Source organism: Rattus rattus, chromosome 3 (genome assembly GCF_011064425.1).
Source record: "Rattus rattus isolate New Zealand chromosome 3, Rrattus_CSIRO_v1, whole genome shotgun sequence".
Classification (NCBI taxonomy): domain Eukaryota; kingdom Metazoa; phylum Chordata; class Mammalia; order Rodentia; family Muridae; genus Rattus; species Rattus rattus.
The window spans coordinates 194,615,058-194,687,146 of NC_046156.1; positions in this window are offsets into that span (position 1 = coordinate 194,615,058).

Consider the following 72,089-nt stretch of genomic DNA (forward strand, 5'->3'; position numbering starts at 1 on the left):
TTTTCAATTTTTTGTTTACTATCTGATCTTTCTAGATTAGATTTAGGCTACTTTCGTTTTGTTTGTGCTAAGATGCTCAATTCCGTGGTGTGCTGAGATTACAAAAGCTGGTAATGACAAGAGTTAATCATAACCAAGTTTTAAAACTCTCCAGTGGCAGGATGCTGCATCATCCCTCGAACAGGCCACTAATCTCCCAAGTAACACTGCTACTGGAGATTTCAAAAGGTCAGTACCTTGCCTAGTGTTGCATCAAGAACTGGCTTTACAGTCAGGAACTGGATTTATAGCTACAGATCGCTTCTGAATCCAGTGATGATGGCCATGTCACCCACAGGCAGCAGAGACCTGCACATCTGTTGCCATGGCAATGGCCATAGATTCCTGGTGTCTATTTGGTCTACTTTACCTCCCACCTCTACCTGCGAGCGGTTACATCACAGCCTAAATAAAAGGCAGACGCTTCCTCACCTTCACCCCTTCTCTCTCTTTTCCCCCTTTGCCCCTTTCTCCCACAATAAACTTCTCTCACATGGAACTGCGTTGGCCTGGTGTGGTCTGTCAGGATTCGAGCCGCAATCGTATCACAGGGTCACACGACTGCCAGTGGCTTAGTGAGAATTTGGAGCCATAGCTTCCCAGGACATCATGTTACCTCTCCACAGGGGTTAGAAGTTACCCAGCTCAGGTGAAAGACTTGAATTTTGTTGTCTTCAGGCTGTGACTCCTAGAGTCATTCACTAAGGAGCTCATCAGAGAGAATGTGCCCCTGTCTCTGGCAGGACCCATCCCTTCTAATTTAAACCTCTGCTCAACACTAAGCCTTTCTCAAAAAGTGATTGCTTACAGAGCTTACATGGTGCCAATAAGATGTCGTACACAGGGCGCGTCTTCAGATAAGACCCAAGAGCATATTTCTCTTCTTAAAGACAAGCAGCTGGTTTACAAGTACTTATTCACTATGTAAAAAACATGTTTTACTGATTTATACTTGTCTAGTTCCCAAAGCACACCAGGCAAGCACAAAAGAGCATACACAATACTGTGCTTCATATATCATACATGCTAACCTTTATAAAAACAACAAGAAACAGAACCACAAGCTAAAAGGTATTATTCTTTTCCAAATTCACAAGATGAGGAAAGAGTAGGTTCAAATTCATGACCTCTTTCTCCAACTCCACTGGCCTATGTTGTTATTTATACCACAGATGAAAGAAAAGACTCCATAGGCCAGGGGATTATCTCTGTGGGTGAAGGTGTTCCTGTGCAAGCCTGGGGACTTGAGCTCTGTCCCTGGAACTCACACCAAGGAGGAGGGAGAGAACTGACTCTAAAAAGCTGTCCTCTAGTGTTCACATGCATTTTGTGGTATGTGTGCCCACACATACACATACATACACACATATACATATATACACACACACACACATATACACATACACATACTCATACACACTCACACACATACATACACACATACACACATACATACAACATACACATACTCATACACACATACACATATATGCACATGTACATATACATATATAAATGCACACACATAATATACACACACATATATACACACATACACACATATACACATATACACATATATACAAACATACTCCACATACTCTACACACACATATACACACATATGCATACACACATATACACACACTCATATACACACACTCATATACACAATATACATACACACATATACATATAAATGCACACATATATACACACATACACATACACTCATACACACATGTACACATACATACACACATACACACATACACACATATACAATATACACATACACACATACACATATATGCACATGTACATATACACATATACACATATATACACACATACACATACACATTTACACATATATACAAACATACTCCACATACTCTACACACACATATACACACATATGCATACACACATATACACATGCTCATATACACATACACACATATACATATACACACATATACACATTACACGTATACACATATATACAAACATACTCCACATACTCTACACACACATATACACACATATGCATACACACATATACACATGCTCATATACACATACACACATATACATATACACACATATACACATTACACGTATACACATACACACATAAACAAAAAGCACACACATATACATACATACACACATATACATATACACATACATACACACAGACATATACAGAAATGCACACATACATATACACATACACACACATATATATACACATATATATATACACACACACATATACGTACATATACATATATATACACACACACATATACGTACATATACATATATATACACACACACATATACGTACATATACATACACATACTGCTTTTAAAGAATGGAAAAGAATTCAAATAATAAATCATGCAAAGTTGTTTATAATATCAATGTGTCAGTTACCAAATTCCTCTGTTGTAGTCATTTCTTTTGAAATAAGTATTGAAATTTGCCCCGAGCTTTCTGGTACAAAAGTCAAACTTAGAGTGGCAAACTTGATGAGTAATTTTTCACCAAGTAACATTCATATTGTAAATCAATGAGTACTTAATTCTATTTCAAAATGTTTTTAAAGTGGGTTGTGTAAAGTACTAAGAAGGGCTGACATGGCTACAAGGGAACCGGATCCCATGTAGCCTTGCTGCCTTGCCGGACAGGCCATACTTGACACTCTGAAGATAATCTCAGCAGCTCACAGAGAAATCTGTCAGTCAAAAGGACCATGTAACATGTACGCAATACAACGACCACATACCGACCCTGATTTTGTGGTTGTGGCTTTTCGTCTCCATTTCAGGATTTTAAGGTCTTTGCAAGTGGAAACCCCTCTTCTAGATCTTGTGATCTTTGCAGGGAACTCAGTGGGATCAAGTCCATTGACTACTACTAAACAGTGGTAGACAGCTAAAAGTGCTTTGAGGCCACAAGAGGAGACGCCCACGAGTAAACATAGGAGAGAATGAAGATGACATAAGGCGCCTGGCAGGAGACACTGGTTGTGTAAGAGGGAAGGACGCTGGGCAGTCTGGCTGCCTGCACAGGACTTCCCACTTCTGGAGAAATTACAGCACTCTCCACCTTTCAGCCTGGCCCTCCACCACGCTCAGGGCAGCAGGGGTATGAAGGAGGTCCTAAAGCAGTGGTGATCCACCCTGATTCCAGTTTGGGTGGATATTCTGCCAGAGACTTGTTTTTTGAGCCACCAGACAGGCTGTCTCCTGAGATCTGACCCAAAATGGAACTTGGAGGAGAATCAGCTGGCCTCTATTCAAACCAGACAAACTCAAACAATGCTAGGAGCTGGGGAGGGACCTCAAGACCCACAAGAAATGCTTACTTCCCTTCAGCCTGTGGTACAGAAGCGTTTAGTTGAATCAGCAAATGTGAGAGGCTGTATGGACCCTTCGCTACTTAGAATGTGAATATAATGTCTGGTGGGCATGGAGAATAGGTAAAACATTTAAAAAGAGTGAAATTAAATGTTATTACAAGCCATGTGGACGTGTCATAGACCATGAGGGAACATGGCAGAAGTCTATTCACCATCTAAAACGGCTTAGCACATTATCCAGATCTCTCTGAAAAGTCCTAAGCACGACCTTTGCTATGATCAGCACTCTTGGTAGGATGGCGTTTTCAAAGGTGGAAATACTGGACAGGAAGGTTGACAAGGGTGAAGTAAACACTGGCAAGTTTATTTTGGACACAGGAGTGCTAATGTTGATGGCCATCACGGTGGCCCCTTGGACATGGTCTCCAGTCCTATGCTATTGTTCAGCCTCCTGTCTGCATGTGGGCAGGAAGTGTTTGACTAATGCCCAGTGGCCGGGTCTATAGCCTCTTCATCTCTCTGCCTCTGTTTCTATCTCTCTCTCTCTCTAATTCCATCTGTTCTTCTCTATGCAGTATTCTCTCATACATGCTTCTATAAGAGAGGTGGGGCGGGGGAGGGAAAGAGAGGGAAAGAACGAGCACAAGAAGGAAGAGAGAATGGGTTTAACTTCCAGACCTTGAAGGGAAAGCTGCTCCCTTAATGAAAGGCAAACAACACGAGGTCAACACGCTCTGGAATGCAGGATTGTTTGTCACCGGTCAGCTGCAGGTCGCCGTGTTTACAGGGTATTTTACCAAACCAAACCAACAAGGATGTTTGCTATTAACTCTAGGCTCTAGGCATAAAACCAGAAGGTGAAAGATCAGGCTCATCTGTCTGAGCCTCAGCACCCAGCTCTGCCTTGGGAACAATGGTTCCTCAGATCAAGACACTTAAGTTCACTCAACACATGGTAATTAGCCACATTGGGAATGCAAAAAGCGAAAGATTCAAGCCCCTTAACTCTTGCAAGAATCATGTCGGGGATTAGCTAAATAATGTTGATGCCTTTTGTTTGTTTGTTTGTTGTTAAACTGATTTCCCTCTTAAATCAAATCTCTCTTCGTGAGTAGAAGCTAGTTAAAGATTTTCCCAAGAAAAGGTTGAAGATACTGGTTTCAATCTTGAAGGAGGCATAGAAGTTTTGCCAGGGCTGCAAGCAGTCTGTGAGAGACAGGAGTAAGGGAGAGGCGTGAGGAACAGGGCACTCAGAGAACATGGTTAAGTATGGGCATATGGGCGAGCAGGGTGGGGACCAGGACCGTAGGGCTGAGCTCAGGGAGACTCACACATGCCTCAGTAGAGGAAGGGAAGCCAGGGAAGAGTGCTGGGCAGGCGGCGGTTAGGGCCATGTTTGCTTACCCAGGTATCAGGGTTGCCACCGCATGCTTCAAATGGTTCTGTGTGAGGAGAGAGGGCTAGTTTACAGTAGATGCTGATGGGGTGACCCTGAGGAGTTGGTAGGCCCAGAGATCCTCAAAGCAGCTGTGGGTATGGTAAGGGGACAGCAAGAAGCAAGAGTAAGATGGTGGTCAGTCGGTTCTGAGCGAATCCCCGGGCAACAGGGCCACCGTCTCGTTAGAGGACCAGTCCTCCAACAAGAGTCTCCAGTGACTTAGTTTGCAAAGAACGCATGGAGTAGGTGTTGCGCTGGTTACTTTTGGAGACACTGGCAAGAGGGAACCACAATTAAAGGATTGCTTTCGTTAGATTGACCTTTAGGCATCTCAGTGTTGGATTTTCCTGATTAACGATTCAGGAGGGAAGGTCCAGCCCACTGTGGGCGGGGCCAGCTCTTAGGAGGTGGTCCTGGGGGTCTATAAAAAAGCAAATGGAGCAAGCCCGACACAAAGTCAGGAAGCAGTGTTCCTGCATGGTCTCTGCTTTAGTTCCGGCCTCAAGTTCCTGCTCTAACTTCCCTCCATATTAGACTGTAAACTGTATATCAAATAAACCCGTTCCCTCCCCAGGTTTGCTTTAGTGAGTGTTTTCTCACGGCAACAAAAAGCAAAACGATTCCCAAGTGTGCTCAACACACTCAATCCCGAGGAAGGACCAAGCCAACTTTTACCGTGGATCGAGAAGAGAATAAACAGGAACGCATTTGAAGCGACTGAGCGAGAGACATCTTGAAGATTTTGTTCATTCCTGCTCATCGCACTGTGTTACCTAATTTCTTTGATCCCCAGATCGCTAGAAGCAAGATAGTAACAGCAGCTTCTTTATAGCGTCTACAGAAGGATTTGATTAAAGATGCAGAATGATTACTAAGTCTGCCCAGGTATACGTCCAGTGTCTGCTGGTGTTGTTGAAATGTCCCCTGCAGGCTTAGGTATTGCAGCCCTAGTCCACAGGTTGACCGGTGTTTGAATACGAGTCCCTAACCTCAGCCTTGGTTGTGCATTCATCTCTGATGACGTCATGTTTAAACGGGCTGTTAAGAAGCCTGTCTTTGAGGACCTATCTTGACCCCCAAACCCTTCCTCTGTTTTATCTGTGGCTTTTGTGCTTTGGCTTTGCGGCTGCTGTGAAGTGAGCCGCCCCTACCACATGCTTCAGCTATCAGGCCCCCCAAAGCTGACTGCAAACTAAATCTACTGCAGAGAGGTAGGAGGCAAAGGACCCTCTCCTCCTTTAGCTGGCCTTCGCCAGTATTTTGTCTCAGTGCTGACAGCTATACAATTCAATTGCTCTTGTCCCTGTACCCCAAGGAGACAAACCTCTAGAGAGACTCTTTCTCCTTCCTGCCTTAGTTACTAATGAGTTTTATCATTCATTGGCAGTCCTGCTGCAAAGCAAAAGGCCCCCCTCCCATTTACAAGATAAAAACTCGCAAAGATCATACCTTTAGAGAATTCTTCATCAAAGGCAATTTTGCATGGTTATTGTCTTAGTGAGGGTTTCTATTCCTGCATATAACATCATGACCAAGAAGCAAGTTGGGGAGGAAAGGGTTTATTCAGCTTACACTTCCACATTGCTGTTCATCACCAAAGGAAGTCAGGGCTGGAACTCACACAGGGCGGGAACCTGGAGTCAGGAGCTGTTGCAGAGGCCATGGAGGGATGCTGCTTACTGGCTTGCTTCCCCTGGCTTGCTCAGCTTGCTTTCTTATAGAACCCAGGAGCGCCAGCCCAGGGATGGCACCACCCACAATGGGCCCTCCCACCCTTGATCACTAATTGAGAAAATGCCTTACGGCTGGATCTCATGAAGACATTTCCTCAAGGGAGGCCCCTTTTTCTATGTGATAAGTCCAGCAGTTATTTTGTTATTGTTGTTGTTGGTTGGGAGAGAGGTATGTCTATAAATGCACACATCCCATTCAGAAGTTAAATTTGACCCAAAGGTTCCAAGTCCTTTTTTTTCCCCCTTGCCTCCACTGGGGAAACTTGGTGTGGAATTGATGTGACCCAGGCACAGGGCACTGAGTCTTTCTCCTATTCACAGGCACATCTGATCCTGGATTAAATCTGGGACTTGATACTCCACAGCCAGATCCCCTGTCATTGCCTGGTAACCAGCTGGCTGAAAGCAGGCTTTCTGTGAACACTGAGTTTCTAAATCATGCTACCCTTTCTTCAAGTCACGAGGCAGGGAGACCGTGGATTAATTTAGACCCTCCACACCAAGGAAAAGCACACGTTCGGGGAGGAGTTAATTTCTCCAAGGCTACGGGAGTTTTCTTTGCCTTTCACTTGACCTGGAAATGCCTTTTATACATTTGAGGTGCGCCTGGCATCCTTTGGTTTACTGCCTCGTCCTTTAAAGGGCCCACTGCCCAAGAATATGCCACCTAGCTGGCGCCCCGCCCGAGTCCCTGCACTCAGAGACGTCTCTGAGTTTTCCAAGACAAGCATTTCTGATTGGGAATAAATCAGTGGCCTAGCCTGTGTCCCAGTATATTATCTGCAGAGAAATAAATTTCTGCAACTAAAAACCGAACATAAAAATGAACCAACCAACTAACCAACCAAACAAACAAACAAAAAAACCAGATAATAGCCCAAATGGAGTTTCCCAACTTTTTAATAACAAATTGTTCTAAAACTAGAGATAGTGGAGACGACTCAGCTAGTAAAGGTGCTTGCTGACAAATCTAAAAACCTGCCTTTGAGCCTGTGTGGTAGAAGGGCTGACTGCCACCAATTCACCAATTGTCCTGGGTCCTCCACATGTATCTCATAGCATGAGCATGATCTCTCTCTCTCTCTCTCTCTCTCTCTCTCTCTCTCTCTCTCTCTCACACACACACACCCACACACACACACACACACACTCTCTCTCTCTCTCTCACACACACACACACATAGTCACATACATCCTCATTCACACACATGAACTCTCTCTCTCTCTCTCTATCTATCTCTCTCTCACACACACACAGAGGGGAGAGAGAGAGAGAGAGAGAGAGAGAGAGAGAGAGAGAGACAGAGACAGAGACAGAGACAGAGACAGAGAGACAGACAGAGAGAGGGGGGAAGTTGATAGACTAGTATAATAAATTTATGACCAACCACCTACACTCAATACTTATTCATATTTTGACATTTTTTTGCTGTTTCTATTTATGTGCCCATTTGAGTGTGTGCACAACCTCGTAACAATTCATCCTAAACCTATTTCAGCACCTGTCTTTACAAAATAAAAACGCTCTCCCACATAGCTCCAGTACTGTTACCATTCCCAAGCAAATTCAGAATAATTACCCGATAGCATCCAACATTAATCTGCACTTTAATCCCTCTGCGTGGCCTTAGAAGTTGGGTAATATGTTTGACTACCATCAGTTTTATGCCTTTTAGGAAAGATGGGTCCTCCTGTCCTCAGTTTCAATGGCACTGCCTCCTTCGTTCATTTACGCCAGCTGTCCTATAGACATAGCTGTCATGTGGCCTTCAATGAGCAGTGTCTGGAAGGGGCAGGGAAGGAGGGTGCTGCATAACGCAGTGTAACAGAGAGAATAAAGGTCTGCATCTCACTCAGAATGGAGGGTCATGTCTCCCTGAGGTCATACTATGTCTCCGACCCCCTCTCAGCCCCTAGGAATGTCCTTACCACCGTCCCAGCATTCTTGCTTCTCTGCAAACGCTGAGTGCCTGCCCAGCCTGAGTCTCTGCCCCTCTTTCTGTGTAGGACAGTTGGTCCTTCCCTTCCAGCAGGAGGGTCTCACTGGCACCTATCCTTCCTTGAACCCCGTGTGGGGAGTCAGTTGCAAACTACCTTCCAGTGTGCATTTCATCCCAACTTCCGTCTTTTTCCAAAGATTTATTTATTTTTTGCATTTATGTACATATGTGTGTGTGTATATATATATATATATATATTTGTGTGTGTGTGTATGTGTGTGCACGCACCTGCATGAGTTTGCGTACCACATGCATGTAGGAGCCTCCAGAGACCAGAAGAGGTCACCGAATCCCTTTGAACTCCGGCTACAGGCAGTTATGTCCCACCATGTGGGTATCGAGGACCAAGCACTGTTAACCACTGAGCCATTTCTAGAGTCCCTAAGCCCTGCCTTTCTATACATTTCTTTTCTCCGACTGATGACTTGTCTCATTCCTTAGGAGTTATGCGTTCCAAAGACAGGGCTTTCATGTGACTTGTTCTGTTACACCTTCAGCTGCAAAACCAGCGTCTGGCTCCATCCAAGTAATGACTATTTATTAAAAGGCACAACTGAACTCCAAACACTGCAGAGAACCGGTGTGTTAGATAGACCTCTGATGCTCCTGTGACCCAGACATCCATTCCCTGCTGCCCTGGCCTGTGGTAAGGCCTAAAGCCAAGGCCAGCTGCAATTCTCAGCCCGCTAGACCCTCTGTAAAACAATTTTGTCTCTGGGTTGAAAACAATCCCTCAGTGACTCCCAGTAAAAAAGTATTCTGTAAAAGAGAACTAAGTTGCACATATGTATTTGAAATGCGAGCTTCACTAAGTCGCATTTCCTTGCACCATGTATCTAACTTCTACTTTGTTCTCTTTCAGCTTTTAAAAGGATGCTTCTGAGATGCTAGGGTGATTTTAAACTGCTAAGTGGTCGTGGTCTGCAGCCCGGAAAAGAAAAGAAAAACAAAACAAAACAAAACAAAACAATAACAACAACAACAAACCTTGTGTGCTCATTTCAGTTCTCACAGTAATCCAATGCAGTGATACTATTTTAATACTCATCTTGCAAATGAGGAAATTGAGTTTATTCAGGGTCACCCAGAGGAATTGCAGTTCGCCCTTAAATGCTACGTCTCTTTCAAGAGAGGGTTCAGTTACTTAAAAAGTAAAACAGCTTTCTAAATTCCTTTGCGCTTAGTAGGATGTCTGTGGGTAGGGAAAAAAAAAAAGATCTTACACATATATATGTATATGGACACTGTTTTAGGCCAAAATAGGTGAAGACGTGTTTATGAAAATGAAGTATTTCTAAGTAACTTTATGGTCATTGCAGCATTTAGCTACACAATGCTCTCAATACCGTAATGGATAAAAGAGCCTCCTGGCTAATGGAGATCCAAGGAATTCTGTGTGATTGGCACTCCTCACCGTCTGCCAGTAAATGGATCACACCTTTGGAGGCATGGCTAGCGGGCTTATCTGGGAATCCATAAATTATGTCTTCATTTTTATATGAATCAATTATTTAAGTTATCTTTTTGTGGTGGTCTATCTTGAACTCAAGACCTCATACAAACCGGGTTTGAATCCCTGGACTCTACCCGCATAGATTATTAGTTAATTACAGACTATGGGAGTATCATCAGCATGCGGAGTTTGTCGCCAGTATAACGTTAATATTTTTGCGACACTTAACGATGCCGCAGATATTTCAATATATTACTCGTGTTCAAGTTACTATATGAGACCGATGCCAGTTATCATCTCCACAATCGGATCTTGCTGTTTAACATGTTGAGAAAGAAAGAGGTCCATTAGTCGAGCGCACAATTTTACTCTAGAATATCTTGACTGATAGTCGTAGTTCCATATGGGTTTCATGCATCCAAATGCATACTTTAAAAAAATACTGGGAAGAAATTCCCACAGATGATCTGAACAAGCGTTTCTTAAGAGATAATGCCTAACATGCCAACAACCATACGAAAAACGATCATCAAAGGAAGCAGATAAAAAACCACGGTGAGATATCCTCTAGTGCCCATTACAACGGCTTTTACCCAGAACCAGTGTTGGTCAGGATGTGGAGATTGGGGACTTTTAAATACTGCTGGTGGCAATGCAAACCAGGCAGCCATTATGAAGAACAATGTAGACATCCCTGAAAAAAAACCAGAGCTAGCTATCCAGCTGTTCGTGCTGTTAAAGAACTATTCAGTATGTTTTAGTATGCGTGTTTGTGAGTGTATAAATACGCCATGTACATGCCTGGTGACCTCAAAGGCTGAAAGAGGGTTTCAGATCCCGGTGGAATTGGAATTGCAGACAGTTGTGAGGTGCTGTGTGGGTGATAGGAAGCAGAGCAGTAAGTGGGTCTATCTCTACAGTCCCATGATCCCGCTACCTTCCTCCCGGGTACAAATCTAATGACACTGAAATCAGGATGCCGAGGACACATCTGCCCTTGGATGCTTACTGAGGCACTGTTTAGAAGTGTGGGTCACTGTCCTGGCTGTTCACCACCATCAGCTACCTTGAGGCTATCAGTGGGAGTGGGGTGGGACTCAGCACATTTTCTAAGAAACATGGAAGTAGAGGTGCAGAGAGTTCATTGGTACCTTAATCTCTCCCTTGTCCCTGTGTCTGCTGTCAGTCTCTGTAGTTGGTGGTTGTCACAGACTTATCCTCCATTGGCCCATCTGTGTCTCTCGTTTTTTTCGGCATACATGTACATTGAAGGGAGCGTTGAATTACTTTGTTTTGCCAGTGTAAGTTGAGAAAGTCAGCTTTGCTTGTTGTATGCCCATCATTCATGTTCTGCAGATACTGAAGTGATTGATTTTCTTCTGTACCGAGTGGGGAACGTCTAAATTTCTGGGTTGAGTTCTGGTGTTAGTCTCCTTGAATTATCATTCTGCCTCCCAGAACAAAAGGGCCGTGGAGGTCGCCTATGGTTTAAATTATTTCTAGCTGGCATTGTAATGCATGGTGGACACAAAATAATAAATAACAGACCTATGCTTGCACAAATGTCTCTGATGGATGAAGCCTGGCTGTGGTTCTTATTTAGCCCTGTGTTAAATTTAGCCACATTTCTCTACATGTTTACAGAAAATCAGGTTGTATGTTTTGTGAATTGAAATGTTTGACAGGATTGACTTACTTTCATCTTGGGATCACCAAAACACACAAACGTGTGAGCTCGGGAAATGGCTCAGCTGGTAAGGGGCTTGCTATGCAAGCGTTAGGACCTGAGTTCTGATCCCTAGCTCCCGCATAAAAGCCAGGTTTGTCCACAGACACCTGCAATCCGAGAACTCAGGGAAGGGGCAGACAGAAAAAGGCACATTGTAGGGGTTCGTTGACTAGACTAATTTACCTGGAGCAGAGAGCTCCAAGTTCAATGAGAGACCTGTATAAAAAAAATTATGGTGGAGTGGAATAGAAGGAAATACTTAAAGCCAGTTTGCACACACATATGCATTGCATGTCTATACTATACTGTCTATACTATACACACATGCACATGCACATGCATGCGCGAGTGCACACACACACACACACACACACACACACACACACACACCACAACCAAACAAGAAACAAATAACAAAAAAAAGATGAATAAACTTGGATTTGCTTCTAAAATTCCCGAGATGATCTAAACTCCATGGTGTCCGCTTTCTTAAAAGCAAAACAATAACTCGTATTCCTTTTCAGCTCTTCCTGGAGCTCTGATGCCAGTGGATGGAACACAGTGTGCTTGGGATGGGGTCCAGGGTGCCATGACCGAGGACGACCTGCCCTGCTCCTCAACCTCATGGCTGCTCATTTCCCCACACGTCTATATAAACCTTTCTAGAATGTTTTCAGTGTATTTTTACATGCGCTCCAATCTTTGTGCAAAGGTGACTTTCCCTTCTTGGTACTTCCTTGAGTTAGGAGCCCATTGGTTTATGGAAACCCCTCTATGGCACCGCTCAAGTTTTGAAGACAGGTCTTTCGCTAGCCTCCGTTCATTGCTGTCTATGCAATGGAAGAGAATTCATGTTCTCCTTGCCATCAACGTCGTTAATCTGAATGCATTGAAGTCTTCTGCATAAGCCGGTTAACAAAGGGACTCCATCAGTATTGTCAGAAGCATCTCTGGTAGTAAAGGAGTTCTGCAGCCATACTATGCTCAGTGCTGGTGTTTGGGGATGATGGCACAGTAGGGATTAAACTTTCCCTGCTGGGTGGGCTATGTTTGTGTCCTTCTCTATGTTCTCCCAGCCTGCCGCTTGACTGCGGTCTTCGCTCTGAATGGTCTATGCAGGTGTGACTCATGGGATCCCTCTTGAATTTTTGGGTACCGATGTGGAGTTTCAGGCTGTGGCTGACCTGGCTTCTGCCTCGTGTTCAAACTGGACACGTGAGCAGATTAGATCCACATAAGGCAATAAGGAGAGGAAGTGTACCAACATGTCTGTCCTACACTCTTCAGGAAGCTATACCAAGAACCATTCCTCAAAGAAGCTCACAGTAGCCCAGGAGGAAGGATCCTTGGTTGTCCATAGCCAGTAACCAACTCAGCTGAAGACCCTGTGATTGGCTCTTCCCGGTTCGCTATTTTAATTTGCCTTGTCCTCTACTTGTTTCTTCAAATCAGTTCCAAAAATAAAGCATCTCCTTTCGAGCTCTGCTTCTGGGAAGAGCCCAGACTAAGCTAATTTAAATCAGCTTCACTCCATTGCATTTTTCCTCTTAAATTTGGAGATGTTTGGAAACTATTTGCAAGTCTTATAAAGTACACACTAAATAAAGGTGGCACGAGAAACAAGTAAATAGGATAGTGCCCCGCATGTTGTACATAAATGCTCTATAAAGTAGGAATTGTTCTGTGAATTAGACTCTCCCCCGTGCTTCGGTTGGGAGACAGACTCAGACAATTGCTTGGTTTTGTAAAAACACGTCTCCGTAATTCTACAGCTGTGCTTAGACGGTAACTGAATAGTAATGTTTTGATCACAGCTCCACAGATGGTCAGGCTCCAGAAGACACAGGTCTCTTCAGTAGAGGGGCTGTGCATGAAGCTGGGCTTATCAGTGGGCTCTGAGTACTTTGGGGTGCGTGTCTAGACCTGTGTGTGTATATCTTTCTTTAAAATGGTCTCTCTGTCTCTGTCTCTGTCTGTCTCTCTCTCTCTCTCTCTCTCTCTCTCTCTCTCTCTCTCTCTCTCTCTCTCTCTCTCTGTGTGTGTGTAAGTGTATATGTGGAGGCCAGAGAGAGAGGGTTTCAGATGCCCTGAGGCTGGTTATAGATGGTTGTAAGCTACCCTACTTAGATGGATGCTAGAAACCAAACTTGTGTTTTCTGAAAGAGTAGATAGTGCTCTTCTTGAACTATCTCTTCCTCCCCATATCTATTTTTCTGCAAGTACACAGTTTCGATTCCAATGGAATTACTTAAATATCACAGTCCTTGGGTCACAAATAGGAAACGAAGATTTCGGAAATGAAAAGTATGGCGGGCAACCGGTTTGGCACTGGAGACAGAAATCACATAAATTTTGCACCCTGTGCCCCTGGAAAAGGCATACGGTCATTCACCAGCTGGTTTACAGTAGAGGCAAAGCCAGAGTTCAGGCTTTTGAGTTCCTTCTCAGGGTCTTTCCAGATACTACACTGCCCTTCCTGAGTGGCCTTTCTGCTGAACTGGAGGTCAGTGAGCTTTCCTCATGTGACGCCCAGGCACTAAACAATCAGGGCTTTGCAGGCAGCGCCGCTCTGGGGCAGCTACTCACCTCTGCCGTGGAGTGAAGTCGGGGTGTGGGAGACTAATGTGAACGATCAGGAACACGCTCTGAAAAGACGCAGTCCTAAACACAGGAGAGGCCCTGACTTTGGCCAGTGGGTCACCCTTTGTCGGTCCAAGTTTCATAGCAACATACGGCAAATTCCGCTTGGTGATCACCCAGGGGCCATTGGATCTTAGAGAATTAAAGTCTCCAGCCTGATGCTGAGAGTTGCTATGACATGGTGGTCCCCGCAGGACCGGGCTTCCTTCCAGGTTTGCATATGCACAGACTCTGAGCCAGCATCCAGGAGAATGGGCCTGGCCCACTCTAGTTTCCAGAAGGAATCGAATTCTCTTCCTGTGCAGATAAAGGAACAATTATACCACAGGGGACTTACTGGAAAGTAAAGCAGGCTCACCAGGAAGCAGCAGGAATCTGCTTCTCAGTCATATTCTCCGCAGTCTGGCCCAGAGTCTGCCAGACCCGGAAAGGTCAGCTGGGATCACTGGCAGACTTGGCAAACTTCCAGAACCTTCACTCGTGGGATGACGCACGGGGGTTTGTCAATTTCCGTGGCCCACTCAGGACTTCCCGTGGCTCATCCAGCTATCTTATCCTCTTCAGGTTCAAGCACACGAGTCTCCATATAGTTTTACCCTCTGCTGTTCTGTCAAAGCTACGCCATTTACTGTGTACAAATGTGACTTTTGAGTCCTTGAACCCATGCTTTCTTTGCGGATTTCTTGTCGACGTTTGAGAAAGTAAAAAGCAATTGTCTTTTACAGAGAAGGTCAAAGCTAGGAGTTTGGGCGAAACCCAATGTCTATTGCAATGGGGCTGGATGTTTATCTGGGTGCTTATGCGTACGCATGCGTGCACAAAGTTATGCATGAACCTCAGCTTGCCTGTTAAATTAGGTCACCTTTTCCAAAGCCTCCACTCAGGGAGGGCCCTTTCAGCAGCTTGGGGGCTCTTAAATAGACGAGTGACTGCATCCTCTCTTGTTAATGTCGTTCCCAGGCATCTTTCCCTATCCTTCGCTTTCATTTCTACCACGTAAAATTATTGCGTGGCCTGTTTCAAATTTCTAAGGGACAAGGGCTTACAGAAGCCGGATGGCACTTTCAATGGGTTTAGTTATCTAAATCTTAAAACCTATATTCCATGCTCACCTGCCTCAGTTCTGGAGTGTCCACACCTGTCGTTGCACACGAGTTTCTAGTGTAACCAAGCCTTTGGAGTGGAAGCGGTTTTGGGAGAGAGAGGGGAAGAGTTGAAGTTATTGTTTTTCCCACGTAGCATTTTTTCCCCTGGGGATAGGAAGGCTGGGACTCGTGCGAGGCTGCAGAACCCAGAAGGGAAGAAGAAAAGAATATTTGATTATTTCTTCATAAACAACCAATTCCTTTAGCACCTGGCTGTGGTGCCTGCTGCTGTGAGGGGAATATCAATGGCTTTAATATTCCCTTCATGGTGTCTTGGAATCAGTTTGTCTGCCATACTGAGCTCTGTGGCTTTCAGACCAGAGCCGGCCCTGAAAAAACCACGGCAGATGTAAAAGGAAAGTTTAGCCAGAATGCTTTCAGTTAAAGCCTGCTTCAGCAATTCTCCTGTCCCCATGGGGTTTCTGCACACAACTCTAGCCAGTCCCTTTCCCCAAGTCCCAGGATGAGGGACATAGCCCTAAGTGTGCATGTAGGTGCTACTGTTCTTACAAGAAGACATTTTGTAAAAAAGTTTTTCATGGTCTAATTTTGCTTGAATTGTCATTATTCTCAGTAGCATCATTGGCAAAGAACAACTCTTGAATATTAAGTAGAAGAAAAGAGAAAAAATAACAAAGGAGAAACAAAAATCTCAAGCAGAATCTGGAAAAGGAAGCTGAAGTTGGGCTGGGTGTAGGAATTCGATGCGGCTCATTACCACAAGGTGGCGCTATGAAAACACCGCATTTTCAAATCCCGAAAAAAAAAAAAAAAAAAAAAAAAAAAAGGAAAACAAAATGAAAGAGCCTTTCATGCAGAAAATAGTCTGTGTCAAGAGCAGAACAAGCAAAGCCATGCTCCAGCAATGCCTGTGTAGTGTGCCGTATGCATGTGGGTCCCGGCTGGAACCATTTTAAGGGGTAATGTTATAGGGAGAGGAAATTGGTATTTTGGGGTGGGGGGAGAGGGCAGTCGTTTTATAATTGATACTTTTGTAATTCAAACGAGCTTTAACACTTGTTAAATTTTTACATTGACTATTAAGTGCATTTCATCTCCCTGGCATCTTTGAAAGTGTGACATTTTAGACATCAGAATGATAGGCTAGGCTTACTACTCCTCAACCCACTTCTATTCTACATTGAGAGCTCACACACTGGGGACATTTATTTAAAAACAATTAGTGCCCCATTAAAGGGAACATGAAGCCTGGGGGTCACAGATGTTCTCGGCTGCTTTGGGAAATCGTCGTGTAGGAAGTTGGTAAATTAATACTCTGTGGAAAAATAGTTCTGTCCTTTAGACACGTTGTCTATTATGTGACTCCCTGATGTCAGTGCCACCGTTATTACCAGTTGACCACAGTCATGGTTGAGTGTTCTGTACGTGCATAAGGTATCCATTTACTGACAGCAAGATGAAAAGCTGGTATTTCACAAGTTTGTACACACAAGATTGGGGTGTTGCTATAATGGCTCAGATAATCTCGCTCCTGAAGGCAGGAGTGGAAAGTTGTCAAGTGGAACAAGCAGAGAAGCCCAGGGATTTGCATTGCTGACCTCACCCCCAGAGCAGCTCTCTAGATCAGGAGGTGTGAGAGCATCTCCATTCCTACCATGAGATCCCAAGAACTAACTCACTCACCAGTGCTTTGGATGCTACTAAAGGCCTACACATTGCACTTTGAATTTAGATAAAGATCTAATAAAATATTGTGAATTACTTTAAAGAAGAAAAGGAAAGAGACTGGGGCCATATAGAGAGCTGTGTGTGTGTGTGTGTGTGTGTGTGTGTGTGTGTGTGTGTGTGCATGTGTATATGTAGTTATGTGTGTGTAAGTGTATGTGAATGTGTGTATATATGTGGGTATGTGTGTGTGTAAGTTTGTGTGTGTGTATGTGTGTGTATATGTGGGCATGTGTGTGTGTAAGTTTGTGTGTGTATGTGTGTGTATATGTGGGTATGTGTGTCTAAGTGTGTGTTTAAGCTGGAAGTATTTTGTTGTTGTTGTTGTTGTTGTTGTTGTTGTTGTTGTTGTTATGTGATGGAGCCTCACTCTGTTGCCTGGGCTTGTCTTGAGTTCATGGGTCCTAATGGTCCTCAGGATTCAACATGCCACGTATTTGGGACTGCAGCCCAGCACCACTGCATCTGACTTTGAGCCAGGTTTGAACCCAGGGACTCCAGCACACACTCTACCATCGAGTTATACCCGGAGGGTGTGTGTAGTTCTTTTTTCCTTCTTTTATATCATTCTCATCACTTTGTAAGTCAAGCTGTCATATTTTCCCATCATCCACACAGCAGGAGACCAGGGGAAGGTCCCTGATTTTCCCCAGTTAGAAGGAAAACCATACAGGTTGCTGATAAAAATTGTGGCTGGGCTGACTCCTGGCTGACTCAATTACAGAGGCATTGCTCCAGATGTAAATACAACTCATGATATAAAAATGAACCAGTCCCTACTTGGGAAAAAGATGCTAATTAAAATATGAACCTCTGAGCAATGCCTTATTTAGATACCTGATGTGTTAGCTAAATCTGAGCCTGAAGCAGTATAAACAGCCATTACTACGATACTACTATGAATTGTTTTGAAGTAGTTAACAGAAATAGTTATTATTAGACTTTTTAGCTGAATCAGATGTCTATTAACTTGTAGAAAAGGTATGTAGAAGGAAAGGTGTGTGTGTGTGTGTGTGTGTATGTGTGTGTGTCAGAGAGAGAGAGAGAGAGAGAGAGAGAGAGAGAGAGATAGAGAGAGAGAGAGAGAGAGAGAGAGAGAGAGAGAGAGAGAGAGAGAGAGAGAGGGTGTGTGAAGGAAGTAAGGTTTGCAATCTACCCCTCTTACATTAGACCAAGACCATAGTTATCTCTGTTCCACACACACATTTTTTCTTGTTTGGACAATTCATCACATTATACTTAAAATGTCCAGATAATTTGATGATGTTTTAAAAAATTAAGATTCCATGTATCCTATGGCGATTAGAATTAAAACTTAGAGGGCAGTTGAGAAGATGAGGTATTCTGGAGCAAACCATCACAAAAGAACCCAATTCCTAACTTGATTTAAAAAAAAAAAAGCAAATGATCTGATTCTCTTATGAGGAATCTTGAATTACTCGGAGGCTGATTCATATTGAAGTCAGCCATAATCCCAGCACTCATGAGGCTGAAGCAGGAAGATTGCTGCGAGTTTAGGACCAGCCTGGCCTACAGAGGAGGGCCTGGTCTCAAAGACAAACAGCAAAATTCTAAAGATCCAAACCCAAAATGCCCCTCGAAAAACCCAAAAAGTAGGGAAGTAACCAGGAACATTTAAAGAATTAATTATGCCTATGCTTCTAGGTAGCCCAGGTTGGCCCCAAACTCCCCATCCTCCTGCCTCAGTCTCTTTGGTGCTACTATTACAGGTATACATGTTCAACTTTGACACAAGCAGGAGACCTGGGGTTTATGTTGAAGTTTCCAGCTATGTCCTATCCATGGTCATTAACCGTTGATAGAGGGGCCAGTTGCTTTCTTTGTCCTGATGCTTATCTTCGAATCCTGCCTTGGAAAGGGGCCATGGGTTCTGACAAGGGAGAACTCACTTGGAGGACTTGGATCTACCGTGCGCCTCAAGGCTGCTCCTCTGCTTTAGTAACACAAGGTGTTCTTACAGCCTCTCCTCTTTGTCGTGTTTGCATTATCTTTGGTGTGCTACCTGCTTGTCCCAGAGATGCCATCGCTTTTGATTATCTGGCTAACGATTTGGTGCAGTCGAGACTTGAGGTGGCTTGCATGAGTGCTCAGCTCCAGGAGATCATGGGAGGCACAGATAGGTACCTGCTTGATTCTCTGAAGCCACAGACGTTCCTCAGTGGCATGGTGTGCCACACAGGACGTATTGTCCATGTCAGGCCCACATCTGGCTGTCAGAACTTGAACCCCACAGGCTTGCCTTGGGAGGTGGGGGCTAAGAGAGCACTTTGTTGATTTGGGCTTAGGCTCAAACAATCTATTTTAGAGCCCTTAGAAGTTTCCCTTTAAGGAACATTAAAGACCTGTAAAAGAGCAGTCTAGAGGTGGCTAGCCATTGGTTTACTCATGATATTGAAGAGTCACGTACCTTATCTTGGTGTTTAATCAGTTGATAAGTTATTTCTGTATGTATATAATTTTCTTTTTTTAAAAAGAATATCCTCCTGTCAATGAAGGGTTGTATCCCTTGTGGGGACTATTTCTCCCATTTTCTTTTGTGAGAGTCAATCCCTCTCCAGTATTGACAAGGCAGAATCCAGAAACAAACAAAGAATTTTGGATCTCGGGTGCTAGCATACATTTTCAGCATCATAACTAATCATGTAGGTGCTTACTAGCTGATCAGCACAGACTTAAGGTGAGAGTTCCAGGCCACCCTCAACATACAGATGCAACACAGACTTCTTTCTCTGCAAGTTTATTCCATAAAGAAAAATGAATCTGTCTGCTCCAATAGCACAAGCATCAGAGTGAAGGTAAAATATACGATGGGAGATCTAGGAGGCACAGGTCAGGACAGAAGCCTGGTGGGAGCTTATCCTATGGGTCATATGGGCTCACAGCTGCCACCAATTTGACTGCATTAACTTGGGCTCAGGAGCAAACTAAACTAATTCCAAGTGTAAAACTGACCTCAAAAAACAAGGGATATGTATATTTTCTCAGCAACAACAACAACAACAACAACAACAACAACAACAAAACCACCGTCTCTGATTGCTTAGAATCAGTACTAGTCCTTAATTTTGCTTTATACAAGATATTAGAAATGTTTAATAAGGTCAGTTTGCCTGTATGCTAAATCACAATTTCTTACTAGAGAACAGGGCCAGAAGCAAGCACGTTTTGCTGGTAAAGTCAAGTCAGGAACTATGGAACCCGAGTAGAGAGGCAGCAAGGTAGAGCTGGGTTCTCTGGTGACCAAAGTGATGACTATTGCTTTTATCCAGGTGTATGGCACCATCATAACAGTAGAAAGTCACAGAAAGGAAGGGACTTACAATTGCTAGGTAGAGGAATACACAAGTTTCTTTCTAAGAAAGGAGAGAATGTCACTGAGAGAGGAAGCATCTTACTTGGAAGTTAGCTATCTCTTGGTCCTTCTGATAAGGCCGTGTGGTGTTAAGACCAAGGGAGGCAGAGACTCCATGTTAGCATGCCTTTCTTTCCAGTCTTTCATGTGTTCTCATGCCATGTTGAAATGCAGGGAGACAGGAATGTGCCAATGACCTTGGGTTCCTACTCTGAGTTGCTTTGACAATGTGACACCAAGTTCTGGTGGTCTTCCAAGCTCAACCTCTCTCACCTGATGTGTATGCTAGTGATTCCTAGCATACAGGCATTTATATTGCCAGTTCCGTGGTCATTACCTCACATGTGCCTTCAAGAGGTAGGTAGTAGGGCTAGGGGGAATGTTTGTCCAGCAAAAGTGCCTTGGTTCACCTCTCTGTGGAGACAAGGACTTGGCCTTGCTGTGCAATGCTGAGTCCTTTCGTAGTTCCAGGGCCTTGGACTTGACTGGTACATTGAAGGAATGAAGAAAACACCTACACCTACACGTACACCTACATGTACACCTACACGTACACCTACACTAACTCACACACACCACAGAAACCTGGGGAGATTTGGACCAGGCTTTGTTATGGAGAAATAGCTCAATGTATTTATTCTATACAGTTGAACAGAGAAGCAGGGGTCACTGCATACAGTTGAACAAGGAGGTGGGGCTATTACATACAGATGAACAAGGAGGTGGGGTTTATGGTATACAGCTGGATCAAGGAGATGGGTTTAACTAATTTCAGCATGAGCAGTCTAAGTAGGGGAGGGGTCTTCAGACTCAACTGTCCCTGGGAGACTAAGCTATGGTGGACATCTTCTGTCATCATTTGTAATTGGGTCACGAGGGAAGGCTTTGCCATTTTCCCATGGATCTGAGGCTGCGGTCCCTGACACGACTGTTCAATAGCACACATTCACTTAGGGCTTCACATACCCAGGATTCCTCCCTTCTCGCCAGTTTAACTCTCCATTTTCCCTTAGAAACCCTCCTCCTTAATCTATCTTCCAAGGGGTCAGGGAGCTTCCTCTAAGCTCCTTGACTGTTAGGAAAACCCATGAGAGACTCACTTTTGAAAATTATTCAGGTGACGATCAGGTTTTAATTGTGACCCAGAGGTCCCAGGCATAACATACAGTTAAGTAGCACTGGATGCCTTATGAGAAATTCTTCTGTATGCTGAATCAACTCACATCCTGGAACAGACAGACTCTTCTTTTGCTCCATTAGAGCCTCACATGTCCAGAGGCTGCCTTCTTACAAGCCCATCTCATCACTGATAATGTGTTGTTCTGAATAGATAGGCCCCACGTAGTCTACAAGAAGATATAATCGTGGTGAAATTTCATAGGGGACTCAAGTGGACAACACAGGCACAGTGGACAGCCTTGTCAACCCAATTGCTTTCACCAATCATTTACCCAGCTTGGATCAGATGCCCTGCTCTGCTGCCTGCATGCTGAGTGAGTCTTAGCAATGGTAATAATCATGAGCTCTTATGTTATGAAAACATCTCGGCCTTATGCTAGCATAAGTCACTGCTTGGTTATTATCCTTCTTATTGTTGCTGGAACACGGGTTAATTCAATTCTGCCCTCTGAACTGAACTTTACCCAGGATTAGTTTTTTGTGCCAACTAAGGACATTGCTCATAAATGAGGGAAAATAAGACTTGAATTGATTTTCTGAATCTTGTTAGCTTTGTGCCTGCATATGTATGTATGTGTATATATACATGTGTGTGTGTGTGTGTGTGTGTTTGTGTGTGTGTGTACACCCTGTAGTATATTATGTTGTTTTTTAAAAACATAATTTCCTATGTCAATTTCACAGAGTAAGTCTACAATGTCCCTTAAGGCAGAATATGCTGATAGGCCAAAGCTTACATTGAATATTGATTCCCTCCTATGCTATGGAGATTTCTATCACCTTAAATATTTACAAAGATTTCAATAAATTTTAGACCAAAAAATTCATGCAAGTCTGAAATGGTACAATTTAAGTTGAGGTGCTCTATAAATATAGATATTATGATAGATAAGGAATTATTTATATTTGGTCTGGACACTCTTAGTTAGGGTTGTACTGCTGTGAACAGACACCATGACCAATGTAAGTTTTATAAAAGACAACATTTAACTGGGACTGACTTACAGGTTCAGAAGTCCAGCCCATTACCATCAAGGTGGGAGCATAGCAGCGTCCAGGCAGGCATAGTGCAGGAGAAGCTGAGAGTTCTACATCTTCATCCAAAGGCAGACAGGAGAAGATTGGCTCCCATGTGGTTAGGAGGAGGGTCTCATCACCCACCCTCACAGTGACGCACTTCCTCCAACAAGCCCACACCTATTCCAACAAGGCCTCACATCCTAATAGTGCCACTCCCTGGGCTAAGTATATTCAGACCACCACGGTGAGAAGGTCTTCCATCCCCAGAGGAGATGAGGAGTAACAGGCAGGGGCCTCAAGGCCACGTCAACTCCCTTTCCCTCCTTAAAGAGCCTGCATATTGAACACGCTTCCTTATACTGAAGTCTGTATTTATTCAGGATGCTTCTACCTGCCACTAGTGAGAGAACAAAAGGGCAAATTTAAGACTCTTGACTGAAGAGTAATCTGGACAGATGAACTGGAGTTGAGTTGCCCAAAACAAATCTCGGGATGTACAGTATGCAGATAAAATAAGCGATGGAATTGAGTAAATTACAGTTCCAACATCTTCATAAACCCTAAAGGTTAAAAAAAAAGCACACGGAGGTCTGTGCTCTTAGATTATTGCAGAAGAAGTAGCCATCTTTTGCTGTATGGGCTGCAGTTTTGCCTTCTGTCCAGAGGAAAGGCAAACACACTAGGGCGTGTCCTCTGCCCAGCGGCTGCGATCATGGAAGCCAGTGGAACACCATGGCCAGATTTCTCTCTCTAGTGCTTGCTGGAGATAATGGGGCAGGGAGGGGGTCAGGCCCGAGGAAAGCTTCTAGATGTGCTGTCGTCTACATAAAGAGGGTCGCAATGATCATTTCTTGTGGGAATGGAATCAAAGGTGTTTGATGATCCGATGTCGGAGTCAGAGCAGACAGTGGGTTTTTGTGTGCTTTATTCTCTCAATTAGATTTCTGTGGCTGAGCTACAGGGAGCCATCAGGAATTAAAGACAATTTTTCTCAACAGTGTATCCTGAAAAAAGAAAGATCAGGATGCATTTCTCCCTCTTTGACGTGTAAGGCTTGATTTTCTGTGGCTTTTTGGTATTATGGTTGTGATGAATGGGCTGGAAATGCCTTTGTTCTCATTTTTTGGAATTAACCTCCGGGAGGAGGAGACTTCATCTGGGTGCTGGGACAGCCATGTTCACTGAGATTTCCTTGAAGGGCTCTTCAGTGCACCCCTTGGGATTAGGTTCACAAACCACAATTTCTCCTCCTCTTATGATCCTCAGTCCTATTTACTAAACAAAACTACCACCACTGAAACCATAGTTTTAAAATCCTAAGTCACCATAAGAGACAGTCAACAGGTGCTTTCATTTTCCTCTCTGCTGAGTACCTGTTCTCATTGGGTACAACAAAACGTATTTTCAAAACGGGCCCCTGCCTCAAGACTTGGTGGTAACACTGCAGGGCTGCCTTATTTAAGGGATGGTAATGGTATTACATTAAAGGTAACTGTGGTTCTGGACTGCTGATGAGGTGATGGCAAACGGGAAAATGCTTGAATATGTTAAGTGCAGCAAAATTTATTTTCTTGCTATTTTTCGGCCAGAGTTTGGTCTAATCTACAGATCCAGAGCCTGATGTCTGCCTGTCTGTCTCCAGTTCTACCAGCTCTGTTTCTGTGGAGGACCCTGATAAATACACTCAATGCTTACATTCTTATTGAGAAATGTGAGTGGATGACTGGACTCTCTTACTTCAGGAGATAAGATGAATCCATCCCTACCCCTCACTCCCTACTGATAAGGGAAGGAGATGTTAATCTCATCCCTTTAAATTTAGGACAGAATTTCATGAAGCAAAACAATGGCTGTCTTCCTTGAATTGTGGCTGGAGTATATAAAGGCTTTATTAAGCCTTTTTGAATCCCTTGCAAATCTTACCACACCGATCCTCATGACAAGCCTATGGTGCAGGAGCTGTTATTTGTTGAGCTCTGTGTGTCTCAAGGTATTGACCTAGCAGAAAAATCTGTCATTGCATCGCATAGGTTCTTGACTGGAAAAGCTGTAGCATCCCAGAAAAGCTCAGTGTGTTTATTCTGTACAGTGGAACAAGGAGGTGGAGTGATCGCACACATCTGGACAAGAAGGAAGGTTTAGCTTATCTCTGTAGGAGCCATCTCTGCAGGCACAACAGTCTTCAGGCTGGAAACTTCTGGAGGGCGAGAGCTACGGTGGAAATTCTCTGCACACGCTATCCACATGTGCAGTTGGACGTATGGAAGGCTTCGCCATCCTCTGAGTCCTGCTGGGGGCTGGGTCTTGGGGTGTTAACATGGCTGTGTTCATATCGACAGCACACAATCGGTCAGCACTTCACTCACTCCCTACAGCCGTTCTATTCTCAATTTCTAGACAGGAAGACCGGGGAACAGAGGAGTAAAGTCACCTCCAAGATCACACTTGGTAAAGCGGGGAAGAGAGATTCAAACTACGCAGTCTATTCCTAATATCTGACTCACAATTGTCCTTGCTTGGTGTTAGTTCCGCCTGGGGCAGGATGGTTCTACTCTGACACTTTTTGGATAATGTGTGCTGCCTCTCTGTGCTTTATCTGTTTGGAGGAACAAAGCCAACAGCTGTGTGCACGCATGTGCATCTTTGTCATGGCAGAGGTGACTTCTTTGCTGCCCACTATTTTCCAGGTAGCACTGCAAGCATAGCAGATGCTACTCCTAACCTGAACCACTTACGGGTCTGAGAGTTGAACAACAAGATTGCCAGTGCTTTAGTGACCACCTCTATCCCTCTTAAAATTTAGAAAAAAGCTATGTCAATGAACTTAAACTTTTTTATTGGATTTTTTAAATTTACATTTCAAATGTTATTCCCTTTCCCAGTTTCCCATCCATAAACCCCCATCCCATCCCTTCTCCCCCTTCTTCTATGAGGGTGTGCCTCCACCCAACCACCCATCCCTCCCAGCCTTCCCACCCTAACATTCCCCTACAGTAGGGGGGTCCAGCCTCAGCAGGACCAAGGGCTTCTCTTCTCAGTGGTGCCCAACAAGGCCATCTCTGCTACATATGCAGCTGGAGCCATGGGTCTGTCCATGTGTAATCTTTGGTTGATGGTTTAGTCCCTTGGCAGCCTCTAGTTGGTTGGCATTGTTCTCGTGGGGTTGCAAACCCCTTCAGCTCCTTCAATCCTTTCTCTAACTCCTCCAATGGGGACCCCATTCTCAGTTCAATGCTTGACTTCTAGCATTTGCTTTGTCATGCTCTGGTAGAGCCTCTCAGGAGACAGCTATATCAGGTTTCATCTTGGCATCAACAATATTGTCTGAGTTTGGTGGCTGTATCTATATCTATATCTATATCTATATCTATATCTATATCTATCTATCTATCTATCTATCTATCTATCTATCTATCTATCTATCTATCTATCTATCTATCTATCTATATATATGGGTTGTATACCCATGTGGGGCAGGCTCTGAATGTCCATTCCTTCAGTCTCTGCTCCAAACTTTGTCTCCATATCTCCTCCTATGAATATTTCTGTTCCCCCTTTTAAGAAGGACTGAGGCATCTGCACTTTGGTCACCCTTCTTCTTGAGCTTCATGTGGTCTGTGGATTTTATCTTGGGTTTTCCGAGCCTTTGGGCTAATGTCCACTTATCAGTGAGTGCACACCATGTGAACTTAAACTTTACATGCGTTGCTAATAGATTTAAGATGAGATGGCTTCTCAATTGTATACTTCAAAGGAAAACGTAGAATTATCCATAGCAGTGTTTTGACAGTCAAGGTCAAAATAGTCACTCATTTTTTTTTTCTCTTAAGAACAAACCACTTTACTGTGTCAGGCTTTGAAGACTTGCATATAATTCAGGCCTTGTATAATTCCCCTGATGTAGGAGTGCTCATGGAAATCAGATAAGATTGCTCTAGGATACCACAACCATTGATTTATTTGAATTTCGCATCTTCCTCTAGGGAAGCTCTGTTATAATTTCAGTGAGTCATATGACAGTGAGCGTTCCCCCAGAGCAATGTTAAGATCACAGAGCAGCACTGGGTTGATTGGTGGCCTTAGGCGGTGATTTGTTGACTCATTCGACTGTCCTTGTCCTGGACTTTGTGTTTTAACTTAAGATGGGGAATAACTTGGTTGAAATGTTTATTCTGTCCATTGGGGTCACTTCCAGATTTGCACCCAATTTTGACCTTTTTAAAAAATGTGTATTTGTGAATGCTGTGCATATGCGCATGCGTGCTCACTCGTATTTTATTTTGCTTTGCTGTTGCTGTGATGAAACACTGACTTGGGGAGGAAAGGGTTTGCTCGGAAGCAAAGGCAGGAATCCTGAGGATGGAGCTGAGGCAGAGACCAGGGAGGAAGCTGGCTTGCTCCTAGGTGCATACTCAGTCACCATCTTTTATAGAGCCCGGGCCCACCTGATTACAGATCGTACCATCTATAATGGTCTAGGCCTATTTAATTAGTAATCATGAAAGTGCCTCACAGATAGGCCCACAGCCAGGCCGACTGAGGTAAATCCTTAACTGAGGGTTCTTCTTCCCTGGGTGTGTCAAGCTGACATTCAAGATTAGCAGTTACATACAACAGTGGTTCTCAACCCTGCGCATCTTGACCCTGAAACCCCTTCATGGGAGTCACCTATCAGATACTCTGCATATCAGATATTTACATCATGATTCATAACAGTAGCGATTACAGTTATGAAGTAGCAATAAAAATAATTTTATGGTCGGGGGTCATACAGCATGAACTGTATTAAGGGTTGCAGCATAGGAAGGCTGAGAACCACTGTGTTACATGTATGAGAATACACTCTGTGTGTGTGTGTGTGTGTGTGTGTGTGTGTGTGTGTGTGTGTGTTCACGTGCCAGAAGCTGATATTAGGTGTCTGTCTTGATTCTTTCCCACATTAAGTATTGAGGAACTATCTTGAACCCAGAGCTCCCCAATTCCATTAATCTAGCTAGCTACCCACTTTGCTCTGGGTGTCTTTGTCTCTCTCCCCAGAGCTGGGATTAGAGGTGGCCATTATGCCTGTTTGGGATTTAGGTGGGTGCTGGGAATCCGAACTTTGGTCCACACACTTGTTTAGTGAGTCCTTTACCCACTGAGCCACTTCCCCAGGTCCCTGATTTGGATTTTGAACTTAATCTCATAAGGTTTTCTGGGCACCAAATTCCAAGCTCTCCAGTTGCAAAGGGCAACACAAGTAAAGATGCTGGTTAGTGAGCAAAAGTAGCTCAGAGACAGGAGAAGAACTAATGTGCCTTGAGTACCTACTATGTGTGTGTAGGATTATGCTATTGCTTTTTATTTCATTCAGTCCCCAAGCCGGTCCTACGGAGCAGTCACCAATCACTTTGTGGTTAGAGAAAGCCATATTGCAGGACGTTGTTTTTCTCCAGGACTCTAATAATAACCAGGGCTGAGATGAAAGCGTGGTTCTGCCTAACTGTGGTGTGGCTGTTCCCACCAAACCACGCACGTGGTGAGTCAGAAGATGGGCGTTTGTTTGCTGTTTGTTTGTTTGTGTTTTTCCTCTGCAGCTTTTAATGTCTTCTAGAGCCAGTTACTCTGATAGTCCCTGGAGGTTCAATCTTGTTCAAGGTAGAAATTATTCTGTTTTAAAATTTTGCCTTTAAGGTAAGGACGGGAGGAGAGAGGTTTAGGGGAGAGGCTATACAAATCAGCATAGGGATAAATAAATACATTTTATGATGGATATTTTAATAAAATATGGAGGTCAGAGATGACCTTGATGAACAGACAACCTTGGTGGTGACCTTGGAGAAGTGACCTGGAAGTAGAATCTGGAGGGTGTGGCTTATGCAAAACTATAAGGAGAAAGTGATTATGTGGAAAATGAAAAGGGCAGGGTGGGAGAGCCTATGTGGCGGCGTGAGGGAGACAGGAAGGAGGTGCTTGGGAAGACACGGTGAGCTGCATCTTGTAGTGCCATGTTAGCCAGGGACTCATAGGACATCCCTGGAGGGTTTTAGGCAGGGGATCAATTTGATTTGATCATTTGTGCAACTCACATAATGGACTGAAAGGGTGAATGTGGAATTGGGAGGCTCCACCAAGAAGCTACAAGAATAGCAGCAGTCATGGGGGAGGTGCCTGCAGCAAGGTACCATTGGAGATGCTAATCAAGAAGGATGGGTGCGAACATCAGCAGGACCACTCTGCTACAGAGTGCTTCCCAATGCTCTGGAAAGCAAGATGCTATCCTCTATAAATCTGAGTTTCAGGTCAACAGAGTAAGAAGTTCCCACTCGTCTGTAGCAGACATTATAACACACACAAGGAGAGAGAAATCAGAGAAAACCAGTTACTTCTGGAAGGAAGAAGTTACTCAAACCATAAAACTGTCAGTTCTAAATATAATTCCATTTGGAGCGTATGGGTGTGTGTGTGTGTGTGTGTGTGTGTGTATCTGCCAGAATAGTTTGTAGATGCATACCTTTATAGCTGATGTTTTCCCTCTGAGATAGTAATATGGCATATAAAATTATAGAGATTGAAACTGATCATAGTCATGATGAACTCAGAAGAAAAGCCTATGGACTAGAACAGCAACAAGTCCAGGAGCAAATTCAAGCACACACACAGCTTTCACATAGGACGGAAGTGGTTTTTAATGAGCTATGAATGGATAGAATGTTTCGCAAATACAACATTTAGTAGTTGTGACACGTGGCTTAATAAACTGTAAGAAATAAAGAATACCTTATGCTAGAGAAAGACACAAAGCAAAGAGAACTTGCTCTTTAAATAGGATGTCAGTCCCAAGAATCAAAAGGAAAAGAAAAGTTCACACCATTGGCAACTAAAGAGTTAAAAAGCAAGCAAGGGGGGGGGGGAAATAATGGGAGAAATAAATGACACCTTATTCTGGAAAACACTCATCATATAATAAGCCCTGAAAGGAACATAGAGTGTGTTGCGGGTGAGGCGGCACATGCCTGTCGTCACTTGCTCTTGCAAGGCTAAGGGATGACGCTTTTGAGTTTGAGGCCATCCTGGGCTACATAGGTTCATTGGTAGAGATTTATTGTAAGTATTCTGCCTGCATAATAAAGAAAGAAGAGCAAATAAAACACCAGTGGGAACATCGTGTCTTCACGTATGTGTGTTCACATGTGTGCACATGCACATGTATGTCAGAAAATAACCTTGAGTGTCATGCTTGATGATTTTAGAACAGGGACTTTGATTGGTTCATGGCTTGCCAGTTCCGTTATGCTGGCCAATGAGCCTACAGGGCTCTGCCTCTTTAGCACTGGGATTGCAAGTGCATCCTGCTACACTCAGGTTTTTCCTTTTTTCTCTTCTCTTTCCTTCCTTCCTTCCTTCCTTCCTTCCTTCCTTCCTTCCTTCCTTCTTTCCTTCCTTCCTTCCTTCTCTCTCTCTCTTTCTCTCCTTCTCTCCCTCTCCCCTCTTTTCTTACCTCCCTCCCCCTCTCTCTTTCTCTCTTTCTTTCTTTTCTGTGAAATTTGGAGACCTCAAGGCCACAAGGCAAGCCCTTTGGGGACTGAGTCATCTGCGAAGCCCACATCAGTGGAATCTTGTCATTTTCTCTCTTTTCAGTGGACCAAGATGAGAAAATGCTAATGTCAAGTGGGGTGACAAAAAGGACATTTTAATACAATGACAATTCATCTTTCTGTCTTAGTGGTAATGTGATGAATGTATACTTTTTTTTCCAGGAATTTATCTGAGAGAGATTAAAATGTGTTTATGAACTCAGCCTTTAGAGTGCATATTGTCTCAGCACTCTGTTTAAGACCCATGACCTTTAAGGATGGCTTCCATATAGTCTGGTGTAGGAATCACCACAAATATCAGATATGACATAGGAAAATGTTAATTGTTGTAAAGAGATTGATAAAGCACACTTCACAGGGACATGCAAAGTTTACACAGCAGGGCATTGGACACATTCTCCACATCCTTCTTGTTGTTGGTTGTGGCTGTCATGTGGAGCAGATACTTGGAGAAGTTCTGTTGTTTTCTCTGACTCTATGGGTATAGGTGTTTGATTTCACCTATAAATGTATGCAGTAATGATAGCCATTTGCTAGATGGCTATGTCGATATAATACATAAAAGTGCACACCGTGTTTTTGCTGTCTCTATTATAGCTGTCTATATTTTGTTAAAAGCATACTGTTGGTATTTTATTGATAATGAAAATTCCCTTTCAATGGATCGAGTGGAAAAAAAAATTCAGTGAGGACTGGAAGAATCTTTAGCATTTCTTCTTTGTCAGGGGGCAAAACTGGTAGCCACTTTTGTGTTTCTCACCTGCATCAGATGGCGTCTCTAGATTGTAGCTGTCAGCACTTTGGTGGAATTATACAGTGACCCTAACATCAGGACTTTTGGGGGTGATCCTGGAGAGCCTCATGTGCTGCCTAGCTTCATCTAGGCAGCAATGCAATGGCATGATTTTGAGGGGGACAGGGACTAGGATTAACATCTAAAGACGTGTCTCAGTAGTCCAAATGTTTCCCTATGGGACAGAGCAACAAACTCCAGCAAACCAAAGCAACTCTGAGAGCCTTTGAAAGCTTAGCTTTCTTAAGCCATTTGTGAAACAACTACATTCCAGCACATGCTCTTCTTCCTCAAACAGGCAGGCTCTGGAAGGGGTGGAGGACACATCTGCAGGTCATTTACCCCTAAAAGTACCTTTATTTAGACTCCTGGTCATGCCAGTCATGTTTCAAGAAATGATATTTTCCAAAATGGTGCCTCCTAATGTTTTCAGTCACACAGATAGCTGGTTCTCTGGGGCCAAAGTCAAGAAGGGAGGAAGAACCGTGGTATGGACGAATGGGTGATTATGGCTTTTGGGCTCTTGGTGGTTTGTTATTCCTTCTCTTGCTCAGTTTCTTCTCCTTTGTCTTTCCTGTACCTATTCATCCATTGTTATCAGAGTTGCACCAAGGCATAGTGTACATCAGTCACAGAGGAAGGGGCTTAGTTGTTCGAGTTCCATATTTGAGGTATTTAAAAGCGCCCTTCCACTTGAAGGTTGCTGAAGCAGAGGAGCAGTGAGTTATAGTGTCCCTTTGTCTAGCTAAAGAACACAAGTGATTTTTTTTTCAAAGAGGTTTTTCCATTTAGCCCACAAGCTAAGAAAGTGGATGAGTCCTTGGGATTGGCTTGGGGAACTTTTTACCCCCCCCCCCCATCAGACATTCATTTGAATCACAATAGAAAACCTGGAGCCAATTGGATAAATGTGGACTGACAAGAGGCTTATTTGACTTAATGTGGAAAAATACAAAATAATGGGAACTAGGTCAAAGATGGCGAAAAGGATTAGTGCTTAAGTAGAGACAGGCTGCGAGACAATGAAGGACGAGACTCTGGCAATAATAGCGTCTATAAGCTCAACCCATCTGCTCCACGTGTGGCAGGCGTTAGGAGGCCAAAGGAATATAGGATGAGTTAACAGTACAAAAGTGGAAAGGAGAAAGGGTCTGAGGCCCCGTGGAACTGATGGCCTTGTAGGACAGAGAGGTGAGCAGGAGACAAGGCCGCAAGATGAGGGGGTGAAAGTAGAGGGGTCTCCTCCCGCTCTGTGATCGCAGGAGGTTGGCCTGGACACAGAGTAGCAAATAGAAACACGGGGGAGGGTGGGCTTGAGCTGTCCTGAGGGTCCACTGGAGGATTAGCTACCATCACCCATGAATTCTTTGGGTACCCCGATTTGACCCCTGGGAGCCTTGTGGCCTGCCTGTCATTGCTAATTTTTTATTGATCACATTGAAACCAGAGTCCAGGAAGGGGTCATCTATTGAGTACTGGAACCCCCTTTCCTCCTTAATGTCCTCCTAAGTCCCAGAGAACCTAGAAATGCTCAGATGTGACAGTCTATCGGATTGCACTGGTTCTCCAGCATTTGTGGGGCTTTTTATTATTTAATTGGGACACACACCACCTGGGTTTCAGAGTGCAGCTGGATGCCTTTCAAGGTTCTCTAAACATCAATGGTAGTGTTCTCTCTCTCTCTCTCTCTCTCTCTCTCTCTCTCTCTCTCTCTCTCTGGATTGTGTATGTGTGTGCTTACATGTATGCTTGTCTACATTATGGATGCATATCTACACTGGAAACCTGAAACCTGGGTGGACTCTTTTCGTCTACTTAGCACAACACTACGTGCATGGAGGTATCGGAGTTAAGGCCCTGTGCTGTCTTTAGGATCGCTGCAGGAACAGGGCACGGGACAGCACCAAGACAACCATGGCTTACATAGACATGCTGAGCTCTGGCATCTGAGTTTAAATGCAGCTCTTCCAAAGCATTAGAAGCCAGCATGCTATCACACAGGGAACAGAAAAGCAGAGTCCAGAGGGGGCCTTTGTCCAGTCCTTATCAGTAGGGTTGAGTAAAAGCTCTGTGATCTCTCGAATACAACATCACTCAGATACATTTAGGTCTACACTAATGGTGGGAAACTAACTCTCATAGACCACAAAACATGCCCAGACTGTCCTCTGCCATTGTCTTAGTGTGGGGACTCTCAGGTTCACCTGAACAAATACATCTCCATTGGAGCATGGTGCTAGGTTACAAGACATTGTACGATTTCTTTCATATTTAGTATTTCTTACACTTGCATATCATGTGGTACACTTCAAGGCATCTTCATACATATTTTGTCTGTAGATTGCTCCCACCAGCTTCATGCAGAGAAGCAGTTTGCTTCAAACAGGAATGCCTTCAAATTGCATCAGATTCAAACTTTACGATGCGTTGAGGCAATTTACTGAGAAGCAGAGGGTGTCACGTTAGTGATGTTTTATTGTGAACTACATCAAGCATTCCTTTAGAAAGAGTAAGGTATGTCCACAGTGCATGATGGATTTCAGAAATGAGGAAGCTCTTGGTGATTGTATCAGTGCACGCTCACCTTACACCCTGCGGGGTTATTGGGAAGAACAGTCCCTCTCTTCCTTTGGGTATGTAGAACATGTGATTGACAGAGAACCCTGCAGGTCATGGCATCATATACATGGGTGAATTCAGCCAGAGCCAGGCTTTGGCACTCCCATCTCCTGCTTAGATATATCTCTCTCCTTGGTGACCGCACATTCATATCGAATTCAGCCTAGGTAAGACACAGCTTCTTCTTTTTTGATTACTTCTTCCCTTAACTTGCTGAGAAGTCTTTGACCTTAATCCCCTTTAAAAGCCTGGCATTTCTCCCAGTTGCCTCTGGACCAGCTTGGGCTTGAAGGATGTCTAGGTTTGGATTAAATAGGAACAGGATCGTTTATGCCAGAGAGAGAAAGATGTGCAAAAGATGTGCAACAGGGATGTGGAATAATCAGGAAATGTAAAGTTAACTCTTGCTGGGAGGTGGGAGGCTGTGTACAAGTTTTACAGGACACAGGAGTGGTCTGTCTGGATATCTTGATTTTGAACATTTACCAGAACAGCCTTGAGTCAAAGTTAGGAAAGTGCACAAAATCCAGATCATGAGGACTTTTGTCTGCCATACCAAGGGGCTGATGTTTGTCCTCGAAGCAGAGGGGACCGTGTGCCCCTTTAGAATAGTGTGACACGTTCATGTTTAAATTTAGAAATACACACCAGAAAACCAATTTAGTGGGAAAAGATTGGCAGCGGAAGTGAGTTTCCAGGTGCGCTGATTCTGGCTTGGCGCACTGAGGATGGCGGGTTGAAGTGAGGACTGCTCCACAAAGAGATGCTAAGGGACAATGGTATCCAACGGCCACAGTGGATGAGCTGGCGGTGGAGCAGGAGATGCACAGGTTTCTGGTTTGGGCAACTATGGGGGTGTGAGACACTCCTCAAGACAGGAAGGTCAGCAGGCTTGAGGGGAAGGAGTCAGGACATTTGTCTAGACTTGTTTTATTTCCTGACTGGTGTTTGGTGCTGCGCTTTATAACTCGTTTTCTTTTTATTTGCGATGCTCTCCCTCCAGATGGACTCTGATTCTTCTGAGGACCTGGACCACAGTAACCAACGCGCTTAAGCCCCAGCATCTTTAAGTCATTATCACACCTTGAGAGGTCACGCGGGGACAGGAGGCCCCCAGCTAAGCACCACGAACAGCTGTGCGCCTTGTCGTTTGTACTGATGGGTATGGCAGGACCTTTGAACTGGGACATGACTTCACCCTGAAACTTTTCCCCTGAGGGGAGCTGAGCCCCCAGGGTGTCCTGGCCCTTCTGGGAGGCAGGCCCACATCTCATGTTGGACAGCAAGAGGCTGAAGGGCAGTGCAGTAATAATCCAGGCTTTGGCGCCTCTCTCTCTCTCTCTCTCTCTCTCTCTCTCTCTCTCTCTCTCTCTCTCTCTCTCTCTCTCTCTGCCCTGCAGAACCCCATAATTTTTTTTTAAAGAGAGTAAGTAATTCCCTCCAGATAAAGAGTGTCTTTTGCATTCTTGAAACAAATGAAGGCAAAATGTACAGAGACTTCTGGGAAAAGCCAGTGTGGTGTGAGCGTGATCCCTGGGTGTTCCTATGCAGCAGAGTGGCCTTTCTTCCCCTCCTCTGAATGGTGTTCTTTGCTCTCAAGTTAACTCATGCACTGGATTCAGTCCAAGTACATTTTGTTTCTTGACTGGAAGCCAGACTTCTCACAGTTAGGGAGCTTTCTCTTCTCTACTCCAGTCTTTCCCCAGACCTGCTCTCATCTTATGATCGTTTTGATTTTTCTGTGGGGTTGATCTAATAGTGAGGAGAACCCACTGGCTTAGGTAGATCTTGCACTTAGACTGAGACCCCAGTGACTCCTCCGGGACCAGCCAGCCCTCTCCTCTGCATCAGTCTGCTTCGACAGGCTGCTCTGCAGGCAGCAGAGGGAGAGCACTTCTGAACTCTGCCCTCTGCAAATGCTTTCCAGATGTGTGAACCCCTGCCTCCCGATTCACTCTGACTGTAGCCTTGCCAACATACATCTGCAGATTCCGAGTGCCCAGGAACTTGAAAGAGTAGCTTCAACAACATCTGCCGCTTTCCCCTAGCTCTGCCTCTTGGCCTTCTGAGACATTGTCCCATATTTCATCTCCTCCCTTACAGAAACCCATTAAACGACTGTCCGTCTCTTCTTTGTTCACCAAGGCCGCTGTGTCTGTCTCACCTCACAGCCAGTCCTTGGTTGACTCTTGGGACAATTGACTGAAACAGCACCAGAAACATTAAGGAAAAGTTTGAACTCCCCAGAGGAGGAAGAGCTGATCTTCCTCTGCTGGGTTGGTGACAGTCCTCAAACTGTGAAGGGAAGCTTGGCCGTGAGGAGGCCAGCATAGAGCCCTAAAAAAAAAATCCCTGAAACTTCATGAAGAGTTGGCCTGTCGTGCCCCCTTGAGAGAAGGTAAGGCCGCTGGTAGAAAGACGGGAGAGACGTCCCTTCTCCACAGACAAGCAAGTTTGGCTTCTAGAAAACCGAAAGCACTTAAGAGGAGTGAGAAAAGAGCCAGGGACCCTTTCTGTGAGACGGCTGATGTTTCCTGATGCCTTTACTCTCCTTAGGGAGTCATTTGATGGCAAAAAAAAAAAAAAAAAAAAAAAAGATGCTTAACCTTAATTTTGCCTTTGATCTTTACGGAACCTAAACTGTCCTGCTCCTTTGGGGGCAGGGTATAAACTCTAGGAGAGGAAATGTTGATAAAATGTGAAAAGGGACAGAGAGAAGATGGGCATTTAAGCTTAGGGTTTGAGAGGGAAATAGTTCTAAGGGAGGAAGTTTCCACCTATGTAGGACCTAGATATCCCTCCCGCCCCCTAGAGGCCTTTCTGAGTTTATAAAGCCAGCTGCCTTAAGAGTGGCTTTAGCACAATGTCAGGGACAATGAGGACTGACAGATGTAGTTTTGTTTTGCCCTCTCACGTGAGGGGCACTTTAAATGGGTATCGGTTATGTTCTGCCTAAGTAGTCTGGGCACTTTGTTCCCCAGAGTATTATTCATAAACCTATTGTTTAAAACAAACAAACAAACAAACAAACAAGCTGCAAACAAAGCCAAAAAAGCAAAAACAACATCAGCTTTATCTTTAAAGCTTTGGAATAACAAGGGGATGGGTTGAAGCTAGGTTTGGAGTTTCCTCTTCCCCAACTTCTTCCCCGAGAGCTAACTTGAGGCTCTAGGGCAATCCTACCACTATGAGGGCAATTTTATGGCTAATAAAAGAGTCTGTTCCTCGTAGAAGGAAGGATGGGTAGGGGGTGAGGCAATCTTTCCTTCTGCAGGTTAACCTCTGGTTGCCCGGCGAGCTCAGTTCTCCTCACAATCTCTTAGAGTAGAAGCCAAATTGCATGGGCGATGACTAAAAATCCTGGGCTGGCGAGTTGGATCTGAACTGTGAGGAGATACAAATGAACCACGAGGGCCTGGAGACAGAAATGTAGTGAGCTACTTACATGGAGGAAAATACCTCCATGCAAGATAATAACAATGAAAACACTGGAAACGTGTGTTCTTCCGTGAAGTTGTCATGCTTTGAGAGTCTCTGAATGTGGTCATTTTATGAGGGTGCCTCTGGCTGACTTAATCAAGTAGGGTTTAACTGCCGTGAAGACACCATGACCAACTCTTAGAAGAACAACATTTAATTGGGGCTGGCTTAGAAGTTCAGAGGTTCAGTCCATTATCATCAAGGTAGGAGCATGGCAGCATCCGGGCAGGTATTTGTGTCTGGTGTCCAGGGAGGCCAGAAAAGAGTATAAAATCACCTAAAACTATAGTTGAAGACGTTACTGGCCCACCATGCAGCTGCTGTGAATCAAACCCAAATCCTCAGTGAGAGTAGCAAGTGGTCTTAACCACTGAGCCATCTCTCCAGGCCCTCGTGGTTTATTTGTATCTCCTCACAGTTCAGAGGTGAGGGTTATACATCTACATCTGAAGCCTGCTGAAGCATACTGGCTTCTAGACAGCTAGAACTGGAGTAATAAAGCCCACATCTGCAGTGACACACCTACTTCAACAAGGCCACACCTCCAAAGAGTGCCACTCCCTGGGCTAAGCATACCCAAACCATCACATTGTCTGTGGAAGCTATGGATAGAGAGTTGAACCAAGAAGTATTGTCTCCATTGAAGAAGGAGCGCTTTAGGCAGGTTAACCTTTATTTGGAGAAGGAGAAAAGATAGTGGTGGAAGGCAGTGAGTTTGAGAGAATGTGGATTGCCAAGACAAGGATGTCTTAGAGTCTTAGCTTGGTCCAGATGTTCCAGATGCTGACCTCTAGGCCCCGCACTGTATGTTACCAGTATTCTAACTCCTGTCTTGCAGTCAGTCTTCTTGCAGTTAAAGCACGTTCTTTCTTTCACTACAGCCTTCTCAATCAAGGTAAATGGAGGTGTTGAAGGGGTGCTACCTCTCTGGTCAAGTTACCAAACCTGTGACTCCTGACTTTTACAAAATGATATTGTGGCTTGATGGGCAAGTTGCTGTGGCAAGGACAGAGGGCAGCTTTGGACAGCAAGTAACTGAAGCCTCTGTTCAAAAGTTTCAAAAGCCTTTGGGAACGGAGTCTTGTGAGCAAGCTCACGGGTGAACTGGGAAACCAACTATCTTTATTCACTTGTTGAGACTTCAGCCTTCTCTGAAATCTTAACTGCAGCTTTGGGGGTGGTGGCAATGTAGAACAGAGGTCTGGCTAAGCTACATCCAGATTCCTGGCTTGGAGACACCTAGATAGCCATCATATGTGTCAAGGTGATGGAATTTAGGAGTGTTATTGCCACTATTATAAGCAAAAGACCTAATTTGCTAGGTATTGTTCATCTGTGTGTGTGTATGTATATATGTATATATGTGTATGTATAAATGTATATATATATGTACATATGTATATATACAGTATATATAGAAATATAGGGTATATTCATGTACCATTTCTCCTTTAAAATTGTTTGTTGGTGTGTGTGTGTGTGTGTGTATGTGTGAATGTGCACATGAGGTATCCAGAGTCCAGGACAGGGTGTTGTATCCCCTGGTGCTGGAGTTGCAGATAGTTGTGAGGTCCTGATATGGTTACTGGGACTCAAAGTGTTTCTTTGTAAGAGCAGGCAACACTTTTAAATGCTGAGCCATCTCTCTAGTCCTTCAAATGTCTGTTACACACACACACACACACACACACACACACACTCACACACATTTCTAGCAGGTATTTCGAGTGTAAGTAAAAAAGCTTTCTAGAATTTTTCTAATTTTTTCTAAATCCTCCTCCAGAGATTGCTGTGTCCTTGCACCATTTCCAGAAGTGGACCTGGGTGGGGAGCAAGGGAATGAAGAAATGTTAAACGCATTGACACACAGAAAGGGTAGGATCAGATGGGCAGGGCTTTCTGATGGAGACACCACAGAACCCAAGGGCCTCAGTATTTATGATATACAGTTGAGCATAGAGGCAGGGTTCTTGCATACGTTTGAATCAAGTCAGAGTTTATGGTATATAGGTGAATAAGGGGTCAGGCTTCTCTATTGGAGCAGTCTCTGTAGGTGAACAATCGTCAGGCTGTAAATATAAGGTTGCTAGGGTTGGCTTTGATGGACATTTTCTGCATATAATGTCTACATCTGCATGTGGACCAGAGGAAGGCTTTACCATTTTCAACACAGGTCAGAGGCCAGAGTCATCTGCACGGCTGTGGCTACATCAACAACACACATTCACTCAGGCTTCACATACCCAGGGTTTCCCTCTGCTCCTCATAATAGATGTTGAGGCCTTTTGTTCTCCCATCTGCACTATGAACATGCCTCTTTCTTGGTTGTTTTAATGTTTGTTTTCGCTTTCTATTTATTTGATAAGTAAAGCAATTACATCTTTTATCATACGTGTGCATGAAAGCCAACTCAAATTCTCATAGTATTTGAGAGTGACGCTTAATTACTAACATGCTTTACACTTGTAGAATCAAGTGGCACTATTTACGTTTTTCTTGTTATTATTCTGCTGGCTATAATTAGAGAGAGAATGGACCCTAAGTGTAATGGACTCTCACAGCGGAAGCAGGTGTGCGTATGTGCTACTTCTGACTTTCTACCCCACGTATTGGTTCATATAAATCAGGCAACCATTGTTTTCTTGTGAGTGGAACCAGCCCCCAGGGACCTGGGACTGGCGGAGAGCACGGAAGATACAAGTGAAGAAGTAGAGGGAAGAGGAGCTGTTGGCTTGGATCCCTGACTGCTGTTCAATCCAAGAATCCAGACGTCTGCACTGTCCAGCAGGTAACTGAAAGACAGATGCACGTGCAGGTTGGGGATCTGTTGTAGACTGCATGGGAACCATCCCCCATAGGTTCATATGTGGGAACGCTGGGTTGCCAGGTGGTTTGGAAGACGGCAGAACCATTGTGAGGTTGAGGTTTAGGTCAGTGCCAGGGTCTTCCTCTATCCCTCTTCTTATTTTCTTTTAGGATTTATTTATTTTATGTTATGTGTATGAGTGTTTTGTCGGCATGTATTATGAAGTGCGCCATGTATGTGACTGGTACCCACAGAGGCCAGAAGGAGCCATCGGATCTCTTAGAGAAGCAGAACTGGAGTTACAGACCGTTGGGAGTTACTATGTAGGCTCTGGGGACCCAATCTGGGCTTTCTTCAAGGGCAGCAAGTGCTCTTAAACGTGGAGCCATCTCTCTAGCCCCCTTGAGCCTTCCTTTAAGAAGCATTTTGGGAAAGAAACTCAAAGAAGAATCAAACTGGGCTTCAAATCCACATCTGTGAGCTATTCGAATTCAGTTCTGTACCTAGAAGGGCCATGGTCTTAGTTGTAGTTTAGAGACCCCCAGATGGCTCCCTCGGGACAGGCTGTGAAGTGGTGTGAACAGAGCCTTGTGAGCAGGCATGAGTCAGCAGTTCCGGGTGCACAGTCACTGTTCGCAGTGCTTGTTCAGTCTCTGTCCATCTTATAGCCTGAGGTTCTTTGTGGATTGTCTTCATTTCTTCTAGTTATCTTTCACATACTCTGATCCCTTCTGTCCAGCGAATCTTTCTATCTTCCTATTCTGTCCCCTCATCTGGACTTTTTTTTTTAACATTTAAGAACTTGTACCTCTCCTGTTTTACAGATTTAGTTACATCTTTAACAGTGATCAAGGGAAATCTGTCCATATTCTTTGGCTCCTCTTTAAGTCAATCACTACAAAATGGAAAATTGCGTGGCTGAGTGACTCAGTGCTCTTGATGGTCTTCGAGCCTGTAAAGGGGTTTATGCAGGAGTCTGGGGACACGGCAATTTGACCGTTAAGGGAACCCTCCCCTGATTTGGAGAAAGTAACAAAGGCAGGTATTCTCTTCACGTGACTCTGGGGTTGTAGAAAGATGCAACTTATGAATTATCTGACTGCCTGCTTTCAGTTTAACTGAAAAAGAAAACAGAGATTAGTGAATTAAAAGGAGCGACGTCTCCTGTGAGATCAGCAAATTTCTTCTTTGGAAAGCTGACCCTGAGGAAAACTGACGTTATCGGCAACTTCTCATTCTTAACTTTCTCTAGTTTCAGCATCATTTTTTATAAAGCTAATTAGATCTTGGAGTAAGCTTGGAATTGCTTTTGGTTATGGGCCTATGGAAATGCAATATAAGTGACATTGACAAAACAAGGCCTTTTTTAATGTATGTAAAACAGGCAAGGAGGGAAGGACTATTAAAGAAACTCCATGTTGCTTCTATCCCTTCTGTTCCTCCATCCTTAATGCCCTTGGGGTCCAAAGCTACCTCTTTGCAGAGGGGTGGCAGTGGGAATAGTGGCCCTTCCTCTGTCTTGATGTCTGAATGACAGATGGGAGATGGCCACAGACATCTTCATACCGTTAAAGCAAGTTGTCAGGAGAACCTGGGACTGAAACGTCTGCGGACAACTTTGCCTTTGATCTCAGTCACTGCCTCAAGAGTGAGTTAAGTTATGGCTCTGGAGCTCAGTGGGATGCAGGGTCTTTTATTTCAGACAGGCTGGCTCTTGGGTGGGTAGATAGTGTCTTCTGCTGCCGTCCCCGTGTCTTTCAGCAGTCGTCGGCTCATGGCTGGAGCATTTCCAATGACCATCCTTCTCTGTGTTCCCAAACTACCTCTCCTACAGCAAGGATGTGTGTGGCTACTATCTCAAGCCCCTTCTTTCCAGATCCTAAGTCCGTTCCCATTCTTTGCTGTCTGAAGCACACTTACCACACTTCCGCTGTATAGCCTAGAACTCATAGCCTCCAAATGTGAGGAGGACACAAGCGCGTCTTCATGGAGTCACTGTTGAGCCCACTCACTACCTGTGTGGAATAATTTGTCCCTCAAATTTCCTTGACTGGCATCTATAGTACATCCTTTTATTGTTAACAATCCTCAGACTAATTGATTTTCCTTCAAAACATGTAAAATAGTTATATATATATTATTGCTGTCAAACAAATCCTAAATTATATATGACAGAGATCAGTGAGCCAAACTCCTTTTTTTTTAAATCTTATTTTCTTTTTTTCCTCCATCTTTATTAACTTGGGTATTTCTTATTTACATTTCAATTGTTATTCCCTTTCCCCGTTTCCAGGCCAACATCCCCGTAACTCCTCCCCCCTTCTCTATGGGTGTTCCCCTCCCCATCCTCCCCCCATTACTGCCCTCCCCCCAACAATCACGTTCACTGGGTGTTCAGTCTTGGCAGGACCAAAGGCTTCCTCTTCCACTGGTGCTCTTACTAGGATATTCATTGCTACCTATGAGGTTGGAGCCCAGGGTCAGTTCATGTATAGTCTTTAGGTAGTGGCTTAGTCCCTGGTTTATCCTATTTTCATAGTCACTTCCCATGTAATTTATTTTCTCTTTTTCTCTCTAATATATATGTGTGTATATGCATGTATATGTATACAAACACATATACATATATAAAATATATGTATGTATACTATACATATATAAAAATTATATACATTATACCTATTCATATATATAATATATTTAAAGTAAGGCTTTTGCAGGTCATTAGCCACATGTAGCAAAATTCTCTCATTTTTGGCATATGTTTCTCTGAACATATGAGAAGCATTTATAGTTATGCAATCCCAGCACTTTTCTGTCACCTTAAATGTTCCCGTGTGCCCTTTCTAATTAATCTTTTTCCTCCAAGTGTCCAGAACCCACTGACCTGATTCTCCTTTGTAGAGAGGAAAACACTTAGGCCTCTTGAGTAACATCATAAGATGGGGTCACACCCAGAGAGGGCTTGCTTGTTTCTTTCCCTGAAATTTTTTGGGATTCGTCTGCGTGCTGTCTGTTTGTTCCTTCCTTCTGCTGAGCTGGATTTCTCAGTGTGTGTGGACGACAGTTTGTTTCTCAGCTTGTGTATCCACACGGGCCATTTCTAACTGACCATGCTACACAAATTCACATCTCCTTTACTTCATGACTTTCTAGAAATTCCTGATTCTAGACTGTCTCCAGCTAGAAGACACATAACGTCTTGTATACATGCATGTGTTTGCCAGAAGCACAATGTTTTGATTGTAATTACTTTTTAGAAAGTCTTGATGTTTGGGGTGGTCATGATCCTCCACCTTTAAAATCTTTCTCTTTCTAATTGACTACTTCAGGCCTTTTCTCTCTTTCCTTCTTTGTTTTTTCTTTATTCCATCCTTCCTTTCTTCTACCTCCTCTTTCTTCTTTCTTCTTTTTTGAAAAGTCACGTTTTCTTGGAACATCTTAAACACATGGAGGCCAACTTTTAGGAATCAGCGGGAGATGTATGTGAAGGAGACATCATCCCAGGTTACCTCATTCATGCAGGGAGATGCATATGGGACAAGGCTGTTGAAACATGGAGGAGGCCAGTTCAATATTTCCTAGGCATGGATCTTCGGGTGGCACCGCAGAAGCGAAGGCAGCTGAAGCACACAGGAGTAAGGCCTACCTGTGTACACTAGTAGATGGCACAGCAGGGTACAATTGTTACTGAAGGTCTTGCCACATTCCGGACACTTCTCAGGGGCTTCCATCTCTTGCCATGTCCCACTGTGTGACCAGATAGTGATGCAGGGTGCTTGTCAATGCAGCCGCAATGATGGTGGTCCAAGTTGGAGTTGGCTGTTAAGGAAGCAGTGACCACATGTGTCCTAGGCACGTGGATGTGTTGGTGGACTGCTGGGTAGGCACTCTGACTGAAGCCCTCACTTCCCATACTGCATCTGCATGGTTCTCCACCTCCACCCTATGACTGCACAGGTAGAGGACCAAGTCTTAGAGTTGACAGAAGCCTTTGCTACACTGGGCAGAGTGGTAAGTTTGCAGGCCATCATGGTCAACAGACGGTAAATGAGGCCCAGGCTTCTCAAGCACTTTGCTATACTGAGAACAGGCATGGGCTTCTCACCTCTGGGCACCTGCTGGTGCTGACCAGTTGGGAACTTTAGATTAAGCAACCTCCAGAGGCTTGACAGGAATGGGGTCATTCACCAGTGCAGATTCAGCTATAGGTCACCAGGTGTTTACTGCATCGGGAGGTCTAGCCAGAGTCACCATCACACAAGGCTTGCTTTCCTGGAGAGAACTGAGGCTGCAGGGTCTTCCTAGGACTGACGGTCCTTGTCCTTGGCATGGATGCACAAGTGATGGTTTAAAGCTGGAACACTGTTGGAAAGTTTGCCCACAGTGGGAGCAGAGGACGACTGCCATCTTCAACACTTTTGCCTTGTCATCTGAGTCCGGCATTGGATCTTGTTCCTGGGTGTATGTCAGCAGGTGTTGTAAGAGGCTGGAACGATGCTGGAAGCCCAGGTCACACTCAGTGCATTGGAAGGTGGGTTCAGGGGACAGCATTAGCATTAGCTTTGCCAGGTGTGAGCTTTTGTGGAAGTGGAGGCTACAGAGATGACACATGTGTGTGTGTGTGTGTGTGTGTGTATGTGTGTGTGAGTGTGTGTTTGTGTGTGTATGTGTGTGTGTGTGTGTGTTGTGTGTGTGTGTGTGTGTGTGTGTGTGTGTGTGTGTGTGTGAATGTGTGTGGAGTGTGTGTGTGGTGTGTCCACACTACAGGTCCAAGTTGAAGATGGATCTGGGTAAGATGGTCTCCTTGTAGCACAGACACCATCAAGAGAGCCTGAGATCATGGCATGTGGCCTTGTAGGCAGGTGACCTGAGGGAAGTTTACTCCACGCTGAACATATGAACTGTACTCCTGCCTTGGATGCTGGGGCTATGCTGATATCGGCAACTTTACTGCCTTACTGTCTGGGTAAGAAAAGGCTCCCTGGAAACTTCTGGACTCTCTGTCTGGCACTCTGCTGAGATGATGAATAGTCTCTTTAGGCTCTTCAACTTTAAGTTCCTCTTTGTCTGGCATTCTACTCCCAAATCCAAGAGGGTTTGCAAACCGGGTTTCTGGAATTCTCCTTCAGCCATAAGGGGTCCTGGAGGAATGGCTTTCTTGTAGGAACTGGAGTATCGTATGGGGCTCTGTGAGGCCACTTTAGGCAAGTCTCTACTTCTTGGGTTCAGCAGGTCTGGTGGGCACTGGCTGAGATGGGAATAATTCAATCAATGGTAAAGATTACTCTGTTCCTTTGAGATGATGTCTACAGGAGGACAATTCTTGCTAGCACTGAAGCTAAATTCCAGTAGTCCAGTTTAGTGTCTGTGGACACACCCTCCAGCAGTCTGCCACCTCCTCCCCATCCCTGAGCTGCTGGCCCTGCAGGCGGCTCAGCATGTCTCAGGGTAGGCCAACAGGAACTGTTCCAGCACCAGCAGCTTCAGACTCTGCCAAGGCCAATGATAGCAAAGTTCCTGAAGCCAGTCCAAGATGCCCACACCTATGACCCCCCCAATACTGGAAGCATCTGAAGAGTTGGTGGGCCACCTCAGGCAGAATCTGGGTCTAACAACCTGTTCTTCCTCTCATCTTACTGCTCTCAACTGCTCTTGTTCCAGACTATCTAGGGATGGGTACTGCCAGCATTTTTTATACCTGCTATAACTATACTGGACTCTTAGATTCCTCTCCTCAGCTCTTTACACACCTGTGGAGTCAAGAGGCTAAGATGTTTGGGGGTCCTTGGAGGGATCCCGAACAGGAATCAGCATAAGCCAGCCAAAGGAAGGACTCCAAGAAACTGAAGCAGAAGGGATTCTTCGCTTTTTCATGTAACTTTCAAAATTAGTTTGTCACTGTCTTCCCCAAAGCATTAGAATTAGTTTTGGGTTTGAGATAAAACTATAGGCAAAGAAATCAACATCTTGCTGAGTCTTCTAATTTCCGAACATGCTACCGAGTGCCGTTTATTTAGGGATTTCTCTAGGTCTTCTTAAAAAAAAAATTGTAATCATTTTCATTGTTTGTGCACGGAGACTACAATAAAATACTAATCCTGTAAGAACTTTCCAAATTTACTTGTAAGTTGCAGGCTATAGTAGGGTGTTTCGTTACTACCCTGGCCGGATCATCCAGTAATGTGTGGAATGCAGGGGGTGACAGGGACCCTTTTCCTGTGCTCAGTTCTGGGAAGAAAGTTTTATTCTTTCAATATTGAGCGTGCTCTCCGTGGTAGGTTTCTGCAGATAGCTGCCACTATAAGGTTCAATTTACTGAGATACACAGAGATAGATACTCTATCTGTTCTATCTCTACAGCTGCTGAGATGACGGAGTTCTTCTGCGTTTGCCTGTTGATGTGGGGATTATTACCTTGATTGGCTTTTGCAGGACTCTGTGTGATTCTGGGGTAGGACTCACAGGGGGAAACACACAGTATTCCTATCATGCTAATTGAGCTCATTAAGGATTTTTGCATCATCGCGACAGTATTAGGGTGGCATTGCTCTGCGTTTTCTTACAAATACCTGATGATGTGGTAATAATAATGACGAGTTTCTCACAATGTGGGGTTTTCTTCTTTATTTTATTGATTCTGCTTATTTCTGAAGTTTGTATGTAGTTATATAAAATGTTGCTTGCTAAAAATCCTCTTTTTTCCTATTTGTATTTACATGATCAGTTTTCTCTTATTTTCTTATTTAAGGGATGATTTTGAATTAGCTAAACATAAAGGATGCCTTTGTTTCAAATGTTTCTTCTCTTCCCCTCTTTCTTCAGCTTTCCTCACCTTCTCCCCCAACTCCACCCTGTCAGTTTGTCTGTCTTCCACCGTTCTGAGACACATGATTTAGCCCAGTGATCTTTCATCTTAGCAAACAGTTGGCTTTCAAACTTAGATTATCTTTCAGACTTGTGGTGGCTTGAATAGGGATGGCCCCCCAGAGACTCATGTGCTTGGCCATAAAAAGTGGCATTATTAGGAGGTGTGGCCTTATTGGAGGAAGTGTGTCACTGCGGAGGCGGGCTTTGAGGTCATATATGCTCAAGCTATGCACACTGGGGTACACGGTCTCCTTCTGCTGCCTAGAGATCAAGATGTAGAACTCTCAGCTCTGTCTCCCGCATCATGTCTGCCCAGATACTGCCACATGTCCCACAGTGATCATAATGGACTAAACCTCTGAAACTGTAAGCCAATCACAGTTAAATGCTTTCCTTTATAAAAGTTCCCTCAGTCATGGTGTCTCTTCACAGCAATAACACCCAAACCAAGACTTATTTAGAAAGGAGCTTCCCACCCACTCCCGCTTGACAATACAGGTTCTACAGGTAAAGGTATTTGCATAAAAGAAATAGATCCCATTTTAAGTTATTTGTTTATTTTTTAAATTTTTATTAGATATATTTCTTTACTTACATTTCAAATATTATTCCCTTTCCTGTCCATAAGCCCCCATCCCTTTCCCCTCCCCCATACGGGTATTCCTCCTATAAATCCCCTCTATTCCCCCCCCTAGTATTCCACTGCACTGGAGGTCCAACCTTGGCAGGATCAAGTACTTCCCCTTCCACTGGTGCCCCAACGAGGCTATTCTGTGGTACATATGCAGTTGGAGCCCTGGGTCAGTCCATGTATAGTCTTTCAGTAGTGGTTTAGTCCCTGGAAGCTCTGGTTGGTTGACATTGTTGTTTTTATGGGGTTGCAAGCTCCTTCAACTCTGTCAATACTTCTTCCAATTCCCCTCAAGGGCGTCCTGTTCTTAGTTCAGTGATTTGCTGCTAGCATTGACCTCTGTATTGGACAAGCTCTGAATGTGTCTCTCAGGAGAGATCTATATCTGGTCCCTTCCAGCATGCATTTTCTCTTTTTTTTTTTTTTCGGGGCTGGGGACCGAACTCAGGACCTTGTGCCTCCTAGGCAAGCGCTCTACCACTGAGCCAAATCCCCAACCCCCAGCATGCATTTTCTAGCTTCATCCATCTTATCTAGTTTTGGTGGCTGTATATATATATATATATATATATATATATATATATATATATATATATATATATATATGGGCTACATGTGGGGCAGGCTCTGAATGGCTGTTCCTTGAATTGCTGCTCTAAACTTTGCTTCCATATCCCCTCCTAGATAGCAAAGTCACCTCACTGATGTTCATTTCAGTGGGCTCTGATGTTCAATAGGAAGGTTTGCTGAATGGGATGGATGCTACTATCTTCTCCTATGTAAAGTTGTAAATAAGCTCATGTTTAAAAAGTCTACTTCTGTCTGAACTTCTCTTTTCTCTTTCCTGACATTAAAAGCAAGACCCTCCTAAGTTACAGTTTGAAGTTTTTAATGTCGGCTTCATTGTCTGTAACACAAGCTTATGCCAACTCAAGTGCAGATGGCTTCCTCAGATATCACAACATGGATGGATCCTGGTCTTTCCTGTAAGGATCCTGGAAACCAGTGAGGAGGCAGAAATGAACTGGGTTTCTCCTCCTCCCTGTCTGCCTTTCTTCCTTGGGGTCTATTCTTACCATGAGTGGCCCTTGCTTTTTCTTTAGGGTCCTGAACAATTAAGGGTGGGCTGGCTTTGAAGGCCAGATGACTCCAAGATCTACCCTACCATGCACAGCTATACCTCCCCCAACTTTGCTCTAAAGCTGGGTGAGAGTGATGGGATCCAGTTAATTTTCAACATAGAAAATACCTCACTCGACGATTTTCTGAATAGGTAACACAAGGAGTGTGCTTGCTAGACAATGCTTTAACTATCTCTTCCCTGGGTGTCAGTAAAGAAGCAAAGAGTTTGTGTTGAAACAAGGTGTGGTGGCATCCACTGCTCTTTGCTTCTGTCATTCTGAAATCATCATCATCTGGCCTAACAAGTCTAGGAGTGTGTAGATCCAAAGCTAGAGATCCAACCACAGGCACTGCAAAGAATGACTTTAATATGGAACCTCCCCAACCCATGCACATGGGGCAGCCACAACAAAGGGGCCGTGAACAATGCCAATTGTACTGACTGCCTAGCCCACAGATATGTGGTCCTTCAGATGCATGTCAACAAAGGGATGAATCGAACTCGGTGTTGGCGAACAAGCCCGCATTGTCTTCCCTGTTCCAAAAATATTCTCTAAACTTCTCAAAGCCCTGAGCACTAGGGGATAAACCCCACAGGGCCTGCCAGTAGAAAAATACCAATCCCCTCAACATCTAGATTTGCCTGGCACTTGATCTGAGCATTACCCAAACAGGCAGCCTTTAAACCTTTAATACAGATAATTTTTATCTAGCAAAGATCTTGCCAACAAGGCGAGTTTAGAGGTCTGCTCTGGGAGGCGTGGAGAATGTCTGACAGATTACTAAGCCCAGTGCCACAGGAGCAGCCCAGTTCCCCCCTCCCCCCACCCCTTACCATGTAGCTGATGTAATTACACATTTCTATGATGACAGTCTGTTATTTACCAGGAGATAATAGGGTGGCCCAAGCAACGGGAGTGCAGTGACTGCAAGTGCACTGAGTTAATGGCTGTGTGACCTTGGAAATTATAAAGGTCAGAATTGCATGACAACACTACTACTTATCTGAGGTCTGGGTATCCAAGGGTCACATGACTACAGGATGCTTTGCCTTCCCAACAGAATCTCTTCTGGAGAAAAATGTTGTGGTCCTGGGAAAAGGCATTGAGAACATTCTTCGTACTTTTATTTTTCCTTTATGCTGTACAGGGGCTCCAACTCTGGGCCTGCTCATACTGGGAAGCACTGGATTCCCAAGCACTATTCCTGGGCCCCTTTATTTTATTTTACTTTTTAATTTTGAGACAGAACCTCAGTTAATGAATCAAGCTGGCTTTGAACTTGGGATCTTCCTACCCTGTCTGCCAAATATACCCAACACATGGGATGACAGGGCTGTGCCTCCAGGCCTGGAACTCCCTGTTCTTAACTCTTTTGCTCCTGGAACAATTTTTCTCTCAAATAGTCACTTCGTCCAATGTAGCACACAGCCAACCACAGACGTGTTCTTGGGACTACGCCCCAATCTAATTTTATTCATGGATACAGAACTATCTGAATTTCATGTAATTTCTGTGGTAAAATATTCTTATTTCACTATTCCTGTCACTTGAAAAGATTATAAAAACTTTTCTTAGCTTATAGGCCGGACTAAAATAAGATGCTAAAACCATTTACCTATATGATTTGTTGGTCCTAGCTGCAGGTACCTGAGTATGCCATGCAGAATTTGAAAGAAAAATGACTTCAGACTTCCTTGCAGCCATGGGGGTCAGACTTTGGAAGGCAGCCATGCTTTTGCAGAGAGCAGGGTTGTACCAGCAGTCAGAGCCCATCTCTGGTTTTCCTTGGTCAAAGAACAGAAAGGATAACAGTGTTGTCCCTTTGATGCACTGAGCTTTTCCCCTCCATCTTGGATTTCTTGTTCTTGTTTCCCTGTAGTCCAGGACTATAACATAGCAAGGACAATCACCTCCTGGAAGAAACAATCTCACTTCCTTTCTCTTCTGGATTCTGGTTTGGGGACATCTGGTCCCCATGAGCCTCCTGTTCTGGGAGTCTCATTAGTTTTGAGGTTTGTAGTAGTGTCATTGAGGGAGAAACCTGAGGATGTGACAAGTCACTGAATGTCAACGTGCCAAAGGACATTGTGCATTGGGCTGAGCAGTCAGATAAAAGCTTTATCTCGCCTGTTTCCCTGCCCTGTGTCTGCTTTGACCACACTCCTTCCCCTGCTGTCTTTTGGTGTCATCAGTGACATTATGCTTCTGTGAACCTTTCAAGGAAAGAAATCCTTTGGAACATCTGTGTGTCAGGCATGGCTCTACAGTTGAAAATATAATAAGCACTTTGAATTAGATTCTTCTACGACTTTTAACTACAATTTTTGATCTACCTGTCTGTCTGTCTATCTATCTATCTATCTATCTATCTATCTATCTATCTATCTATCTATCTATCTATCTATCTTTGGCTAGGGCTGAACAACTTTAATTTTGTTCCTTCCACTCTGAGATTTCCAGGCCCCATGACCTCAAATAGAAGATTAGGCAGGAATAAGAAAATGTGAGGTCCTAAGTGATCCTGCCTTGTCTCTGCCTGCACCAAGCCGGTCCTTGCTAAGGTTGTAGAACATGTTGTCAGCCTTCGGCAGGGACCATGGCTGTGCCAGCATCCAAGCTGCATGTGATTTTTGGTGAGGGAAGTCAAAGAGCAACAGTTCTGCTTCTGTGTGTGTGCCTAGGCCCTTCTGGGCATCTGTGCTGTACAGGTTGAAGATAAAGCCCACGGTTCCAAAGACAGGCTAGCCTGCATTGCGTCCTCTCTCATTGGCTGCCACTTGTTTCTGCTTCATCCAATGGTAAGCTGATTTTCTATGCCCCACCCACTCACAGTGGGTGGAGACGGTACAGTGTGGTGCAGGTGTTTACAGCCTAGAGGGAGGGAGGAAGGGACGGAGTTCGGGTAAGACTTTTGGAGTTGCCAATAGTGACTGAGAACACAACGCTCCCCATCACAGCGTGACTTGGAAACATAGGCACCTCAAAGGCAACTGCATTTGGTCTTTGTGACGTCTTGTCTCTATATTTATGTTTTTGCCTCTGCCACCATTTCTCCTTCCTCAATCCTCATGTGCAAACACACAAGCGTGTGCATAAACACAGGCACATATTTCCCTTGTAAGATCAAGAACTAGTCAGTCAGGACTGTCATATCAAGTGTGACTGTATAAGACACACAGGCGATTAGACGGATGGCATTAACAAGAGAAGTATGCCTTCAGAGTCCTGGGCCCTGTTGCTATTCTTTGCTGACCTCATCAGCCCCAGTAATGGTTTGTATTTATATACCCTGGACCACTTTTTTTAAACCAAACCCACAGTGGTTGGTTCCATGTAAGATAACAACCATTTATTTATTAATATCAAATGCTGTCTGATTCCTACACACCACTCATACCACTGAGCTAAAGAGTGGCGGAATTCCTTCCTAATTGATTAAATAATAAAGACGACAAGAAGCCAATCATTGGGTGAGAAGGAGGCGGGCCTTCTGCGTCTGAGAGAGGAAGAGGGAAGTCAGGAGGAGGGGCTTCCTTTTGGATGGTGGGATCAAGGCAGACAAGATGTAGGTTGGGGGCTGGTAGTCCGGATGGCAGAATCTACCAGGATCCTCCACTGGAAGATTTCTAACATAGAATAGTTGGCATATTTAGGATGCTAGATTTTGCACCCAGTTATATCTGTTGATTCTAAACGAAGATTGTCTGGCGTTTTGCATTTTGCTGTGACTCAACTGAGCTCCAGGGAAAGGTAACTGCAGTGGAGCGTTGGGTTGGCGAGAGTGCACCCCCAACTAGCTGCACCCCCAACTAGCTGCAGACATTTGTGAATGGTGAGCTGTTTTGGCAGCAGCCAGCCGCAGGGAGGAGAGGGAGATTTCGGAGCTCTGGAGAGGCAGAGCCAGCGTTGGTAGGAGAGGACTAGAGGAAGCATGCGGTCTCAGTACCGAGCTGGGAACAGACTGAGACCACCGGCCAGTGCCTAGCCAGCGATAGCGTGGCAAGCATGGATTATTACAAGCAACTCTGAAGGTAATGGGTTGGATGATGAGAGAGAAAAAGATTTACCACCTGCTGTGTCACTAATTAGGCGTGTGGTCTTGGACACATTCAGTGACCTGACTGAATGTCTCCTGTTGCCTCCTGTTCTGAGAATCGAGGAAGTGCATGTAAAGACAATGTGTGAGGGATAGATAGCTTACATGAGTGGCAGACATGATTTCCGGAGGGATGCTCTCTCCGTGACAATGATCTGAATGAAGAGTGAGAAAGGAGTAGGTGAGACGACACCCACAGGACATGAGCAGAAAGCAGCTACTCTGGGCTACCCTGGGCCACAGTGGGCTACCCTGGGCAAATGGTTGAATCTCTGAGCATTTCAGTTTCTTCATTCCTTTTTAAACAGGAGGCTATTTGGAATAGTTACTGTTTGGCTAATAATTTATCCTTTTTTCAGTCATATCTTTCGCATGCTTATTTAGCTCGATGTGGGAGGCCTGTAGAAAGGTCAGCATATGCTAATTTTCATAAGTCCTTAGGTAGCTGGCTGTCCTGTGAACTACCATCAGTGAGGAGACTTGGTCTAGGGCCCAAATGACATTTTGGAATCTTTTCAACACTAGGACAGTGCACTTATAGGTACCGTAAAGATGGCCTTTTCTAAATGTCTTTGTTCTCACACAAGAATCACATTATAAACAACATGTGAGCTGGAATTACCTTAATAAATAACGTCACTGAAAAAGAGAAAAATAAAGAAATATATCACTGTATTTCTTATAGCTGGCACAGTAAAGCCTTAGAAGCATTGTGCACGACAGGGAGACAGAGGGTGTTCTTGACACACTGAGGTAGGTTGCCCGTGACATAAGTGGCCTGTTCTTTCATTTAATTTTATCTCTAGGCTTCTGGATGAAGAATCCAGAATGAAACACCCATTTCTTCCCCATGCCTGTAGGATTTTGCAGGGTTCTTGCTGTATTGTGCATTGAGAGCCTTCATTAGCAATGCAAGCACTTCAGAAGGTGACGCATGACTCATGCAATGTCTAGAAATAGCACCGTGGAAAATTGCTTTTATGTAATCTTTCTCGGAGGGCCATTCTGTGAATGCTTATCATCCCAGCAGAAACAAGTGGGAAAGATCACATCTTGTGGGGCCTCTGGGGACGTGCTGGGTCTCAGAGACACGCCACTGCCTCACAGGCTTCTGGAAGCTACTAGGTATTTGGGAGCATTTTAGGTACAATGGCGGAGGGAGGGAGGGTGGGGCCAATCCTCGAGGTCAGAATCACACTTGGGTTTCAGTTCTATTACATTTAGCACATGGGCTTCAATCAGGGGCTGCTGCTGCTGCTTCTCTTTCCTCTTCCTCTTCCTCTTCTTCTTCTGGTCCAAAATGAAATCTTAAGTGTTTTTAAGTTGTTGTAAACTGTACTTAACATAAAATTAGTTGGTTCAGTTAGGTGAAGTACATAGACATTATTATGTGATCATGGCTTCCGTCCAACCATCTGTCTCTGCGTATTTCCGTCTTCCTAACTCAGACTCCGGACTTCCCAACCCGTAACTCCCCTCTCACTTCCTCTTTCCAGGAAACCAGCCTTCTACTTTGTCCGTTGGAGTTTGACTCTTCCGGGCATCTCAGACACTGAAGTCATCTAATATTTGTCCTTTTGTGACCGGCTTACTTAATTTTGGGTCCAGCGTCCACCTTACGGTTTCAAACGTCTTGCAGCATGTGTCAGACCTGAACACTGGGGCGCAGGACCCCATTGTATTACGCGCCACATAGCGTTAATTCGCTCATTCATTTCGTGGACACCGAGTTGCCCCCGCTCTTCAGGGATGACTAATGCTTCTGGGAATATGAGTGTAAAAGTTTTAATTCTCTCCCATTCCCACTTTGAACAAAAACCTCTTCAAATTAAAAGGGAAGGTCCCCGGCTAAGTATACAAACTATCTAGAAGGAGAAAGGACAGAGGCAGGTGATCACCCCCATCCTAGGGTAGTCACCAGGCCAGGTGGGGGAGGAGGAAGGGGTGGGCCTGGTTGTAAGCAAGGGCAAAGAACTGATGAGCGAAAGTAGGGTTTTAACACTGGAGGCTCAGCCAGGAGCCTATAGATAGATGGCTTGTAGGGAAGAGGGCTTTCCACGAACATATGAGGGCCTGAGTGTGAATCTCCAGTAAGCACACAAAAAGCTGGGCAGGACTTCACATGCCTGTCTCTCTAGCACTGGGGTGGAGACAGACAGATCCCGAGTTCTCTGACCAGCCAGCCAGCTTGGCCTACACTGGCGAGCGTCTTATTCACAGAGAGGTCCTGTTTCAGGAAGTAAGGTGGGTAAAAGTAGAGGACGACTTCTGATTGGCTTTGGCCAATGCACTCGATGGGCGTGTGCACATCAGTGCACTGTGTGCTGATCCCACGTGCTCGCACACCTGGGCCAGGGTAAATGCTTCTGGGAAACAAAAAGCTTGCAAAGGGAGCGCACAGGCTGTTCCCTTCATTTCTGGATGAGTTCCTACCATACCAGTTCTGCTCCTTGTCTGGCTATGGTCCTGTTACAACATTAATGTGAGTGCAACAACATTTGTATGACATCAGAGAATTCCTCGTAGGGAGGTATTCTGACGTGGCGAGGAAGAATAATTTTCTTTTAGCTTCCTAGATTCAGTTGGGACTTGGGAGCCAAATCCGACTCTGGAACTTAACACGTGCTTCCTCTAGGGTCCCCAGATGGGATCCCCAGAAGACGTTGTGTACAACCCTTCTGGTTCTGAGGAACCATGCGTGAGAGTATTCAGTGGGAAAGGGCCTGGAAGTCATGGTCGTAGCTTAGGATGGTTACTGTATGTGCTCCAACTTGTCTGACATGGCCTTCCCTTGTTGGCACACAGCCAGCTAGCACTCCAACGATCCGCCTCCTGTTCTGTGTTGCCATTGGCCCTGAGCAATGACCAAAGCATGCTAGATAATGATTAGTCTTGGAATGATTAGCATCCTATGTACTAGGGTTGTTTTTTTTTTTTTTTTTAAAGACTTATGTAACGGGTGTTCTACTTTTTCCTAGAATCTTTGCCTCTCTAAGGACTCGCTATTGCATGTGAAAAAAGAGAAGGGATCCAAAAATTTAAAAGCACATTGCAATATTCGATTAACACCCCTAGCCAACTGATAAACACATGGTCCGTGCTCTGAAATCTGCAGGAGCACACACAAATGCTTCTAGGGGCCTTTTGCAACATAACTGCTGACCCTTTGGGCCTGGATTTCAAGAGGACACATTAGTTAGTGGCAGGGTGGTGTGTGACCAGTGATGGGTCTTGGCCCCAGGACAACTTGGAAGGTTTGCCACTGATTTGGAAAGAACAGCAAATCTGTGTTCTGAACAGAGAGGGGGAAAGAGGACAGAGTTCTCGGCCGAACACTAATGAGAATAAGATGAGACCACTTCAAAAAGAAACCCAGTCAGTGATAGAGGAGTGTGTGTGTCCATGTGGCTGGTTGATGGTTGACATCTCCACAGGGTCATGGTCATATCTAGAGCAGACTGACTGGGATCAGTGGGCGGATCACTCTGAGATCCAGGCGGCTGTCATCAGAGCCTGTGTGCAAACACAAATGAGGCTTTGTTTACTTCTCCAGGTTTCTCAACGTTTTGATCTCTGGCTCCTTTAGGCTTGAGTGGCAACAGACGGTGTTCAATTCTCTGTATGTTGGACGCGAGATATCAGCAAGAAGAGTGAAAATTTCCTCTAATGATCTGCACGTCCACAGAAAGAGGAATGGGGTGGGGGCAGTGGTAATATGTTTTATAAAACATGGTGTGATCTGGTGGGAACTGGCGAGAGAGGGTGTCTTAGTGGGCCCATGCTGAGGCATTCCTCCCCGCCCCCCACAGGTATCAGCCATACAACAGGTCTACTATAGACTGATCTGTTTATTTTGGACATGGGAAGGGAGTCTGAGAAGGGAGTAGAGGCAGAGACAGAAAGGGCACAGAGAACAGAAAGAGAGAGGAGAGAGAGGCCTGGAACATGTTGGGAGAGAGAGAAGATAGGGAAAGAGGTAGGGAGAGGAGAGGAGAAAGGGGAAGGGAAGGGAGGGGAGGGAAGGGAGGGAGGGCCGAATAGGTAAAGCGAGTCCTTTTACACCAGGCTGGTATATCTGGTTGCTAGGTAACCGTTGGGCAGAGCTAGAGGAAATATGACCAAATGGAGCTAGGGATTATTGTACCTATCTGACTTTCTACTTTCTCATTTTACAATGAGGTGCAAGTGAGGTGGTGTAGTAGTAGTAGTAATAGTAGTAGTAGTAATAGTAGTAGTAGTAATAGTAGCAGCAGCAGCAGCAGTAGTAGTGGTAGTAGTAGTAGTAGTAGCAGTAGTAGTAGTAGTAGTAGTAGTAGTAGTAGTAGTAGTAGCAGCAGCAGCAGCAGCAGTAGCAGCAGCAGTGGTAGTGGTAGTAGTAGTAGTAGCAGTAATAGTAGTAGTAGCAGCAGTAGTAGTGGTAGTAGTAGTACTAGTAGCAGCAGTAGTAGTGGTAGTAGTAGCAGTAGTAGTAGTAGTAGTAGTAGTAGTAGTAGTAGTAGTAGTAGTAGTAGTAGTAGTAGTAGTAGTAGTAGTAGTAGCAGCAGCAGCAGCAGCAGCCGCAGTAGTAGTGGTAGTGGTAGTAGTAAAGGGTTAAGTGCTCTTTACTCACGATCCCCAAGCCACTGAAGTAGATAGTACTTTGCTATATCTTTGAGGTAAAGGCCTTTTCCACCTTACAAGGGGTCTGCTCCTCTTAGCACTTTTCCCGGAGTGGTCAGTGGCTGCCCAGATATCAAGAGCTCCCGGATTAGACTGATAAATACCTCCACTTCTCGCATAGGAGGCTGACTATGTGTGACTTGAGGGTTACTGGGCTGTCCTCTGAGGGGGTAGTTGTGCCGCGCATCTGCCCATTTCTGCACTGTTTTCATTGTAATGTGAGAAGCATGACAGGTATGTGAACTTCTCTGTCTCACCCTCATTGTCTGATCTCAGCTGGCTTCTCTTGAGCAAAACAACCAGGAAAGAGGAAATAGGAGTCTTGAGGCTCTTTACTGTCTGCCAGTTCAGATTGTGTCTGGCTCTCTACCCCTGCAGGATCTCAGCCAGCCGCGTCCTGAGGCCCAGGGAGGCTTTTGTTCCCAGCCAGTCACTCGTAGAGCCTTTAAACTTAAAAAAAAATTATTGTATGTAAGCGTTGTGTGCGAGTGTGCCTATGTGTGTGTGCATGCATGGGTGTGAATGCAAGGGTGCATATACCAGTGCAAACATGTGGAGGTCAGAGGGCAACTTTGGAGTCAGTCCTCTTCACTGTGCGATCCAGGGATTGAGTTCAGGCTGTCTGGTTTGAATGGCAAACACTTTCACCTACTGAGCAGTCTTGGCCAGGGAGCCATTTTTTAGCCTCCACCATGACTTTAACCCTTTGTGCCCATTCTAGAGACCTTCCTTTAAGCAACTAGCATCTGGAGAGTGAACTTTAGTCAGACGAACCCCTGTTTGAAGGCAGTGGAGGATATATTCCCTTCTTCAGAAGGGACTAAGCTAGAGGTTTGGAAGTCTTTCTAGTGCAGCTTTCCCACTGGCTGAACTTGCTGGGGACACCTACAAGTGGCCTTGGCGTGATTCATTCTGCCTGGCCAAGCATTTTAGTAGTAACAAGACACAATCACAATCTCTGTTCATACAATAAAATTTTCTGTTTTAGAAATCATTTTCAGTATCGATTTTTTGTTCCTTTTAGGGTACTTGCTCCATGATGCTGGATCCAGTAAGGAGTTACTGAATATTCTGAACCATCTCTTCTGCCTAGGAGTGACCTTCTCCAGTGTGGCATAATGCCTCAGGGTGGTTAAGAGACAGACAGGTCTTCTCAGTGGGGAAGTGTGTGTATGCTGGGGTGCTGTGTAGTGAGCAATCTGCCTATATTCTCCAACCCAGTTCACTAGACATCATAGGCAGTGTGGCTTTCCTTCAATTTGTGGGACTGTTTCTCTGAAGTGGTACCAGCAAGACCAGTTCTAAGGTCTGGGGTAAACAAGTAGCAGAGGTGACACCATGCTGCCGGTAAAGTTGGCTTGTATCATTTTGAAAAAAAATTGCTAAAACCTGGGTTCGTTGATGTAATGAAAACTCTCTTATGTTCTCCATAGACAGTCATTTTTTCCCCCCTCAAGAATAAAAATTCAGTCCAGCTATTTGAAATTCTGGCAGCCATGAAATCTCCCCCAGTCTCCTTCCTCCCTCTTCCTTCATTTGAAGTTCTTTCCAATCAGAAACATAGTAAACTGTCTTTTTTATTAAAAAATGACCTTGTGGCTACAAATCCACACATCCAATGCCGAGTGTGTCAGACTTGACAGTTTTGTGCGTCATGCGTTTACCTTCCACCCCTCAATTCTCTTTTGCCCTCTCTTGCTATTTTCTCCAGAATAGGTGAAGGGGAAAAATAATGTAAAGCTTATTTCTCCCTCGAATCACGTGCTGTCAAAAGCCCTCTTGTGCAGGATGGGTTCAGCCTCTCTCACAGATGGCCCTGATAGCTAAAATCAGTGTTCAACAATTACTTCTTTTCTGAAGAACTCCAAGTACATCCAGCCTTGCAGTTTTTTAAACAATTGGCTGTGTTCTCTGGGCCCGTTCCTCATCTCACTGGGCTCCCATAGAGACAGAAGACAGGCCCTCTGTCCCTGTTGAAGGACAGCAGCTGACGTTTATGGGGCAGCTGGAAGCAGAAGGGGCAGGTTGGCTGGGGCCGCCTTTCATTCTTCCTACGGCTCGAATTGAGATATGGGTTTGTTATATGTTTGTTTTAATCTTTTTTGGGGCTCTCTATACAAATCCTGGGGGGGGAGGGGGATGTATTGAGAAACAAAGCTGCAACATGTGTGCTGAGCTCAGACGAGAAACATTAATCGCAAAAAAAGAAAAAAAAAGGCATTGTATGTAAATTCAGGCTGCAACTAATCAGGATGGACTCAGACAGTGGCGTGAACGCTTTGCTTTCCCTTTTAATATTCAGTGTGCGCAGTCATGAGGTAACGCGACCTTCTGAATGCATATTTCTCCCAAATTTCCTTCAGGCCCATATTTATTTTATTTGCTGAAACCCCAGAGGCTTCTATGAAGTGCTCCAGATGTTTTCCATCTGCAGACAGTGCACCTGACAGTCAAGAGGCCGAGCAGGTTTGCTGGTGGCCAGCTGTTCGCTTGTACCCTCGGCATCAGGATACATTGTAACTGCTCGCAGCATGTCCAAGGCTCCGGTGTTTGGATACTTGTGTTCTGGGTGCTCTGCTACAGGCCTTAGCTTCATTAGCACATTTATGACTTCTGTGGTCCTATGGGGTAGATCTACATACTAGCTCAGTGCTTTATTGATGAGAAAACCATGGATCCAAAAAGATAAATAGCTTCCCCCAGGTCACATAAATAGAAGCCAGAGAGAAAACCTGGGGGCTGGGTATAAATCATTACCTCATTACTGTGTTATACGGATGTCACTTCTGGACTAGCCCTCCAGCTTCCGTTAGATAGATCCCTGTAAGAATGGTCTCATCTTCGGGTACCTGGATCCCATCTGTGCCGTCTCAGCAGATAAATCCTGTATAAGAATGCTCTCATCCTACCTGTGTCAACTTGATGAAAGGCTCAGCCATTTTGATTTCCATAAAAGTGTTTTTTCTTTTCCAAGCGTCTCTCTATGTGTGCAGATCCGTGCTTGAGTTTTCAGTATGTCTTACTAAGGGTGAGGAAATTGGAGGCGACTTCGCCTTTTACCCATCATAGAAACTCAGCCCGAAGGGCTCTGCATTTCAGGCTTTACATCCATTATTGTTTGTGTCGGTTTTTATTTGCTACTCTTTTTCTCCTGCCTGCCCTCTTGACGATGCTCTACTTTGTTTCAGTGTTTTCAAAAGAAAGGCTTCCCTAAGGGGCCTCTTGAGTGTGTCTTTTAAAATTCTACCCCTAACTGCAGAGAAGGGAAGACTCTGTTGTCCCTATTCCCCTGTCCTTTCTTCCTTCTCCCTTCCCCTCCCTTTTCTTTCCCTCCTCTTTCTCTAAAGTATAACAAAAAAAAGAATAATTGTCAAATTAACTGATTTTTTTCCACTATCAACCACAATATTTCTATTACATTTCGTAGGCCCATTCCTTTCCCCCCAGGCTACCTGTTAGAGTGGTTTATTTATCACACTTACCCCCTAGTTCCACCACAAACTGATGACAGAGTCACCACAGAGACATCGCCTACAGTAAACTTTCCCCTCATAAGTCATAGGTAGATGCTTGGTCTGTAGATCCTGGCTCTGACCACTGGAGCAGGACGACTGACTGGGGTCAAGAGACTGTCTCAAGACTGCTGCTTCCCCTCAGAGTAGGAGACGGCTTTAGAGGAGAGAATTGGAGAACAAGAGAAAAGGTAGCCTGTGCCTTAAAGAGTAGAGAAGAGAGCAGAGGATTAGCTTGAAGCAGGACTCACCTAGCAAAAGTTTGGCAAGCAGGAAACTCTGTGTGTGTGTGCGCGTGCGTACATGCGCGTGTTTGTGTGTGTGTGTGTGTGTGTGTCTGTGTATGCATCAGCATTTCTGCTATAATTTCTCTTATTATAGAATTGATTAATATAAAATCATTTTGGAAATACAACTGGAAAATGTAACAAAGCTATAAATGAATGAATAAATAAATAAGTGTGTAATTTCCCCATCCATTGAAATCTCTGCTAAAGCATTTCATATATCTTTGTGAATGTTCTTTTAAAATTTATTTTTTTTTACTGTGAGTACACTGTAGCTGTTTTCAGACACCCCAGAAGAGGGCATCGGATCCCATTACAGGTGGTTGTGAGCTGCCATGTGGTTGCTGGGAATTGAACTCGGACCTCTGGATGAGCAGTCAGTGCTCTTAACCAATGTTAAGAGTATCTCTCCAGCCCGTTTGTTCAGGTTTTTAAGATTGTGTGTCCATAGTGCTCTTGCTTACATGCTAACACACCCCCACCCATCATCAAAAAGCACACACAACAAAAAGTGCACTCACCAGACATGGCTGTGCGCCTCTCCTTTAACAGGCAATGTAGCGTACGTAGATCGGGTTATGCCTAATGGAGGGAACCTATGCGTGGTCTTCATTGTTCTCATCTTGGCTCCTTCCCATTGGATGCGTCATTCATTCAGTTGGTCAAGCTCAGCTTTACCACTGTACCACTTGACTTCCCGCCCACTGTCTCGGGGTGGCCTTTGACTCTTCAGTTGAGTCTACACACCCTTCCTTCTCTGTGCTCCATCTGGCACTCCACAGGTAGGAATAGCAACTTGCACATGTTTGATAGCTGGATTCGTCTTGATCTTTCCCAGTGCCTGTGAGTTGCATCATTTCCAGGTTCAATAACATTGGACTTGGGGGTGTACTCTTTGAAGGCGGGTAGGCCTAAGTTCAGATCCATTCTTGCAGCCCTGCCATCTACGAAATGGGATAGTAAAGATGGCTGTCCTTTACTCAGGCATTAATGGATCTAGAGAGGTAACCCGGGCAGTGTGTGGTGACCACTCAAAACTGTGAAGTCCGTAGTTCACCAGCTCAGAGTAGTGTAGTAAAGCCATGCAAATTGTTTGCAAAATAGTTTCCCCAGGAGGACTGCACACGATAGTATGTGCCAGTTCTGCCTATCTGCAAATGGACACCAGGGATGAGTTGAAGAGGCAATGATTGCACAATCTAATCATCACGGGCTACTTAAGAAGTTCCTATATTCCAAGCTCTTCATAGATTCTCAATTTCTATTATAATCCTACAAAGAGGCTATCACCACTTTGTCAATTAAGGTATTCTCCAGAGGAGGCTAGCTTAAGTGATGGAAAGGCTTATTCTATGTCATGCTAGAAAGTATAAAACCAGACCATCTACAGAGCTGGTTGGTGTGGCTACCCAGTATATCAAGTACAGTCCAGAGTCTCTGTCGTCTGTCCCTGGGAACAGCTCATTCTAAAGCCAACAGCCAGACTTCCATGGTAGCTCCAGAATGGAAGCCCTGCAGAGCAGGGCTAGGAAGGTATAGACATTGTACCTTGTCTGTAGCAGTGTCATAGAAGGAGTTCATCAAATTGTTGCAGCCTGTTTCTGAATAAGTCGTTATAAGTGCACACAAATGTACTCTGAGGCTACTTAAACCTCCTCTTGTAGATAAAAGGGGCATGAGCTGCCCTGAGGTTCATTGTTGCTTCCAGTGGTGGTGGTGGTGGTGGTGGTGGTGGTGGTGGTGGGGTGTGTGTGTGTGTGTGTGTGTGTGTGTGTGTGTGTGTGTGAAGAAAAAAAGGACTCTGTCTTGCTAAAAAAGGAAAAATGGGAACAATTTTTGTGTCCCATACCTCCATCAATTCATGGGTCAACTCTTTTTTCCTTTTTTTTTTAGATGATATATCTATTATTTAGATAAATACAACAAAAAGTGTAAGCATCTGAAGTCCTGTGGTTAGCAAGGGGTGGAGACAAAATTTGAATCCATTTAACTCCTGTGATGACAAATTTCTCAAACAGGTAAAAATAGTGTTCTGTGCCGTCCTCAACATGCAAACCACAAGAGTCCATCGTGAGGGAAATTCTTTGAAGAGATTACAAAAGTTTTCAGGCCAGCTGAAACTTAGTACTTTGCAATGTGGCATGCTGGGAACACTGCGTGCAGCCAGCATGGTCTGGCCCAGAGCCCAAACCAGGGGGGCATCCCTAGAGAAGCAGTAGAGGTGAAAGGCATATCGTCCAACACTGGTAGGTTGTCTAAAGCACACATAGTCATCTGTCAGAGTTGAAATATGTTAGAAGAGTAGGAAGGGTGAGAGGTAGAGAGGTAGGGAAGGGGGGAAGGAGGGAAGGAGGGAAAGAAGGAGGTAGAACTCTTTCAGCCATGCATCTGCGAAGACACCAATACCAGCTCTCACATTCTTCAAACGCTTACTTACATGCTTACCATGAGATCAAATAGGGGAATGTGGTTCTTTTCAAATGTGGAGATGGTGACACACTGGTGTCCATAATGTGGTTTTTACTCTCTTCGGGTTATCAGCTAAGGCCCTATGCAGTTGTCTCCCAGTTTATCTGGGGAGAACTCGAGGTGGTCAGAGTTTAGCATGAGGTTCTGAATTAGAGTGCAGCCCTTAGCTGTGGGGGACCCCATTCCTTCCCCCCCCCAGGACTTCTCTGTCAGCTGCCTTTCCTTCCTATCCACTGGGATTTTACCCTGACACTTCCCCTCATGTGTGCTTTTCCTGCTCAAGCCTTCACAGACAGCCTGCACACTAACAGTGCTTGGGGCTACGTGTTAGACTTCAGTCATTTGCTTAAACTCCACGACTTGGTCTCAAGGACCTCTGGATACCTTCCCTGGATCATCTCCAAGGCTCTCAAAGCCAGTATGTCCAAAGACACTTGCGTCTGCCTTCATCCTGACCAAAACCAAACAAAAATGCTTGTTTCTATTTCATGTCTTTTAAAACATTTAAAAAAATGCATATGTGTCTTACATGAGAGTGTCATACATGAGTACTTTATTGACGTTACCATCACTCCGACTCCTCTCATGGTCGATGTCCAAACTGAAGACCTCATCTCTTGAGTCTAGCACAACCGCTTATCCTAGGTGGCACCCTAGAATCATCTCGTCTCCTAAAGGATGTGCAAGTAAATACCACATCTGAACAGCTCTTTTCCTTCTATTCAGCCACCACCATCCTACAGCCCTTTGGACTGAGTCATAGCTCACACTTCCATGGTTTTACACATTTTATTTCCTTCTCCATGCCCCTCCCATCAAATCCACCCTCCACATTGCTACTGACAGTGCCTTTGGGAAACAGACCCAGTTCTGTCCATTCAGTCACCAAGTGAGCTCCTCAAGGATTCTCTGGTTTCTCCAGCGTGGTTTTTACCCTCTTTGGGATGTCAGCTAAGGACCTTCACAGTTCTGTTCCAGTTTATCTGGGGAGGACTTGATGCTTGGAGAACTTGCTTACATCCTTTGTACTGCATCACTGACCGCTCTCCTGATTCACCTGGTGGACTTATTAAACCTTAGTGGTCAAGATTTTCTTTAATTTTTAAATCTACTATATATCTAATAATAGGTAGAATGGAATTTTGTTGAAAATGAAATATTTCTATCTGTGGATGAAGAAAGTAAAATGTTAAATATTAGACTAACCAATGCCTATCATTCAATTGTCCCATCGTATTTTTAAACTTCTGTGCCTTCCTGCCTTAAAACACACCCTTTGTCATTTTGGGGAGTGATCTGAGTTCTCAGAAAACAGGTTTGGTACCCTTTCATACTTCCTCCTTTTTCCCCAGAACGTTCATCCGTGTTCTACCTTCTTCTTCTTCTTTTTTTTTTTTTGTAAAAATTCAAGGTTTTATTGGAATAACAGCTTTTATGCCACAACTTTAACTCATTAAAAAATACATTTTTTTGTTGACTTAAGGAGCTACATTATAAAATTATCATATTGATTCCTTTCTTACACTGACTTGTGCCTTGATTTCTTTGTGAGTATATTTACCAAATATCAAAGTCATGAAATTTCAATGAATAATTAATAAATCTCCCTTCCCTTTTCTATGACAGTTTCTTTCTTTTTGTCCTTTATGTAAACCTGAGGTCCTAAACTTAGGTCTCTTTTCCTTCGTAAAAATGTATGTGAAATGAAAATTTGCACACAAGCACTAGCAATTTAAGCCATTTCTGTCCGTGTTTTACCTTCTTAAGGTAGGATGAGACCTGCCGGTTTGGCTTACACCACATGCCGGACCTGGTCCTTCTCTGGCGAGCTCACACGGAGTCACGTATTTCAATTGACTCAACTGCTGGAGGGTTTCACCTCCACTACACTCAAAAGCTCGGGAACTAAGACCTAGAGAACCTAAGCGACTCACCCAAGGTCAGACCATGCGATATGTAATGGAACAGGGACAGACACCCAGGCTATCTGTCCCAGTGCCAATGTTCTTGACCACTTATAGCATTAGGAAGCAGGGACGAGAGTCTCATTTCTGTCTAAGAGTCACATTTGTTCCAAAAAATTGCAGTTACTTCTTTTTTTTTTTGAGCAACTGGGAGCAGCTACGAATATGTTTGATTTTCATGCTTCTGGCAGACTCCAGCTTTGACGCAGTTCTGATGGACACGTTCTTCTACTGACACTTGGAAGCAAGGCGTTTCATCTCATGCTCATTTAAGTTAACAAAGCACAGCTCCTCAGGAAGAAGGGGGGGGGGAGCAAGAAATCTGAGTCATGAACTCAGTGCTGACCCACTTCCCCCACTGCACACTTCGGAGCTTTCCCACCTGTGTCCGTGTAATGACACGCACACATTTTACCCTGATACATCACAGCATCTTGCTGCAGACCAGACACGCTGCCTTGGACTCTGAGAAAGGAAGCGTATGGACCGTGAGTCCGTGCAGCAGGGTTATGGGGTGGTGGTGGAGGGAAGGCAAGGTGGGGGAGCACCCCTGATCCTGATGGACTTCGAATCCAGTTGCTAAGGGTCTAAGCAAGTCTCAGACTGAAAGAACGCCGCACTTGTGTTTGCACATGCGCATCAATGTCTGTGCACGTTTGTTCGTGCGCATGTGTTGAGGATGAGTTGTACAGAAGGCAAGGAATACAGTCAAGCACGATCTCAGACCCAGAATCGACCAGCGTTTTAGTCACACTCTGAAGAGAAGCCATGTTCTCGTCATTCCAGATCTGGCTCCGGTTTCCCCGCAGGCATTTCTTATTTTCCTCCCTCCCTATCTTTTCCCATAAAATGACCTTTCCCTCGTTTGCTCTCCCACCTGCTCTGTGTCTTTGCATTAAGTAACTCATCGCGTTTGTCTGCCCGTGGCAGGACTCCCAGGATTTTTGGGACTATACACCAAGGATCTCAAGGATGCTGTGCTCTCGGTCTTGGCTCAGGGCCAGTCATCCTTTGAAGGATGGATGAAGCCTTGTCACAGGCTGGAAATTGAAGAACTCTCCCGCCATGGTACACACTGTGGTATGGGTGCCCGGGCCCTTTCTTAGTCCCCTCATTTTTGCCATTGATTATGTCTCTGCTTAACACCAACAGCTTTATCCAGAGGCCTCTGCCGAGACTGAGATTGCCATGAGATAGAACAGGCTATTTGTAAGCCTGGGTCAGCCTTAGACCTGATGTCTTGAACTGAGAATATTCCCCGGAGCCCTTAGGAAAGCACTTGACATGTTCAAACAGCAACTAATATCCAATCTCTGCTTTTCATTATTCTTCATTTATTTTTCTTCATGAACATTTGGACTTGCCCGGGTGTCCTAGGTTGTTTGGGGGTTGTGTGGGAGAGAGCTACATTAACAGAATATGTAGACACAAGTTCAATCTAACTCAGTAATTATGGCTCGCTGGATTACAAGCAGGCAAGTGCTGGCTTTTTTAAAATTGATTTTTATGATTGATACAGGGATACCTAAACCTTGTGCTTTCTCTGTGGACAGTGGGAGGGACAAGAAATGGAAAATGTTCACATAAGGTTTCTGATAATTTACTGTTCTAGGAAGCTTAAAGCTTAAAAATCATCTAATGGACAAGAATTTCTTACATGAATTGATACTCGTTCCTTGACTATTCCTAGGTGCCTGAGGCCAATATGACATTCTAAGTATTGGAAAGCAGTTCAGTGCCTCCCTGCGGTGAGAAAGAAAGCCCGCAGTGGGGCAACTCCCCAAAATTGGAAAAGAGAGCTCCCCAGGATAGCCATCTAAAACAGAGGGTGATTCATATCCTGTCATTAACACAGCAAAAAATTTGTCCTCCTTACTCATGACATGTTTGAGCTGGAAAAACACAATATGCTAAATTCTCAATTTCCTGATGGGCCACATGAGCTCTCCTAATGACCTGTCATTGGCAGCTTGACTTCAGAACATTCCAGGCTCTGTTCCGAGGGGCGCATGCCGAACAACTCAGGAGTTAAAGTGTAGTGTGGCAACCTAACTCTGGATCACCAGAATCACCTGCTTATCCTGAGCGCCACTGTATTGACATTAACTCCCAAGTTCTTTTACGTTCCTCATGAATATTTTCAGATTGCATTTCAGGTCCTAACCTTAATGGGAATAAAAAAAAACAAAAACCCACAACAAAACAAGCAAACCTAACCCCAACCTGGCCTTTCATTTAAAACTACAGAGAACATTGAAGTAACCTTTTCTTGGGAAATAGCACTTTCTTCTGGACAAACATGTTTTCATATAAAGTTCACGTTTTTGGTATTATGGAATTATATAAGGGCAGTGTTTAAACTTAGAGAATATTGCTCTTTAAGGAACCAGAACGATTTAACCTTTTAAAAAATAGATATAGCCCGTATGTAGAAACATAGAAAAAATATGGTGGGGACAACTTTTATTCTTAGAGGAGGCAAAGGGACTAAAATTACAGAAAGGTTAAATCTAATTGAGTTCCCGTGACCACTCAGCTAGAATTTAATCCAGTATTTAAAGAAAAATGTCTGTTTGTTGGTGGTGTAAGACTGCTAGAACTGACCCCATCTCGGGTGGCTAACTGTCTCTGTGCCTGGGGTACCTGAAAACTATATTCCAGGCTACAGTCTGTCCCTCCACTCTACCCATGCACACATTTCCCTCTGCTGTGTCATAAGGTCAGCTTTGCTAGCTTCACTTCACAGGTGAGGACACTGAGAGTCAGAGTCACAGAGCCCCCAAAGGTGGTGGCAGGGTCTGAACTGAAGGTTGGCCCTACCACACCAGACACTTACGGAGCACTCAGAAGCAAAGGTTCAGGCAGTGTTTATTGACACATGGGGAGCCACTATTCTAGGAGAACTAGAAGAGTCAGCATTTCAGAGAACATTTGATTGGCTAATTCCAGGGGACAGTGAAGCTATTAGGCCATGATTCCTCCTGGCCAAAGCACTCATCTGAGAGGAAGTAAAAGGTTGTTGCAAATAGGGTTTAGAAACTAGGGAAGGAGATGACGCCCCCTTTGGTGTGGGCATTTTCTATTGTCTTCAGAGAGATAAATGACTCTCCCTCTTTCTCTCTCTCCCTCTCTATATAAACTGTGTGTGAGTGTGTGTGTGTATAAATATACATATATGTATATATATATGTACAAACTTGTACACACACAAACACACATACACGGACACACACATAGACACACATACACAGACACACATACATAGACATACATACATAGACACATACACACACAGACATACACACATAGACACACATACACAGACACACACATAGACACACATACACAGACACACATACATAGACATACACACACAGACACACATACATAGACACACATACACACACAGACACACACACACAGACACACACATAGACACACACACACACACACACACAGACACACACACACACATACACACACACACACACACACACAGACACACATACACACACACACACACACACACACACACACACACACACACACACACACACACACACACACACACACACACACACACACACACACACAGACACACACACACACAGACACACACACACACACAGACACACACAGGCACACACACAGAGACACACACAGACACATACACAGACACACACACACAGAGACACACACACACACAGACACACACACATACACATGGGCTTTCGAGGTTATCATTAGCAAAATGGGCTCAGCCTTGAAGAGCTTGGGACTTTCCTTTGTGAAGAAGGTGACCACCGCACTTTAATGCTAGAGCCTGGAGGAGCAACATTAGAACCAGAGACCAGTACAAAAACTTTCCTTGGAAGTGCTGAACAGGTGGGAGCAAGTTCAAGCCAGCTTAGCTCAATTCAACAAGCTAGGGAACCTGGCTTAGTTGTTACTCTGGGTTCTGGTAGAGATTCTGATGCCGTAGGTTTGGGGCATCTTAGAAATCAGTGCTGAGATACCCCAGTGTAGGGGAACGTCAGGGTGGGGAGGTGGGAGGGAGTAAGTGGGTGTGTGGGTGAGGAGCACCCTCTTAGAAGCAGGGGCTGGGGATGGGATATCGGGTTTCTGGAGTGGAAACAGGGAAAGGGGATAACATTTAAAATGTAAATAAAAAAATCCCCCCCCCCAAAGAAATCAGTGCTGAGACCTCAAACCAGACCAACCAAATCAACAAGGCGGGTGTATGGTTCAATTTTCTAACCCTGAGAGAAACCAGTCTAAAGAGGAAAGCTATTTCTGATGTTTCTGTTCATGGCTACCCTCTTCATTGCAACACTGTGTGGCAGAACATCGTGGCAAAGGGAACATGTGAAAGTAGAATCCACTTATTCCTGGAAATGTGGACAATTTGTAGAAGCAGCTGGAGGTAACATATACTCCTCAAAACATTGCCCCTCATTCTTCTTCCACTAAGGACTAAAATCAACGCATCCATGGAATTGATCTGTTTCCTTGCCTTGAGAGATGGATGGGGATTTTTTTATTCAATGGTGGTTCTTACCTTTCTGAATCTCTCTGGTGCCCATTGAAGTGTGAACTCTTTTCTCAATAATTGGGAATATTCACATCAACACGGGGCTGCTGTTTGGGGGATTTGCATGGACTTTGAGTTTCACCTCTAGGAATGAAGTAAAACAAAGAAGGGAGCAATATTTTTGCCTTTGATCGAACAAGGGTGCCTTCAAATCTAAGATGCGAACAGGACCCATGGCATTTGTGGCTACCTCGATGTTTCCCTTTTTTCCGGTCATCTCTGTGGGTAATGAATAGTAGTGTAATTTATAACAGAGCAGAAGAGGGGTTGGGGGCTCTGTGTAGAAGTGAGCGTACTTATTTCTCAAGTCATAACATGTAAGTTGGGTTTGACTTCCACACCAGGCTGCTGTAGGAAGCGCTGTGTCAGTACGGTTCCCCATCTCTGTCTCAGAGTCCCCTGTGAGATGTCCATTCATTTGCGCACACTCCATAAGGGTAAATGTCCTCCCCTTCCCCAACTGGCTGTGAAAACTGCTAAATGGTGAAATACTTCCCATCTGAAGAGAAGAGTTTCTGGCTGGTGGGTGGTTGAATGATTCACTTCCTGGTATTAGTACAATGAGAAAATCCTCATTCATAAATGTCCTCTTAATTGTAGCAACTTTAGTTTAAGTAGGTCTTCACCGCTGGGTCATTCAAACGCTGGTGATTCTTTGAAATGTCCAGACGGATGTGAACATACTTCTCAATCTACAGGGGCATCTTCATTGAATGGACTCTCCCAAGACCAGAGATAGGCAGCTATTGTGAATCAGAGGTCAAGGTGGTACCAGAAAAGATTTTTTTTTCCATTGCTAGGGATGAACCAAAATGGAGATTTGGTATGCTACATACTGATCCATCATCAAGGCACATCCCCAGCCGAAATAGACTTTTGTAGGTGATAGAAGCTAAAACCCTAAATTCCACCAAGGCTAAAAAGAGTGTTCTGATGCCTAAATTAGTTACTGTCAAAAAGCCTCAATTTTTCTTAACTATATTTGAAGAAAGAGACCTGGGCATACTGCAATTGATAAATGAATATGAAATCCTAGGGGGTGAAGAGGTTGGCCCAAGGTCAGTGGCCGAAGGAGAGGTGGCAGTATTTCCTTTTGGCAGAGTCAGAGTTTGGTACAGGGTGTAGAGAGAGTAAAGGCTAAACTTGGCCAACGAAAAAGGGTTGGGTGGATTTAGAGAACTTGCAAGTAATTCCACGAGCCATAAAACGTTACTCAAGGTCTTTGAGTGTGCCTGAGGGACCAGTGCCAGGATTTGTCCAGGGAATAAGCCAGAGTGGGACAGACTGGCACATGAGGGTGGTGTGTGGAGACACACATCACCTACTTAGCAATTCACCTTAGCATAGACACAAGTGTAGGCTCCAACATGGGGCGATTCTCCCTCACACCCTGGGGGCCTGTGGAGTCTAAGCCGCAAGCAGGGGTAATGAGGGATGGAGTGCTGGGTGCCAGGAGACAGTGAGGTGAAGTAGAGGTCAGGAGTGAGGAAGTACCAAATGGCAAACATGGAGGTATAGAAGCTTCTGGAATTATGACCACTTGGGGGCTGAGGTGCTGTGGGATTTTGAGGTCCTTGTAGTGCAGCTTACTATAGCAAGGCATATGGAAGACCAGATTGTAGGAGAGGAAGAGAGAGAGAGAGAGAGAGAGAGAGAGAGACCAAACCATAAAGGTGTATGTGAGAGTGACTGCATTCTCTGCCCATGAATTCTCTCACTGAGTTCTGGAGAAGTTGGCTCTGTAAACACTGATATGAAGATTTGGATCTACAGTTAGTGACTTTTCTATCCATCACAGAAGACAT